At 39.0% G+C, this 72,089-nt stretch overlaps 3 non-coding genes across 3 annotated transcripts; 1 reads left to right on the forward strand and 2 right to left on the reverse strand.

Moving 5' to 3' along the window:
• Positions 1–10,717: 10,717 nt before the first annotated feature.
• Positions 10,718–10,821, forward strand: LOC112753319 (small nucleolar RNA R71). The gene has a single exon (XR_003177710.1). It is a non-coding gene; the product is annotated as a small nucleolar RNA R71 (small nucleolar RNA).
• Positions 10,822–30,361: 19,540 nt separating this feature from the next.
• LOC112753976 (small nucleolar RNA R71) lies at positions 30,362–30,468 on the reverse strand. The gene has a single exon (XR_003178334.1). It is a non-coding gene; the product is annotated as a small nucleolar RNA R71 (small nucleolar RNA).
• Positions 30,469–52,379: 21,911 nt separating this feature from the next.
• Positions 52,380–52,483, reverse strand: LOC112752701 (small nucleolar RNA R71). Its single transcript, XR_003177125.1, has one exon. It is a non-coding gene; the product is annotated as a small nucleolar RNA R71 (small nucleolar RNA).
• Positions 52,484–72,089: the final 19,606 nt, after the last annotated feature.

Below are 72,089 nucleotides of genomic sequence, written 5' to 3' on the forward strand. Positions count from 1 at the left end.
TTCATTGAAAGTTCACTTGATGCAGTGGCCTCCTTATCTTGCTCTTCCACTTTCTCACCCACACATTTGTCTTCATCCTCACTGGTTGATGGTTCTAAGTTTCTCCTTGTTTGCTCTAAGGACCCATTTATCTGCTCGAGGATGGTTTCTTCCCAAGATGGGGATTTTATGTAAAATTCCACTAGTTTTCTCTATATTTCAATGCCTTCACGGTATTCCTCATCTGTTAATTCAATGCCTTCAAGGTATTCCTCATCTTTTAATTCAAGAGATGAAGGTCGAGAGTAATTTTGGTGAAGTGAATGTGTTGTGGTGAAGTTGTGTTGAGGGGTGTGGAATGAGTTGTGTGATCGATGGGATGACTGGTATGGATTTTGGAGGAAACTTTGTGTTGAGGCATAATCAAGTGATGAAGAACTTTCAAATGAGAAACTGGGACGTGAGGGTGGATGCTTTTCCATTCTTTGGCGATGCTTCCATCTTCCATGAGGATAATGATATGAATCATTTTGTGGTGGTGGTTGGTATCCCATATGATTCTCTTGCTCATCTTGTGTCTCTGAAGCCAATCTCCATGAATTGGAGTGCTCAGGATTTGTAATTTGTTGGTGATATTCCCAACCACCATTAGAGATTGGTGATGGTGGGTGATATCCCATAAAATTTGTTTGACCATAAGATGAGTTGAACTCCATTTGAATTTTGTAAAACACACAACCAAGGAAAATTAAAATTCATATCTCAGAGATGAATTTCTTAGTGAGGCAATAACTCAAACACCTTGGTTTCAACTTAGAACAGAGAACAAAAACAAAGAAAATGCTTGATCTAGACTTCTCACCCACTTAATCATTGTTGATCTAATCAATCCCCGGCAACGGCGCCAAAAACATGATGAGTATTTTGGTGAAAAATAAATTTCCCCCAAAACACACAAATCTAACCGGCAAGTATACCGGGTCGCATCAAGTAGTAATAACTCACTTAGAGTGAGGTCGATCCCACACGGATTGATGGATCAAGCAACTTTAGTGGGTGATTAGTTTAGTCAAGCTAACATAGAGTGAATTGTGTGAAGTTGAGCAACAGAAGGTAAAAATTGCAGGGAAATTAAAGTTGCAGAATGTAAATGGGCAGAAGCTTAAAGAGCAAGAAATGTAAATTGCAAGAATCTTAAATGCCAAGAAATATAAATTGCATTAAACGTAAAGGGGCTGGGTGCTGGAAAGTTAAATGGAAGCAGTAAATTTGAACTCAGACCAATTGCCGAAAATTAAACTTGCAGGAAAGAAAAGTGTAGCAGAGAATTGTAGAAACTGAGATTTCATAAACTGAATTCAATATTAGAAAATGACAATTGCAGAAAATTAAAAGTGTATCAAAGGGGACTTTCTATTCTACTCTACTCCTAATGCTCTAGCAGAGCCCGCCTCTCACAAATATGAAAATGATGCCTTATATAGGCTTTACAAAATGGAAATGAAAATGAAATTAAAAACAAATTACAATTAAATGAAATTTCTATTTTATCTATTTCTTGTGCCTTTGAGTGATGATCATTTGGGCCCTTGCTCTTGATGGAATTGGGTTGATAAAGGCCTTGGTTGATTGCTCTTGGAGTTTGAAGAGGAACCGAATTGAACCGAGTTGAGTTTGCAAAAGTTGGACCAAAAGTTGGAGCTAAAGTTAGGGGTCTAACTTTGGCTCCAACTTTTCATAGCAGCCCAAAAAACTTGCTGGTATGAACGTTGGTGCCAACGTTAGGGGTCTAACTTTGACCCTAACGTTGGCCTCCCTTATGCACATTTATGGTGCCAACTTTGTCCTCTTGTCATGTTGCCAATTTTATGCCCAATATAGACTATCATATATGGTTGGAAAGCTCTGAATGTCAGCTTTCTAACCCACTTGGAATCACTTCAATTGGACATCTACAACTCAAATTATGATCATTTGAAGAGGGCATGGTCGCTGGCTTTGGTGTGCAGCGTTTGAGGTAACGTTTGCCTCAAACGTTGGCGAAAACGTCAGTTCTGGAGGCTCAAACGTATTGTCCACCCCATACTATTATACATTGTTGGAAAGCCCTGGATGTCTACTTTCCAATGCCGTTGAGAGCACATCAATTGGAGCTCTACAGCTCGAGTTATACTCCATCGAAGGTGCAGAGGTCAAGTGGCCTCACTGCATGTTGCCACCATGTTCATTTATGCACATTTCGGGGCAGTTTTCTCCCTCAATTTTAGTGTCCACCATGCAGTGCCATTTATGCTTGGAAAGCTCTTGATTCCTACTTTCCAATGCTTCTTGAATCACCTCATTTGGAGCTCTGTAGCTCAAGTTATTCTTGTTGGAAGTATACCCTTTCAAGCTGTTGTGGTGTGTGGCGCCAATGTTAGCCTCAAAGTTAGGGGGCTAACGTTGGCGCAAACTTTTGCTCCTCCCCTTGTGAATTTCATGTGCCAACGTTAGCCACCAAGTTAGGGGGCTAACGTTGGTGATGCACATAAACTTGTTATGCTACGATTTAGGAAATTGCACGATCGGCAAAATTCCTTCCGGCAAGTGCACCGGTTATCGTCGTCAAGTAAAAACTCACAATAGAGTGAGGTCGAATCCCACAAGGATTGGTTGAGTGAGCAATTCGGATTAGAAGTGTGTTCTAGTTGAGCTGAATCAAGATTTGAGATGAGAATTGCGGAATGTAAAATTGGCGGGAAAAGTAAATGACAAGAAAATTAAATGGCTGAATCTTAAATTGCATGAATTAAAGAGCAGAATGTAAATTGCTGAAATTAAAAGGGAATGGGGGTGATTGCAAGAATTGAGTTGCAGAATGTAAAGAGAAAGTGGAAATCAGAAATGGGGAATTCATTGGGTTATAGGAGATATTGAGATCTCCGAATCAAAACATGTTTATCTCTTCCTCAACCAATGCGTTCATTGAATTTTGCTTGGCAATCTTATATGATTGGATCCCAATTCCTTGGCTCACCAATGCTCTCTAAAAACAAACAAATTCCCAATCCCTTGGTTTAAATGTTCATAAGAAGAGATGATGCTTGATCACTGATTATACCACACAATTTCATGAACCACAATTTGGTAGGATTACATGTCACAATATCCATCCAAACCCCAATCCAATCCACTGTGAGAAAGCTTCTCTAGCATGAATCCTCCATTCCTTTCCCAAGGCTCCGAAGGATTCCAAGTATGAGTAGTTTCTTTCCCAAGACAACTACTCAATGGAATTAGATCGAGAAGCTTTCTAACAAAATTCAAGAGAAAAGATTGAAGAAGAAGACAAACTATTATTGATTCATTGAATTACAATAGAGCTCCCTAACCCAATGAAAGGGGGTTTAGTGAATCATAGCTCTGAATTCAATTACAAAGAAAAAGAAAACTAGCTAAAAGTGAAAGTCCCCGTCTAACTTAACTTCTATCCTATTTATACACTTTCTATATTGAGCTTCAGTTGTGCTTCTTGGGCTTTGAGGCCTCTCCTTGCTTTCCTTTTGCCTTGGGTTTATGATCCATAATCTTGATGAGGTTGTTGATCCAAATCCTGTAACATTTATTGAGCCAACTTAGTGATAATCAAATAATGACACATGACTCAATAAATTGAGGTTTCAAACTCATCAATCCTTCAGGCCCAATCCCATAAACCATGATATTCAATTGGGTTTCATACCAAAGTAAGTTTAAGTTAATATTTGTGCTCAAAGACTAACTTAAATCACAATATTTTTGGCCCAGAAACCTTTTCCAAGAGTGGCGTTTAAGTTGTAGTTTAAGCTTAAACTGCAGCTTAAACGCCAGACACTTCCAGTGAGGCCTTTTGTAGAAGCACGTTTAAGCTTCAGTTTAAGGTTAAACTGAAGCTTAAACGTGGAAATGGAAGAAGGTAGCCCTGGAAAGTCATGTAGTCGAACACGTTTAAGCTTCAGTTTAAGGTTAAACTGAAGCTTAAACGTGGAGATAGGGAAGGCAGCCCTGGAGGTCGAACACGTTTAACCTCCAGTTTGAGGTCAAACTGGAGGTTAAACGTGGAAAAGGGTGGAGGCATACTGGAGGTCGAACACGTTTAACCTCCAGTTTGAGGTCAAACTGGAGGTTAAACGTGGAAGCTTGGAATGGTGGCCCTGGAGGTGTCGAACACGTTTAACCTCCAGTTTGAGGTCAAACTGGAGGTTAAACGTGGAGATGGAGAGAGCAACCCTGGAGTAGAAAAGCTATCGAACACGTTTAAGCTCCAGTTTGAGTCAAACTGGAGCTTAAACGTGGAATGGCCCCTAGTACTCTTCCTGGTTCTGGCGTTTAACCTCCAGTTTGAGGTCAAACTGGAGGTTAAACGTGGAACTCCTCCCTGGGTGGCATACTCATTCTGGCGTTTAACCTCCAGTTTGAGGTCAAACTGGAGGTTAAACGTGGAATGCTCCTTAAGTGAGGCTTTTCATTCTGGCGTTTAACCTCCAGTTTGAGGTCAAACTGGAGGTTAAACTTCAATCCCAGCATTTCTTATCCTTCATGATTTTGGCGTTTAAGCTCCAGTTTAGGCTTAAACTGGAACTTAAACTCCACATGTGATATTCAAGCTTCCTTTATTGATTTTGTTGCTTCCTTGCCTAGCCTCTTCTTCCCTGAAATCATCCAAACAATTGCATCAAAGTCTTGCAAAATTTCATGAGAAATCTTTCATTCATAGCATTTAAGTAATAGAACTAAAACTCATGGAATTTGCATCAAAATCATATTGTTTGGATGGTTCATTACTTTGTTCTTCATTTAACCATTTTTGGTTACTTTAAGCTCAAGAAAATGCATAAAACAACTAAAACTAACAGAAAAATGCTAGTGAAACTAGCCTATGATGCCTTGGCATCACAACACCAAACTTAATACTTGCTTGTCCCTAAGCAAGTCCTGAGTTATTTGAGAAGAAAGTATGAAACAGAAAGCAATTACATTGGCTATATTAGCAAGCATTTGAAGTTCATCAGAAGGGTTTTATGCAGAAAGTTGCAGCATCACTTTTTCATACTTATCAGGTAGGATTATCACTTTTTCATTGCATCCATCAAACATTGCTATGGTCTCTTGTTATTCTTATGTCTTTGGCACTTTTTTTTCTTCTTTGTTTTTCTTTTCTTTTTCTTAGAGCTTCTTTTGCTCCTTGTTTGCTTAGTGTCATGTGTTGCACAAGCCTTTGGCATTTTCTTTTTCTTATCAGTGCACTACACATATCCACTTTAGGCATTTAAGTTCACATGTCTTCTTGAGACATTGGTGCCCAGCACCTCTTTGTGTGACTAAATGTTTTGTATTTAGGTTGCTCTTGATAATGGACTTTTGGTTGATAATCCCGGGTTAGTTAACCCAAGTTACCAAGTGTTGAAACACTCCTCAGAACCTATTCATCCAAGCATATCCTTAATACATAAACACCACAGGCATTTGTCTCAGAAGTTCAAACCATTGGTACCTAGCTTATTTTCTCAATTTTTTGCTTTTTGGTTGCCTTTTTCCGTGGCTTTTTCTTTTTCTTTTTCTTTCTTTTTCATGGCCAAAGACATTTATTCATCAAGATCCATAGACAATTTTTACTTTCTACATAAAAAATGATAATTCTACACTCTAATTTTAGTGATCTGACTAAACAATCAAGCATGCATACCACCACTTAATTCTACTTGATTTGTCACTAATTTAGCCAAGTTACTTTTGTTCAAACTTTTTCTTTTATTTTTGGAAACAGAACAAGCATGGCACGCACTTGTTTAAGAAGGTGAAGTTATATCCAAACATCCAGGCATTCACTTTATTCAAAGCACTTAACAAGCACACATACTAAAAAACAAATGACTCATAAAAAAAAAGACTCCACATAACACTTAAATGACTTATGATGAAAACACGTTCATAAAGACAATTCACCAATTATCATTTGATTATTAAGGAACGAGACCACCTCTTATTTATTGCTTGGTTCTTCTTAATTCTTGGGATCCTGCTTCTTCTTGCTTCCTGCCTCTTTTTGACTACTTGTGCTTCCTTTGTCTTTTCTTATGAGCTTTTTCCAAAATCCAGCCTTTTTCATCGTTTCTTCCACTCCTTTTTCAAGGATCATTGCCTTGTTTATTTCTCCTTCTTTCCTCCCTTTGAAATACTCATCATAAGCTGGGAATGCTGGGTCCATCTTGTGTAGATGTTCCCCTATGTAGTTAAGCTTGATTTGCGAACTGATGTTGTAATCAGCTTGGACTGAGTATCTTGCATTTTGTAAAGTGGTGGCTTCCTTGATTGCTAAGACATTGGCATCTTGGTGTTGGCATATGTGGCTGAAGGATTCCTGTAAGTGTAGATTTTGTTCCCTTTGCAGATCAAAGAATCTTGATTCAAAGTTCCTTTGCATATCCATCATTTTTAGATGAAAGTCTTCTTGTCTCTCCTAAGACCTCATGTATTGTTGAGACATTCCTTCCATGATTTCCTGCATTCTGCTCATATCCATGGGGTCTCTGGGAATTCGTTGTCTTCTTTCAGGAGTTGCTTGTTCTTCTTGCTCTTCTTCTCTATCTTCTCCTTCCTGTCTTTCTTGTTCTGCTTCTTGCTCGGCTTCCACTTGTTGCCCTTCTTCATTTCTTCTTCTTGTATGTCTTGGAGGAGTTGGGCCAAGAGTCATTCTGTGTGCAGTTATGGCCAGTCCAGGATATAGCCAATTAGGTCTTTCATCCTCAAGTGGTACTTGGGCATCGATGCATAGTCTAATGATAGTGCTAGGGAAGTGAAGCCAGGATTCAGGGTCACTTTTCTCACTAAACTCTTGTATTTGTTCAGCAATGAGTTTATGAACTTTGATCTCCCCTCCAACCATAATGCAATGTAGCAAGATGGCTCTTTTAGGGACTATTTCTGAAGAGTTTGCAGTGGGTAGGATGGATCTCCTAACTATTGCATACCACCCTTTAGCTTCAGGTGTTAGGTCTCCCCTTCTCAAGACTCTTGGAGCCCCTCTTGTTTTTCTCACCCATTCAGCTCTGATGGCACAAAGGTCTTCAGCAATAGTTGTATAGTCAGGTTCTCCTATCATCCTTTCTTCATAACTTGCTTGGCTGAAATGTATGTTTTTCAGGCCAAGAGTTTTCATGATTGCTTTGGGACTGAAGTCAACTTCCACCCCTCTCACATAGCTTTTGTATGTGGGGTTCTTGGTTTGATCCTCCCTTACTGCATTTGCATAAAACTCTTTCACCAAGTTGATGTTGATTCTAGTGATTGGCTTAGTTAGGAGCTCCCACTTCCTCTTTTTGATCTTTTCCCAAACACCTGGGAACTCATCCTTTTCAAGGTCAAAGGGAACCTCAGCTAGTACCGTTTTAGGTCTCATCCATTCGGCTTGAATCTCATGGAATACTGATCTGTATCTCCATGCATCGAATTCCCTGTTTCCCTCCATTGGCTGCTTGTCTTTTCTTCTTTTGTGGCTAGATGAAGCTGCCATTGGTTTTTTTTAGTTTTGGTAAGTGACAAGCTAAAGTTGACAAGGTGAAGCAAGAAGTGTTGTTGGAGGTGTGGTGAGGTTGTTTTCGGCAAGAGATAGTTATGCTATGATGAAGGAAAATGTGTATGAAGAAGAATTGGTGGTGTGGGACTCGTTCCCCAAGTGGTTCTTTATAGTGCCCATGAGTGAAAAATGGACGGCTAGGGTGGTTTGTGAAGGGTGGCTTGATGGTAAATATATGAATTATGGATAAGGACGATTTGCTTTTCATTTTCTTGGAAGTATTCTGGGTGCATTAGGTTGTACATGTAGCTTTCTTTTCTTGCAGAACTTCCTTTTCCCATGTGTTAGTTTCAAAGATTTGTGAATTTTCTTTTTGACCAAGCACGTACCTCCCTTTGTCTTTTTCCTCCATTTTTGTCTTTTCTTTTGTACCTGCACAAACAAACAAATTTGCTATCATTTTTCGGTCCATGTGAATTATGAATAGTATTTGCACATGTAAATCAATGCTTGTCTTTATGAGCTTATAGCCGTGACTTCTACATGTATGCACACTTATTATTTGGACACCAAACTTAGTGTTTGGTTAAGTCTCCTGATGACATGAAATCCATATTGGTTGTCCTTAATGAGTGTGCATAATTCTAATAAATCATAGTCACCTTGGCTCTTTGATTCTAAACAAAGTTACTACCCTAAGTAATTGAAACCAAAGTATTAAAACATGTGAATGGTATACTTGTCATGAATTTTGAAATCCAGAGGAACTTCTTGCTTTTCATAAACTGTGTTCAAAAAGAACACCAAACTTAATGTTTGGTTGTGCACCTTGAATGAAAGATGGAATTCAATTTGAGTAAGATTTGGGAGTGCCATCAGGCACACCAAACTTAGAGACCAATTGTAATTTACATGCAAGGTTTAGTGCACTTAATCAATAGTTGTCCTGAGGATTCAAGTTCATGCATAAGAAACCATGCTTTATTAGATGTAAAGCAAAGCACTAAAGATTAAGGATACTAAAAACATGGGTTGCCTCCCATGAAGCGCTTCTTTAACGTCACTAGCTTGACGGTTGTCCCTTGTTAGGGTGGATTGTAGTGCTTGACGTCTTCTCCTCTCACTATGAAAACGTCCCCACTTGATTCATTCATGACCTCTAAATGTTCCATAGAAAGAACTTTCCTGATTGTGAACTCTTGAGGGAGCTGGGAAGGAATGGTTTTGAGGTCAGGTGGAATTTCCAGATAATGACTTGATATCACTTTATCTCCCGGAGAAAAACCTTCAGTGGGAATTTTCTTGTTTCTCCACCCTCTTGGCAATCTCCCTATCACTCTTCCCTTTCTCTTGAGGATTTCTTCATTAACCCTTATGTTAGGAGGATCCTTCTGATCTGTTTCCACTGATTCTTGTGGCTTTAACTCTTGCAGCTCTTGTTTGCCTTTCAAGAACTGTTTTAGAGTTTCAGCTGCTGGATTACTTTCCTCCAAACACAGATGGCTACTATCATCCTTAAGCTTTTCAGGTTCTGGTTCAGGCTCAGATGCAGTTTTGAAAACTTTGAAAATGAGCTGTTCATCATGTATTCTCAGAATTAGTTCTCCTTGTTCTACATCTATGAGCGCTCTAGTAGTGGCTAGAAATGGTCTGCCCAGAATTATAGGGTGCAAGTAGCTTTCCTCCATGTCCACAATGACAAAGTCTGTGGGGCAGTAATAATCCCCCACTTTCACCAGCACATTTTCAACTACCCCTTCAGCTTGCTTCTGAGTTTTGTCAGCCAGTTGTATGATTACATCAGTGGATCTCACCTCATTCAGTTGTAGCCTCTTCATAAGAGTTAGAGTTATCACATTTATGCTAGCTCCTAGATCGCAGAATCCTCTGTCAATTTTTGTTTCCCCTATGATGCAAGGGATATGAAAACTTCCTGGGTCCGTTTTCTTAGAGAGGGTGTCCTTCTTGATGAGAGCACTGCATTCTTTGTTCATTGTTACCGTTTGTCCTCCCTTCAAAACTCTTTTCTTGCTTAACAATTCCTTTAAATACTTGATGTGTGTGGGCATTTGATGAAGAATCTCAAGAAAGGGAATATTGACATGAAGAGAGTTAAATGTCTCTAGAAACCTTGAATAGGTTTTCTTTTTTTCACCTCCTCCTAACCTCTCAGGAAATGGTGCTTTTGGTTGGTATACTTCTATCATGCCTTTTTGCAGATCCTTGGCTTGCTCAATTCCACCTTCCTGCTTAACTTCTTCCACACCTTCCTTCAAGATTTCTGGTTCCTGCTCTGAGGACCTGATTCCTTCTTCTTCTGAGACTTCCTTCAATATGGTGATGGCCTTGCACTCTTCCCATCTTACTCTCTTTTGTTCCCCTTTAGGATTCTTTTCTGTGTCACTAGGGAATACTGCAGTTGATTTGGGTGCCTGTTGAGATAGCTCTCCTACTTGAGATTCCATCCTCTTGATTTTTTCACCATGGTTTCTTAAGGTAGTTCTCACATCATCCCTGAAGCTCTTCAATTCAACTATGTCTTGACTCATGGTTGCCATCATTCCTTCTATCCGGTTTAATTGATCTTGAAATTGTTGGTTCGGATTAGGTTGGGTATGTTGATTATTTTGGCCATGATATGATGATTGGGGGTAAGTGTTTTGTGTGGCTTGGTATGATCTTTGGTTGGAGTTTTGGTATGTGGAATTGTTTTGTTGGTTGTGGTTGTAAGGTTTGTGGTTTTGTGGTTGGGTTTGTTGGTTTCCCCACCCAAAGTTTGGGTGGTTTCTCCAGCCTGGGTTGTAAGTGTTGGAGTGTGGATCATATGATTGCCTTTGTTGGTTTCCCACATAGTTAACCTCATCCCAATCACCTCCTTCAATGCCTACTTCCTCTTGATCTTGTGTGTGTATTGCAGCCACTTGCTTTGTTTCTAATTGCCTGGTAAGCTCTGCTAGTTGCTTGGCAAACACCTTGTTTTGGGCTAGAATTGTATCAACATGGTTCAGCTCTATGACTCCCTTAGTGTTGTGCCTTTCTGATGCATAGTAGTACTCATTCTCAGCCACTGTCTCGATCACTTCAATGGCTTCTTCCACAGTCTTTTTCTTGTTCAATGAACCTCCTGATGAATGGTCTACAGCCTTCCTTGATTCATAAGAAAGCCCATCATAGAAGATGTGCAATTGCACCCAATCATGGAACATGTTTGGTGGGCATTTCCTTGTCAAGTCCTTGAATCTCTCCCATGCCTCGTAGAGAGTTTCACCATCTTGTTGTCTAAAAGTCTGAACCTCAGATCGAAGCCTATTGACCTTTTGTGGAGGGTAGAAACGTGCCAGAAACTTGCTTTCCACCTCATCCCATGTTGTTAGACTCCCCCTTGGGAATGATTCCAGCCACTTAGCTGCTTTGTCCCTAAGTGAAAATGGGAACAAAAGCAGTTTATAGGCATCTTCCTGGACTCCATTGGACTTCACAGTGTCACAAATTCTCAGGAATTTTGTGAGATGTTGGTTTGGGTCTTCATTAGCACTTCCTCCAAAGGAACAATGATTTTCCACAAGTGATATTAGCTGTGGCTTGAGCTCAAAATTGTTGGCCTGAATGGGTGGTTTCTGGATGCTACTACCACAATTCCCAGAGGTTGGGTTTATGTATGAACTAAGAACCCTCCTCTCAGGGATGGCATCGTTTCCATCAGCTCTCTCATGGTTGTGAACTTCTCTATCCATGTTGAGATCTAAAGCTTCCTCAAAATTGTCCTCAGATTCTCCTTCAGATTCCTCTTCTCCCACTACTCTCTTCCCTCTTGCTTCCCTTCTAAGTCTATGAAGGGTCCTCTCTGGTTCGGTATATGGAGGAGTTGATGTCTCTCCTCTCCTACCTGTCATACACGAACACAGCTCAAACACAAACAAGTGAAATACTCTTGGTTAATGGAAGAGTATGGTTAGCTCAATTGAGGAATTAATTCAAACAGTTAGTGAGTCAGTTGCATGAATTTAAAGGCATAAAGAAGGAAAGCATGTAACCAAATGCAGAAATTAAAATTCAACAAGTATCTAGAACAGAATTAACAAAGCAAGAGAAAATTGCTCAATCTAGTTAGCTTCCAATTTGAGAATTGTCAATCGAAAACCAATCCCCGGCAACGGCGCCATAAACTTGATGCACATAAACTTGTTATGCTACGATTTAGGAAATTGCACGATCGGCAAAATTCCTTCCGGCAAGTGCACCGGTTATCGTCGTCAAGTAAAAACTCACAATAGAGTGAGGTCGAATCCCACAAGGATTGGTTGAGTGAGCAATTCGGATTAGAAGTGTGTTCTAGTTGAGCTGAATCAAGATTTGAGATGAGAATTGCGGAATGTAAAATTGGCGGGAAAAGTAAATGACAAGAAAATTAAATGGCTGAATCTTAAATTGCATGAATTAAAGAGCAGAATGTAAATTGCTGAAATTAAAAGGGAATGGGGGTGATTGCAAGAATTGAGTTGCAGAATGTAAAGAGAAAGTGGAAATCAGAAATGGGGAATTCATTGGGTTATAGGAGATATTGAGATCTCCGAATCAAAACATGTTTATCTCTTCCTCAACCAATGCGTTCATTGAATTTTGCTTGGCAATCTTATATGATTGGATCCCAATTCCTTGGCTCACCAATGCTCTCTAAAAACAAACAAATTCCCAATCCCTTGGTTTAAATGTTCATAAGAAGAGATGATGCTTGATCACTGATTATACCACACAATTTCATGAACCACAATTTGGTAGGATTACATGTCACAATATCCATCCAAACCCCAATCCAATCCACTGTGAGAAAGCTTCTCTAGCATGAATCCTCCATTCCTTTCCCAAGGCTCCGAAGGATTCCAAGTATGAGTAGTTTCTTTCCCAAGACAACTACTCAATGGAATTAGATCGAGAAGCTTTCTAACAAAATTCAAGAGAAAAGATTGAAGAAGAAGACAAACTATTATTGATTCATTGAATTACAATAGAGCTCCCTAACCCAATGAAAGGGGGTTTAGTGAATCATAGCTCTGAATTCAATTACAAAGAAAAAGAAAACTAGCTAAAAGTGAAAGTCCCCGTCTAACTTAACTTCTATCCTATTTATACACTTTCTATATTGAGCTTCAGTTGTGCTTCTTGGGCTTTGAGGCCTCTCCTTGCTTTCCTTTTGCCTTGGGTTTATGATCCATAATCTTGATGAGGTTGTTGATCCAAATCCTGTAACATTTATTGAGCCAACTTAGTGATAATCAAATAATGACACATGACTCAATAAATTGAGGTTTCAAACTCATCAATCCTTCAGGCCCAATCCCATAAACCATGATATTCAATTGGGTTTCATACCAAAGTAAGTTTAAGTTAATATTTGTGCTCAAAGACTAACTTAAATCACAATATTTTTGGCCCAGAAACCTTTTCCAAGAGTGGCGTTTAAGTTGTAGTTTAAGCTTAAACTGCAGCTTAAACGCCAGACACTTCCAGTGAGGCCTTTTGTAGAAGCACGTTTAAGCTTCAGTTTAAGGTTAAACTGAAGCTTAAACGTGGAAATGGAAGAAGGTAGCCCTGGAAAGTCATGTAGTCGAACACGTTTAAGCTTCAGTTTAAGGTTAAACTGAAGCTTAAACGTGGAGATAGGGAAGGCAGCCCTGGAGGTCGAACACGTTTAACCTCCAGTTTGAGGTCAAACTGGAGGTTAAACGTGGAAAAGGGTGGAGGCATACTGGAGGTCGAACACGTTTAACCTCCAGTTTGAGGTCAAACTGGAGGTTAAACGTGGAAGCTTGGAATGGTGGCCCTGGAGGTGTCGAACACGTTTAACCTCCAGTTTGAGGTCAAACTGGAGGTTAAACGTGGAGATGGAGAGAGCAACCCTGGAGTAGAAAAGCTATCGAACACGTTTAAGCTCCAGTTTGAGTCAAACTGGAGCTTAAACGTGGAATGGCCCCTGGTACTCTTCCTGGTTCTGGCGTTTAACCTCCAGTTTGAGGTCAAACTGGAGGTTAAACGTGGAACTCCTCCCTGGGTGGCATACTCATTCTGGCGTTTAACCTCCAGTTTGAGGTCAAACTGGAGGTTAAACGTGGAATGCTCCTTAAGTGAGGCTTTTCATTCTGGCGTTTAACCTCCAGTTTGAGGTCAAACTGGAGGTTAAACTTCAATCCCAGCATTTCTTATCCTTCATGATTTTGGCGTTTAAGCTCCAGTTTAGGCTTAAACTGGAACTTAAACTCCACATGTGATATTCAAGCTTCCTTTATTGATTTTGTTGCTTCCTTGCCTAGCCTCTTCTTCCCTGAAATCATCCAAACAATTGCATCAAAGTCTTGCAAAATTTCATGAGAAATCTTTCATTCATAGCATTTAAGTAATAGAACTAAAACTCATGGAATTTGCATCAAAATCATATTGTTTGGATGGTTCATTACTTTGTTCTTCATTTAACCATTTTTGGTTACTTTAAGCTCAAGAAAATGCATAAAACAACTAAAACTAACAGAAAAATGCTAGTGAAACTAGCCTATGATGCCTTGGCATCAGTTGGCGCAAACTTTTGGTGCCCAGGGAGGTTCTCTTCATGCCAACGTTAGCCTCCAAGTTAGGGGTCTAACTTTGAGGCTAACTTTTCACCCAAAAGATTTTGCTTCCTGGTTCAACTTATTCCATTGTCCTCTCTTTACTCCTAGCCATTCCTTCTTGCTTCACCCTTTCTCCAAGCCTTCTTCACCTATCATTAATCAACCAAACACATCAAAGCTATGCTCAAAATCATGAGATATTCATTCTTTCATAATATGTGACAATTTTAGCATAAAACCTCATGAAATAGCATGAATTCATACATGGTTGATTAAATCAAAGGAAGCATGAAAATCTACCCACTTGGCTTGCTTATGGCTCAAGAAAGTGCATAAAACCTATTGAAAACAAAGGAAAAAGGCATAGAAAAACATGACATGATGACATGTCATCATGCATATCCACATAAAACCCCATGAACTACCAATAACACTCTACTAGCATGAACATCCTCTTCCATTTCATTCTTTCTTCTCAATAAATCATTTCTTGCTTGGGGACAAGCAAGCTTTAAGTTTGGTGTTGTGATGACAAGTCATCTTAGCCTAGTTTCACTAGCCTTTTTCTTTTGTTTTCAATAGAATTATGCACTTACTTGAGCCAAAAGCAAGCCAATTGGGTAGATTTTCATGTTTCCTTTGATTTAATCAACCATGTATGAATTCATGCTATTTCATGAGGTTTTGTGCTATAATTGTCACATATTATGAAAGAATGAATATCTCATGATTTTGAGCATAGCTTTGATGTGTTTGGTTGATTAATGATAGGTGAAGAAAGCTTGGAGAAAGGTTGATGGAAGAAGGAAGGGCTAGGAGGAAGAGAGAACAAAAAGTTTGAGCAAAAGTTTGCCTCAAACTTTAGCTCAAACTTTTGGATTAATTATGAACCAGGAAGTAAAAGCTGGAGCAAAAGTTAGACCCCGAACTTTTTGGCTAACTTTTGGGCAAAAGCTGGAGCAAAAGTTAGACCCCTAACTTTTTGGCTAACTTTTGGCATGAAAAACACTCCCTGGATGCACAAAAAGTTTGCGCCAACATTAGCCCCTAACTTTTTGGCTAACGTTGGCGCATGATGAGTATTTTGGTGAAAAATAAATTTCTCCCAAAACACACAAATCTAACCGGCAAGTGCACCGGGTCGCATCAAGTAATAATAACTCACGGGAGTGAGGTCGATCCCACAGGGATTGATGGATCAAGCAACTTTAGTGGGTGATTAGTTTAGTCAAGCTAACATTGATGTGAATTGTGTGAAATTGTAACCAACAGAAAGTAAATGACAATGAATTTAAAGTTGCAGAATGTAAATTGGCAAGTAACTTAAAGAGCAAGAAATGTAAATTGCAAGAATCTTAAATGACAAGAAATATAAATTGCATCAAATGTAAAGGGAATTGGGAATTGGATTTGCAGAAATTAAACAAGGAAAAGTTAAATTGCAACAAGCAGAGAAGTAAAAGATGGATTTGATTGATTCGGAACCAAAACAGAAATGTAAATAAACATGAAAAGCAATAAACAGAGAATGTAAAATTGGAATTAAGATCTCAGGACCCAAGAGACTAGATAACCAAGTCTAGATCTCAATGCCTTCCTAGATCCAACAAGAACAATTGCAAGAGAAATTAAAGAAAAGTAAATTGCAGAAGCCAAGAGAAGGTGAAGTAGTAAACAGGAATGGAAATTCAATTGTGCAGAGAAAGTAAACAAGAAAATTCTCAAGGTGAGATTGAAACAGAATTTCTTCAATTCTCAACCCAAGATTCAAAACGAAATTGAAAACTAAGAGAGAGCTCTCAAATCCTAATGCTCCCTAGTGGAGCCAGCCTTTTTACAAATATGAAACAGATGCCTATTTATAGGCATTTCTACAAATTGAAAATGAAATTAAAAACAAATTACAATTAAATGAAAATCCTATTTTATCTATTTCTTGTGCCTTTGAGTGATGATCATTTGGGCCCTTGCTCTTGATGAAATTGGGTTGAAAGAGGCCTTGGTTGATTGCTCTTGGAGTTTGAGGAAGAACCGAAGTGAACCAATTGAACCGGTTTTGAAGTTAGCCATAGTTGGTCCCAACGTTAGGGCCAAAGTTAGGGGTCTAACTTTGACCCCAACTTTTCATAGCAGCAAGCATAATTTGCTGGTATGAACGTTGGTGCCAACGTTAGGGGTCTAACTTTGACCCTAACGTTGGCCTCCCTTATGTACATTTATGGGGCCAACTTTGTCCTCTTGTCATGTTGCCAATTTTATGCCCAATATAGACTATCATATATGGTTGGAAAGCTATGAATGTCAGCTTTCTAACCCACTTGGAATCACTTCAATTGGACATCTACAACTCAAGTTATGATCATTTGAAGAGGGTATGGTCGCTGGCTTTGGTGTGCAGCGTTTGAGGTAACGTTAGCCCTCAAACGTTGGCGAAAACGCCAGTTCTGGAGGCTCAAATGTATTGTCCACCCCATACTATTATACATTGTTGGAAAGCCCTGGATGTCTACTTTCCAATGCCTTTGGGAGCACATCATTTGGAGCTCTACAGCTCGAGTTATACTCCTTTGAAGGTGCAGAGGTCAAGTGGCCTCACTGCAGGTTACCACCATGTTCGTTTATGCACATTGCGGGGCAGTTTTCTCCCTCAATTTTAGTGTCCACCATGCAGTGCCATATATGCTTGGAAAGCTCTTGATTCCTACTTTCCAATGCTTCTTGAATCACCTCATTTGGAGCTATGTAGCTCAAGTTATTCTTGTTGGAAGTATACCCCTTGTATGTCTTGTGGTGTGTGGCGCCAACGTTAGCCTCCAAGTTAGGGGGCTAACGTTGGCGCAAACGTTGGCCCTTCTCCCTTTGTTTTTTATGTGCCAATGTTAGGGTCAAAGTTAGACCCCTAACGTTGGCGCAAACGTTGGTGGCCCAGGGAGGAATTCTCTTGCCAACGTTAGCCTCCAAGTTAGGGGGCTAACGTTGGCTCAAACGTGGGGAGCCCAGGGAGTAATCTTCATGCCCAACGTTAGCCTCCAAGTTAGGGGGCTAACGTTGGGGCTAACTTCATGCCTCCAGGTTCAATTTCACTTATTCCATTCTTCACTTCTAGCCATTCCTCTTTGCTTCAACCTTTCTCCAAGCTTTCTTCACCTATCATTAATCAACCAAACTCATCAAAGCTATGCTCAAAATCATGAGATATTCATTCTTTCATAATATGTGACAATTTTAGCATAAAACCTCATGAAATAGCATGAATTCATACATGGTTGATTAACTCAAAGGAAACATGAAAATCTACCTAATTGGCTTGCTTATGGCTCAAGAAAGTGCATAATTCAATTGAAAACAAAAGAAAAAGGCTAGTTAAAATAGGCTAAGATGACTTGTCATCACAACACCAAACTTAAAGCTTGCTTGTCCCCAAGCAAGAAAAGAATCATGCAATAAAGATTGACAATCCAAGGCAAGAAGAGTAGCAACTCAATGTTCATGGTAAGCTAGTTTTCTAAGCATGCTACAATCACAAAAGAAATGTAAATGATTGATGCTTCCATCTAGCTCAATTTATGAAATCTTTTTCTTATATTTCTTCCTTGAAACAAGCTTTTGATTTTCTTATTAGCTTATCCTTTTTGGGTGCTTTGCCCCATGAGTTGATAACAAAGCTACGACTTCTAAATGCTTTGTTTTCAAGTATTACCACTTGATACATAAGCACCACAAGCATTTGATTAGAGGACTTCATTAAGCTCATTTTTCTTTTCTTTTCTTGACTCTCTAATCATTGATGCTCAGAGCCTTGAGCTTTGAGGGAGTGCTTTTGCACTTTGAGCCTAACCTTGACTTCTAAGTGTTTTGTTTTCAAGCATTTGGCTTGATACATAAACACCACAAGTACTTAACAAATGAATTGCCATTGGTACTCAGAGCCTTCAGCTTTCTCATTCTTTCCCTTTTTCTTTTCTTGCTTTATTTTGCATTTGCTTCTTCAAGGTTTTCATGATTTTAAAAGATTTCACAAAATGTACTAGATGAAAACTTCAATTAAATAAAATCCAATGCAATTGAGCAACAATTAATCATACTAGCTTTCCAATACTTGTATGCACATGCTAAACTCTTCTTTAGTTCCTTGTTTGTTTATGATCATGATGCTTTACTGCTTTTGGATTCACAAAACTCAAGTTGGTATTCATAATGACACAGCACCATGTTGCAAATTAAAAATCAACTATGCCTTTTCATACACACATGCATACACAGAAGGTAAAGACAATCATGCAGTTTATAGTGCTTGAAACAAATGAGAGGAAAAAGAACTTTACAACCTTGTAGTTCATCTTCTCTATTGTTGTCATTTTCCTCCCATTCTCTTCCTTCCCATACCAAACTCAGAATGCTTGCTCATCCTCAAGCAACTATTAGAACCGTGGCTATGGGGCTAAGATGGATCATGAATGTCTTACACAAGGAATGTTAGTAGTACATGTGTTTCAAGCAAGCAAAATTAAAGATAATAATCAAGGCACAAGAGACAGAGACATTGTGATTGCAAGCTTAAGAAGGTGAGCATAATACTTTGCATAAAAGATAAGTGGCACACCAAACTTAGTGTGACACTTTTACTTGGAATTAATGCAAGTATCCAGTAAAGATTTGAAGCAAACTGTGTTGCATAGCAACACCAAACTTAGAATGCAATCCTATGTCAATTTATTTGAACTAAAACTAAACAAAAGAAACTGTTATATGTTAAATACAATCACCAAATGAAGAGTCTGTTATGAATAAGGATGTCTTGGTGATGTATTAACAAAAACAGTTAATGAAGGAAAGCATTAAAAACAAGTAAATAAATGAAACAAAGGGAAAACAAAAACTATCCAACTAAGAAGAAAATTAACACTGTAAAAGGCAATATGATTATGCAGACAAGTGATGTTGCTGGATTGAATTGCATAGAAAAATAGGTGGCACACCAAACTTAGAATCTTGGTGTGTCACTTTCATGTAAAATTGATGCAATCATCCATGAAGATGGAAAACAGTTTGTTGCAGGGCAACACCAAACTTATAATGTGATCATATGCCAATTTATTGAAATTTAAACAAAGCAAGGAGAAGAAATGTACCTACTGTCTACCTGTTCTTTACTTTCTTCCTCTTCTTCCAATTTGTTAAGAGGAATGACTTCAAGAGAGGAGAAGATTCAGCTATTGCCCCCTGTCTTGGTTTCCTCTCAGCAAGCTTTCTTTTGTACATGGCTTGATTGAGCTTGCTTGCTGGATCAGGGGGAGGATTGTTTGCAGTTGACCTTCTCATGAATGTTGTCCTTGGTGTCTTGGTCACAATCCTCTTCTTGGTGCTTTTGTTAATTGCCTTCACTTCTTGGATGTCAAGACATGGTTGCTGTGTGATTATTGGAGTGATTTCTTCATTCAGGGCCTCTTGTATTGGTGGTTCCATGAACTCCTCCTTTATGTACTTTTCTGCCTCACTTGAGTTTGGAATGACTTCTTCACTTTCTTGCTCCTCCACTTCCTCTTTTACACCCAACATTTGTTTCAATCGCTCTATCATGGGGGAGGTTTGTCGATCTTCCCAACATTTCTTCATCTCCTCGTCATATCTTTCAATCATGGATTCAAATGTTGAGGCATTTTGGTCCAGGGAGGTTTGTGAGAGTTGTGAGTCTTCATGTTCTCTTGTCATCTCAAGTGCAGTTTCAGGTTCAACCACCTCATTCTTCATTGAAAGTTCACTTGATGTAGTGGCCTCCTTATCTTGCTCTTCCACTTTCTCCTTCTTATCCATCAATTGGCCTTCATTTTTCTTGCTCAGTGGTTCTAAGTGTTTCCTTATTTTCTCTAAATCTTCATTCATATTTTTTAAGAGTCTTTCTTCCCTTTTCCAGGCTTGTTGTTGTTCCTTCATGAATTGTTCTTGTCTTTTCAACAATTCTCTGGATTTTTGAAGTGGATCTTCCTTTTGCTCTTCCACCTCCTCCTTTTTTGCAATTTCACTTAACACAGGGACCTTGCATTCTTGTTTTTCCATTTTCTCCTTCCTTGCATTCAACAATTGGCCTGCCATCACTTCCATGTTTTTGAATGAATTCTTTTGCTCGTTCCAAGATCTTTGCACCTCCCTCTCATATTTTTCAAACATGATCTCTAGCTTTGAGAGGCCTAGGTTCGTGGAAGTTTGTGTTGAGGCATATTTAGGTGATGAAGAATTTTCAAATGTAGAAGTGGGAGGTGAGGTTGGACAATTTTTCATGTGAGTTGACTGCTCAGAATTTGCAGTTTCTTGGTAATACTCCCAGCCACCAGTGGAATAATGACTTGAATCATTTTGTGGTGGAGGGAAATGTCCAATATGATTTTCTTTCTCATCTTGTGGTTCTGAAGCATGGCTCCATGAATTGGAGAGCCCAGAATTTGAAGTTTCTTGGTGATATTCCCATCCATCATTAGAAATTGGTAATGGTGGGTGATATCCCATAGAATTTGTTTGATCATAAGATGAGTTGAACTCCATTTGAGTTTTGTAAAACACACAACCAAGGAAAATTGAAATTACTCATATCAGAGATGAGAATTTCTTAGTGAGGCAAAAACTCAAACACCTTGGTTTCACTTTGAAACAGAAACCAAAAATAAAGAAAATGCTTAATCTAGACTTCTCACCCACTTAATCATTGTTGATCTAATCAATCCCCGGCAACGGCGCCAAAAACTTGATGAGTATTTTGGTGAAAAATAAATTTCTCCCAAAACACACAAATCTAACCGGCAAGTGCACCGGGTCGCATCAAGTAATAATAACTCACGGGAGTGAGGTCGATCCCACAGGGATTGATGGATCAAGCAACTTTAGTGGGTGATTAGTTTAGTCAAGCTAACATTGATGTGAATTGTGTGAAATTGTAACCAACAGAAAGTAAATGACAATGAATTTAAAGTTGCAGAATGTAAATTGGCAAGTAACTTAAAGAGCAAGAAATGTAAATTGCAAGAATCTTAAATGACAAGAAATATAAATTGCATCAAATGTAAAGGGAATTGGGAATTGGATTTGCAGAAATTAAACAAGGAAAAGTTAAATTGCAACAAGCAGAGAAGTAAAAGATGGATTTGATTGATTCGGAACCAAAACAGAAATGTAAATAAACATGAAAAGCAATAAACAGAGAATGTAAAATTGGAATTAAGATCTCAGGACCCAAGAGACTAGATAACCAAGTCTAGATCTCAATGCCTTCCTAGATCCAACAAGAACAATTGCAAGAGAAATTAAAGAAAAGTAAATTGCAGAAGCCAAGAGAAGGTGAAGTAGTAAACAGGAATGGAAATTCAATTGTGCAGAGAAAGTAAACAAGAAAATTCTCAAGGTGAGATTGAAACAGAATTTCTTCAATTCTCAACCCAAGATTCAAAACGAAATTGAAAACTAAGAGAGAGCTCTCAAATCCTAATGCTCCCTAGTGGAGCCAGCCTTTTACAAATATGAAACAGATGCCTATTTATAGGCATTTCTACAAATTGAAAATGAAATTAAAAACAAATTACAATTAAATGAAAATCCTATTTTATCTATTTCTTGTGCCTTTGAGTGATGATCATTTGGGCCCTTGCTCTTGATGGAATTGGGTTGAAAGAGGCCTTGGTTGATTGCTCTTGGAGTTTGAGGAAGAACCGAAGTGAACCAATTGAACCGGTTTTGAAGTTAGCCATAGTTGGTCCCAACGTTAGGGCCAAAGTTAGGGGTCTAACTTTGACCCCAACTTTTCATAGCAGCAAGCATAATTTGCTGGTATGAACGTTGGTGCCAACGTTAGGGGTCTAACTTTGACCCTAACGTTGGCCTCCCTTATGTACATTTATGGGGCCAACTTTGTCCTCTTGTCATGTTGCCAATTTTATGCCCAATATAGACTATCATATATGGTTGGAAAGTTATGAATGTCAGCTTTCTAACCCACTTGGAATCACTTCAATTGGACATCTACAACTCAAGTTATGATCATTTGAAGAGGGTATGGTCGCTGGCTTTGGTGTGCAGCGTTTGAGGTAACGTTAGCCCTCAAACGTTGGCGAAAACGCCAGTTCTGGAGGCTCAAATGTATTGTCCACCCCATACCATTATACATTGTTGGAAAGCCCTGGATGTCTACTTTCCAATGCCTTTGGGAGCACATCATTTGGAGCTCTACAGCTCGAGTTATACTCCTTTGAAGGTTCAGAGGTCAAGTGGCCTCACTGCAGGTTACCACCATGTTCGTTTATGCACATTGCGGGGCAGTTTTCTCCCTCAATTTTAGTGTCCACCATGCAGTGCCATATATGCTTGGAAAGCTCTTGATTCCTACTTTCCAATGCTTCTTGAATCACCTCATTTGGAGCTATGTAGCTCAAGTTATTCTTGTTGGAAGTATACCCCTTGTATGTCTTGTGGTGTGTGGCGCCAACGTTAGCCTCCAAGTTAGGGGGCTAACGTTGGCGCAAACGTTGGCCCTTCTCCCTTTGTTTTTTATGTGCCAACGTTAGGGTCAAAGTTAGACCCCTAACGTTGGCGCAAACGTTGGTGGCCCAGGGAGGAATTCTCTTGCCAACGTTAGCCTCCAAGTTAGGGGGCTAACGTTGGCTCAAACGTGGGGAGCCCAGGGAGTAATCTTCATGCCCAACGTTAGCCTCCAAGTTAGGGGGCTAACGTTGGGGCTAACTTCATGCCTCCAGGTTCAATTTCACTTATTCCATTCTTCACTTCTAGCCATTCCTCTTTGCTTCAACCTTTCTCCAAGCTTTCTTCACCTATCATTAATCAACCAAACTCATCAAAGCTATGCTCAAAATCATGAGATATTCATTCTTTCATAATATGTGACAATTTTAGCATAAAACCTCATGAAATAGCATGAATTCATACATGGTTGATTAACTCAAAGGAAACATGAAAATCTACCTAATTGGCTTGCTTATGGCTCAAGAAAGTGCATAATTCAATTGAAAACAAAAGAAAAAGGCTAGTTAAAATAGGCTAAGATGACTTGTCATCACAACACCAAACTTAAAGCTTGCTTGTCCCCAAGCAAGAAAAGAATCATGCAATAAAGATTGACAATCCAAGGCAAGAAGAGTAGCAACTCAATGTTCATGGTAAGCTAGTTTTCTAAGCATGCTACAATCACAAAAGAAATGTAAATGATTGATGCTTCCATCTAGCTCAATTTATGAAATCTTTTTCTTATATTTCTTCCTTGAAACAAGCTTTTGATTTTCTTATTAGCTTATCCTTTTTGGGTGCTTTGCCCCATGAGTTGATAACAAAGCTACGACTTCTAAATGCTTTGTTTTCAAGTATTACCACTTGATACATAAGCACCACAAGCATTTGATTAGAGGACTTCATTAAGCTCATTTTTCTTTTCTTTTCTTGACTCTCTAATCATTGATGCTCAGAGCCTTGAGCTTTGAGGGAGTGCTTTTGCACTTTGAGCCTAACCTTGACTTCTAAGTGTTTTGTTTTCAAGCATTTGGCTTGATACATAAACACCACAAGTACTTAACAAATGAATTGCCATTGGTACTCAGAGCCTTCAGCTTTCTCATTCTTTCCCTTTTTCTTTTCTTGCTTTATTTTGCATTTGCTTCTTCAAGGTTTTCATGATTTTAAAAGATTTCACAAAATGTACTAGATGAAAACTTCAATTAAATAAAATCCAATGCAATTGAGCAACAATTAATCATACTAGCTTTCCAATACTTGTATGCACATGCTAAACTCTTCTTTAGTTCCTTGTTTGTTTATGATCATGATGCTTTACTGCTTTTGGATTCACAAAACTCAAGTTGGTATTCATAATGACACAGCACCATGTTGCAAATTAAAAATCAACTATGCCTTTTCATACACACATGCATACACAGAAGGTAAAGACAATCATGCAGTTTATAGTGCTTGAAACAAATGAGAGGAAAAAGAACTTTACAACCTTGTAGTTCATCTTCTCTATTGTTGTCATTTTCCTCCCATTCTCTTCCTTCCCATACCAAACTCAGAATGCTTGCTCATCCTCAAGCAACTATTAGAACCGTGGCTATGGGGCTAAGATGGATCATGAATGTCTTACACAAGGAATGTTAGTAGTACATGTGTTTCAAGCAAGCAAAATTAAAGATAATAATCAAGGCACAAGAGACAGAGACATTGTGATTGCAAGCTTAAGAAGGTGAGCATAATACTTTGCATAAAAGATAAGTGGCACACCAAACTTAGTGTGACACTTTTACTTGGAATTAATGCAAGTATCCAGTAAAGATTTGAAGCAAACTGTGTTGCATAGCAACACCAAACTTAGAATGCAATCCTATGTCAATTTATTTGAACTAAAACTAAACAAAAGAAACTGTTATATGTTAAATACAATCACCAAATGAAGAGTCTGTTATGAATAAGGATGTCTTGGTGATGTATTAACAAAAACAGTTAATGAAGGAAAGCATTAAAAACAAGTAAATAAATGAAACAAAGGGAAAACAAAAACTATCCAACTAAGAAGAAAATTAACACTGTAAAAGGCAATATGATTATGCAGACAAGTGATGTTGCTGGATTGAATTGCATAGAAAAATAGGTGGCACACCAAACTTAGAATCTTGGTGTGTCACTTTCATGTAAAATTGATGCAATCATCCATGAAGATGGAAAACAGTTTGTTGCAGGGCAACACCAAACTTATAATGTGATCATATGCCAATTTATTGAAATTTAAACAAAGCAAGGAGAAGAAATGTACCTACTGTCTACCTGTTCTTTACTTTCTTCCTCTTCTTCCAATTTGTTAAGAGGAATGACTTCAAGAGAGGAGAAGATTCAGCTATTGCCCCCTGTCTTGGTTTCCTCTCAGCAAGCTTTCTTTTGTACATGGCTTGATTGAGCTTGCTTGCTGGATCAGGGGGAGGATTGTTTGCAGTTGACCTTCTCATGAATGTTGTCCTTGGTGTCTTGGTCACAATCCTCTTCTTGGTGCTTTTGTTAATTGCCTTCACTTCTTGGATGTCAAGACATGGTTGTTGTGTGATTATTGGAGTGATTTCTTCATTCAGGGCCTCTTGTATTGGTGGTTCCATGAACTCCTCCTTTATGTACTTTTCTGCCTCACTTGAGTTTGGAATGACTTCTTCACTTTCTTGCTCCTCCACTTCCTCTTTTACACCCAACATTTGTTTCAATCGCTCTATCATGGGGGAGGTTTGTCGATCTTCCCAACATTTCTTCATCTCCTCGTCATATCTTTCAATCATGGATTCAAATGTTGAGGCATTTTGGTCCAGGGAGGTTTGTGAGAGTTGTGAGTCTTCATGTTCTCTTGTCATCTCAAGTGCAGTTTCAGGTTCAACCACCTCATTCTTCATTGAAAGTTCACTTGATGTAGTGGCCTCCTTATCTTGCTCTTCCACTTTCTCCTTCTTATCCATCAATTGGCCTTCATTTTTCTTGCTCAGTGGTTCTAAGTGTTTCCTTATTTTCTCTAAATCTTCATTCATATTTTTTAAGAGTCTTTCTTCCCTTTTCCAGGCTTGTTGTTGTTCCTTCATGAATTGTTCTTGTCTTTTCAACAATTCTCTGGATTTTTGAAGTGGATCTTCCTTTTGCTCTTCCACCTCCTCCTTTTTTGCAATTTCACTTAACACAGGGACCTTGCATTCTTGTTTTTCCATTTTCTCCTTCCTTGCATTCAACAATTGGCCTGCCATCACTTCCATGTTTTTGAATGAATTCTTTTGCTCGTTCCAAGATCTTTGCACCTCCCTCTCATATTTTTCAAACATGATCTCTAGCTTTGAGAGGCCTAGGTTCGTGGAAGTTTGTGTTGAGGCATATTTAGGTGATGAAGAATTTTCAAATGTAGAAGTGGGAGGTGAGGTTGGACAATTTTTCATGTGAGTTGACTGCTCAGAATTTGCAGTTTCTTGGTAATACTCCCAGCCACCAGTGGAATAATGACTTGAATCATTTTGTGGTGGAGGGAAATGTCCAATATGATTTTCTTTCTCATCTTGTGGTTCTGAAGCATGGCTCCATGAATTGGAGAGCCCAGAATTTGAAGTTTCTTGGTGATATTCCCATCCATCATTAGAAATTGGTAATGGTGGGTGATATCCCATAGAATTTGTTTGATCATAAGATGAGTTGAACTCCATTTGAGTTTTGTAAAACACACAACCAAGGAAAATTGAAATTACTCATATCAGAGATGAGAATTTCTTAGTGAGGCAAAAACTCAAACACCTTGGTTTCACTTTGAAACAGAAACCAAAAATAAAGAAAATTCTTAATCTAGACTTCTCACCCACTTAATCATTGTTGATCTAATCAATCCCCGGCAATGGCGCCAAAAACTTGATGAGTATTTTGGTGAAAAATAAATTTCTCCCAAAACACACAAATCTAACCGGCAAGTGCACCGGGTCGCATCAAGTAATAATAACTCACGGGAGTGAGGTCGATCCCACAGGGATTGATGGATCAAGCAACTTTAGTGGGTGATTAGTTTAGTCAAGCTAACATTGATGTGAATTGTGTGAAATTGTAACCAACAGAAAGTAAATGACAATGAATTTAAAGTTGCAGAATGTAAATTGGCAAGTAACTTAAAGAGCAAGAAATGTAAATTGCAAGAATCTTAAATGACAAGAAATATAAATTGCATCAAATGTAAAGGGAATTGGGAATTGGATTTGCAGAAATTAAACAAGGAAAAGTTAAATTGCAACAAGCAGAGAAGTAAAAGATGGATTTGATTGATTCGGAACCAAAACAGAAATGTAAATAAACATGAAAAGCAATAAACAGAGAATGTAAAATTGGAATTAAGATCTCAGGACCCAAGAGACTAGATAACCAAGTCTAGATCTCAATGCCTTCCTAGATCCAACAAGAACAATTGCAAGAGAAATTAAAGAAAAGTAAATTGCAGAAGCCAAGAGAAGGTGAAGTAGTAAACAGGAATGGAAATTCAATTGTGCAGAGAAAGTAAACAAGAAAATTCTCAAGGTGAGATTGAAACAGAATTTCTTCAATTCTCAACCCAAGATTCAAAACGAAATTGAAAACTAAGAGAGAGCTCTCAAATCCTAATGCTCCCTAGTGGAGCCAGCCTTTTTACAAATATGAAACAGATGCCTATTTATAGGCATTTCTACAAATTGAAAATGAAATTAAAAACAAATTACAATTAAATGAAAATCCTATTTTATCTATTTCTTGTGCCTTTGAGTGATGATCATTTGGGCCCTTGCTCTTGATGGAATTGGGTTGAAAGAGGCCTTGGTTGATTGCTCTTGGAGTTTGAGGAAGAACCGAAGTGAACCAATTGAACCGGTTTTGAAGTTAGCCATAGTTGGTCCCAACGTTAGGGCCAAAGTTAGGGGTCTAACTTTGACCCCAACTTTTCATAGCAGCAAGCATAATTTGCTGGTATGAACGTTGGTGCCAACGTTAGGGGTCTAACTTTGACCCTAACGTTGGCCTCCCTTATGTACATTTATGGGGCCAACTTTGTCCTCTTGTCATGTTGCCAATTTTATGCCCAATATAGACTATCATATATGGTTGGAAAGCTATGAATGTCAGCTTTCTAACCCACTTGGAATCACTTCAATTGGACATCTACAACTCAAGTTATGATCATTTGAAGAGGGTATGGTCGCTGGCTTTGGTGTGCAGCGTTTGAGGTAACGTTAGCCCTCAAACGTTGGCGAAAACGCCAGTTCTGGAGGCTCAAATGTATTGTCCACCCCATACTATTATACATTGTTGGAAAGCCCTGGATGTCTACTTTCCAATGCCTTTGGGAGCACATCATTTGGAGCTCTACAGCTCGAGTTATACTCCTTTGAAGGTGCAGAGGTCAAGTGGCCTCACTGCAGGTTACCACCATGTTCGTTTATGCACATTGCGGGGCAGTTTTCTCCCTCAATTTTAGTGTCCACCATGCAGTGCCATATATGCTTGGAAAGCTCTTGATTCCTACTTTCCAATGCTTCTTGAATCACCTCATTTGGAGCTATGTAGCTCAAGTTATTCTTGTTGGAAGTATACCCCTTGTATGTCTTGTGGTGTGTGGCGCCAACGTTAGCCTCCAAGTTAGGGGGCTAACGTTGGCGCAAACGTTGGCCCTTCTCCCTTTGTTTTTTATGTGCCAACGTTAGGGTCAAAGTTAGACCCCTAACGTTGGCGCAAACGTTGGTGGCCCAGGGAGGAATTCTCTTGCCAACGTTAGCCTCCAAGTTAGGGGGCTAACGTTGGCTCAAACGTGGGGAGCCCAGGGAGTAATCTTCATGCCCAACGTTAGCCTCCAAGTTAGGGGGCTAACGTTGGGGCTAACTTCATGCCTCCAGGTTCAATTTCACTTATTCCATTCTTCACTTCTAGCCATTCCTCTTTGCTTCAACCTTTCTCCAAGCTTTCTTCACCTATCATTAATCAACCAAACTCATCAAAGCTATGCTCAAAATCATGAGATATTCATTCTTTCATAATATGTGACAATTTTAGCATAAAACCTCATGAAATAGCATGAATTCATACATGGTTGATTAACTCAAAGGAAACATGAAAATCTACCTAATTGGCTTGCTTATGGCTCAAGAAAGTGCATAATTCAATTGAAAACAAAAGAAAAAGGCTAGTTAAAATAGGCTAAGATGACTTGTCATCAGTGCATGAAAAATACTCCCTGGACTAGCAAAAGTTTGCGCCAACGTTAGCCCCTAACTTTTTGGCTAACGTTGGCGCCATGAATAACCAAGGGGAGGCCAACGTTAGAGCAAAAGTTAGACCCCTAACTTTTGCCCCAACGTTGGTATCAGCAAAACAAGGGTGCTGATGTGAAAAGTTGGAGCAAAAGTTAGACCCCTAACTTTTACTCCAACTTTTACTCAAGCTTTCATGATTCCAACCCGGTTCAATTTAGTTCTTCTCCAAACTCCAAGAGCAATCAACCAAGGCATCTCTCAACCCAATTCCACCAAGAGCAAAGGCCCAATTGAAGGCTTGAAGACCATTTGAAGAAAGTGTATAAATAGATTTGAATTTAAGTTTTAAGGGAGCTTCCTTTTTAGTTTGGCAGAATAGCTTTCTTTTCGGTTTTGCTTGGAGCTCACTTTTATTTTTCTTAGCATTGTTGTTTTAATTCAAGAGAATTTGGGAGGAGAATTGATCTCTCTTCTTCCTTGTTCTTGCCCAGCACTCTTTACTTTTCTTGTCTTGGATTTTGGGTGGAGAGTTGAAGAAATTCTGTTTCAATCTCACCTTGGGATCTTGTTTAATTTTCTGATTAATTGAATTTCAGTTTCGGTTACTTTCTTCTTCATCTACTTTCTTTGCAATCTACATTTCCTTTGCAATTGTTCTTGTTGGATCTAGGAAGGCATTGACATCTAGACTTGGTTTTCTAGTCTCTTGGGTCCTGAGATCCGGATTTCCCATTTCCCATTCCCTGTTTACTGTTTTCATGCTTATTTACATTTCTGTTTTAAGATCCGGTTTGATTCAAGACATCCTTTACTTCTCTGTTTGTTGCAATTTACTTTTCCTTGTTTAATTCCTGCAAATCCAACTCCCAATTCCCTTTACAATTCAAGCCATTTACATTTCTTGCACTTTAAGATTCTGCAATTTACATTTCTTGCGTTCTAAGTTTCTGCCATTTAATTTCTTGCTCTTTAAGATTCAGCACTTTAAATTCCAGTTCTCTTTAATTTCATGCAATTCATCCATTTCTTTTACTTTCTATGCAATTTAAATTCTGCAAATCACAAATCTCTCAACCAATTCTTGATTTGCTTGACTATATCAACCACTAAACTAAAATTGCTCAATCCTTCAATCCCTGTGGGATCGACCTCACTCCCGTGAGTTATTATTACTTGATGCGACCCGGTGCACTTGCCGGTTAGATTTGGGTGTTTTGGAGAAATTCGTTTCTCTACGAAAATATCCCATCAGAGGGAGTGTCCAAGAGGACCCCAATCAACATCTAACCTCCTTCATGAGAATATGTGACACAGTGAAGTCTAATGGTGTTCATCCTGACGCCTATAGACTGCTCTTATTTCCATTCTCACTCAAGGATAAGGCAGCCAAGTGGCTGGAGTCTTTCCCAAAGGAGAGCTTGACAACCTGGGAGGATGTGGTGAACAAATTCTTAGCAAGATTTTACCCTCCTCATCGAATCAATAGGCTAAGAGATGAGGTATAAACTTTCAGGCAACAAGATGGTGAGACTCTGTTTGAAGCATGGGAGAGGTTTAAAGACCTAACAAGGAGGAGCCCACCAGATATGTTCAATGAATGGGTGCAGCTGCACATTTTCTATGAAGGGCTCTCTTATGTGTCAAAGAAGGCAATAGACCATTCATCCGGAGGATCCTTGAACAAGAAGAAGACCATTGAGGAGGCCATAGATGTCATTGAAACTGTAGCAGAGAATGACTACTTCTATGCTTCCAAAAGAGGGAACACGAGAGGAGTGATGGAACTAAATAATGTAGATGCTCTGCTGGCTCAAAACAAGCTCATTACCCAGCAGCTGGCTAACCTCACCAAGAAGATGGAGAGGAACCAAGTAGCAGCAATCACCACTTCATCAACAACCCAAGAAGGACTGAATGAAGAAGCAGAGGGAAGTCAGGAGCAAGTCAACTACATTGGGAATTCACCTAGGCAAAACCAAGATCCATACTCCAAGACCTACAACCCTGGATGGAGGAACCACCCAAAATTTGGGTGGGGAAATCAACAAGACCAAAGCCTTGATCAAAGACGCCCAAATCCCAACAATGCATCTCACCAACATTTCACATCTAAACCATATCAACACTCCCATAACAACAACTCTCCACATCCACATCAAAACCAAAATAACATACCTCATTCTTCCACCTCTGATCCCAATCTACAATCATTGGATGATAGACTCTCAAAGATTGAGAATCTACTTGAAGGGATAGGCAAGGAGATTCAAGATAGTAAAGCCTTCCGAGAAGAAGTGATGTCCAATATGCAGAATCAGGATGCTGCCATCAAGAAACTGGAGACACAAATTGGCTACTTATTCAAGCAAATTCCAAGCCACAACCTTCGCAGCAATACTAACTTAACCCAAAGGGAGGAGTGTCAGGCTATCACCCTTCGGAGTGGGAAGGAACTGAAGGAAACTCCCCAGAAACCACAAGAAGAGGACTCAAATAAAGAGGAAGAAGAGCAGGACGAAGCTCGAGTTCCCACTTTGAGTTCACAAAAAGGGGAAGGAGTTCTGAAGCCAGACGTACCAAGAGTCCCATATCCTCAGCAATTAAAGAAGAAGGGGGATGACAACCAGTTTTCGAGATTTTTGGAGATCTTCAAGAAACTACAAATCAACATACCCTTTGCTGAAGCAATAGAACAAATGCCACTCTACACCAAGTTTTTAAAGGAGCTAATGACTAAGAAAAGAAGCTGGAAGAACAACGAGACTGTGATATTAACCGAAGAATGTAGTGCTATCATTCAACACAAACTACCCCAGAAATTGAAGGATCCCGGGAGTTTTCAGATCCCTTGTATTATAGGGGAAATCACAGTGGAGAAAGCTCTTTGTGACTTAGGAGCCAGCATCAATTTGATGTCAGTAGCTATGATGAGGAAGATGAAGATAGAGGAGGCTAAACCAACAAAAATGGCCTTACAGTTGGCTGACAGATCGTTCAAGTTCCCTCATGGCGTAGTAGAGGATTTTCTGGTGAAATTGGGAGACTTCATATTCCCGGCAGACTTCATAGTGCTGGATATGCAGGAAGAAGCCAAGACCTCCATTATCCTGGGAAGGCCGTTCTTGGCCACTGCTGGAGCTGTCATCGATGTCCAAAAAGGTGATCTCACCCTGAGAGTACACAATGAAAAGATGACGATCAATGTGTTCAAGGCCATGAGTTACCCACCAGAGCAATTGGGAGAGTGTATGAGGTTGGACTCACTTGAAGATGCAGTGCAGGAAAGTTTTGAAGAAGAAGAACCTGAAGGTATAATAGAGGAGGAGTCTACGTTTAGTGAAGAGGTTGCAACAGCAGAGATTCAAATACAATGTGCACCAAAGGAAGAGAACGAAAAGTCAGAAGCACCCAAACTTGAACTCAAAGCACTGCCACCCTCTCTCAAATATGCATACTTAGGAGAAGATGAAAATTACCCAGTAATCATAAGCTCATGCCTCAGCCAAGATCAAGAGGATGAACTGCTCAAAGTACTGCGAAACCACAAAGATGCCATTGGTTGGACTCTTGCTGACTTGAAAGGGATAAGTTCGGCCATATGCATGCACAAGATACTGCTGGAAGATGATGCCAAACCATCCATTCAATCCCAAAGGAGGTTAAACCCAATCATGAAGGAAGTGGTATAGAAAGAAGTTATGAAGTTATGGCAGGGAGGGGTAATCTACCCGATCTCAGACAGCCCCTGGGTTAGCCCCGTGCATGTTGTCCCAAAAAAGGGAGGAATTACCGTGGTTCCCAATGAGAAGAACGAACTAATTCCTACAAGGACAGTCACAGGATGGCGGATGTAAATAGACTACAGGAAGCTCAATGAGGCTACACAAAAAGATCATTTCCCCCTTCCATTCATGGATCAGATGTTGGAAAGACTTACAGGGCACGCATATTATTGTTTTCTCGACGGTTATTCAGGATATAACCAAATAGTGGTTGATCCCAGAGATCAAGAGAAAACCTCATTCACTTGCCCATATGGAGTGTTTGCCTACAGGCGCATGCCATTTGGGTTATGTAATGCACCTGCGACTTTCCAACGCTGCATGCTTTCTATCTTTTCAGATATGATAGAAAAATTTATTGAAGTTTTTATGGATGATTTCTCGGTATTCGGAGATTCCTTCCCTAGTTGCCTACATTACCTCGCCTTGGTATTGAAAAGATGCCAAGAGACCAATCTGGTCTTGAACTGGGAGAAATTTCACTTTATGGTGACAGGAGGAATAGTCCTTGGTCACAAAGTTTCTAACCAAGGCATTGAGGTTGACAGAGCCAAAGTAGAACTTATTGAAAAACTGCCTCCACCCAGTGATGTCAGTGCAATTAGGAGTTTTTTAGGGCATGCTGGTTTTTACAGAAGGTTTATTAAAGATTTTTCAAAGATAGCCAAGCCCTTAAGCAATCTCCTTGTATCTGATACACCATTTATCTTTGATGAAACATGCATGTTAGCCTTTGAAAATTTAAAAATGAGGTTGTCCTCTGCTCCTATCATTTCCCCACCTGATTGGAATTTACCATTTGAATTAATGTGTGACACATCTGATTTTGCAGTTGGGGCAGTGTTAGGACAGAGGAAAGATAACTTAGTCCATGTGATATACTATGCGAGCAAAGTCCTTAATGATACTCAAAGAAATTATACCACTACTGAAAAGGAGTTGCTAGCAATAGTTTTTGCATTTGACAAGTTTAGATCGTACCTCATTGGTGCTAAAGTGATTGTTTTTACAGATCACACAACTCTTAAATATTTGTTTGCCAAGCAAGAATCAAAGCCAAGACTAATAAGATGGATCTTATTATTGCAGAAATTCAATATTGAAATCAGAGACAAGAAAGGAGTGGAGAACAAGGTAGCAGATCACCTATCCAGGATTCCTCATGATAAAGGTGGAACACCTGATACAAGTGTGAACGAGTTCTTCCCTGATGAGCAGTTGATGATAGTTCATAAAGCACCATGGTTCGTAGACATTGCCAACTTCAAGGCAACTGGAGCATTGCCTCCAGAGATCAATAAACATCAAAAAAGGAAGCTCATGAATGATGCAAAGTACTTTGTCTGGGATGAGCCATATCTATTCAAGAAGTGTTCAGATGGAATCCTTAGAAGATGTGTTTCGGAAGAAGAAGGATGAGAGGTCCTATGGAATTGCCACGGCTCATGCTATGGAGGCTACTTTGGAGGGGATAGAACTGCAGCTAAGGTGTTACAAAGCGGATTCTTTTGGCCCACCCTTTTCAAGGATGCCAAAGAACTAGTAAAGAGCTGCAATGAATGCCAAAGATCTGGAAACTTGCCCAAAAGAAATGAGATGCCACAAAATTTCATCTTGGAACTGGAATTGTTTGATGTGTGGGGAATCGATTTCATGGGACCATTCCCAACCTCATATGCAAACAATTACATCTTGGTAGCAGTGGATTATGTTTCCAAGTGGGTAGAGGCTATTGCAACCCCAACGAATGATAATAGGGTAGTCATGAACTTCCTCAGGAAGAATATCTTTAGCCGGTTTGGAGTCCCACGAGCACTCATCAATGATGGAGGGAGCCATTTTTGTAACAGACCACTAGAAGCTCTTCTCCTACGATATGGGGTAAAACACAAGGTAGCCACACCTTACCATCCCCAAACAAGTGGACAAACTAAGATATCCAACAGAGAGCTAAAGAGGATTCTGGAAAAGACTGTGGGTGCATCAAGAAAGGATTGGTCGAAGAAGCTGGATGATGCTCTTTGGGCATACAGAACAACATTCAAAACACCACTTGGAATGTCCCCATATCAACTAGTGTATGGGAAAGCTTGTCATTTACCACTGGAGCTGGAACACAAAGCTCTCTGGGCTATCAAGATACTAATTTTTGACAGCATTGCTGCTGGTGCAAAGAGGATGTTGCAGCTGCAAGAGATGGAGGAATTCAGGTCACAAGCCTATGAAAATACCAAGATGTATAAAGAGAAGGCAAAGAGAAGACATGACCTGCATCTTGCACCCAGGAGTTTCGAAAAGGGGCAGCGAGTACTCCTTTACAATTCCAAATTGAGACTATTCCCAGGAAAACTCAAATCAAGGTGGTCTGAACCTTTTCTTGTCACAAAAGTTTCACCATATGGACACATCGAAATCATGGATGAAGGTTTAGAGAGGACTTTTACAGTGAACGGACAAAGACTCAAGCATTATCTGGGCAACATGGGGGAAAACCCCAGAGTAAATTACCATCTCAAGTAAAGGAGGAACCGTCGAGCTAGCGACGATAAAAGAGCGCTCTGTTGGGAGGCAACCCAACCTCAGGTAGTTTCCTTTTCATCTTTATTTCAATAAGGATCACAAGTTGTTTCCCCTGTATTGCGAGGAGCTAAGTTTGGTGTTCCACACCAAAACAATTCAAGAGTGAAAGTGTGATTCTAAGTTTGGTTTTCCACCAAAGGAATTTAGTTAAAATCACACTCCATTTCCAAAGCACATTGCTAGCTCCAATCAATCAATGGAAACCACTTAGATTTAGTTAGATTTTAGTTGATAATTGTTTTGTTAAACATCAAGATATGAGGTTCTCTGCATATATGCAAGGTTCTCTACAGGGCAAGGAACTAAGTTTGGTGTTGACACACCAAATTAAGTTCAGAAGTCACAAGCATACATGCAAGCTAACTATTTCTCAAGTGCTTTGGGAACAAGCAACTTCCAATAACTTTGCAGGAATCTTATGAGGAAATGGTGCACCTTCACCCAAGGAAGTGAGGTAGCAAAGACCAGGATGATGACAAAAAGAGGGCAACTAGAAACCATCACCTGAAGGTTGTATTGTCACTTAACTCCATGTACTTAGAATGTTGAAAATTGGAAGTCCGAATGCAATCTTGATTAATAGTTACATGATAGTTTGAAATTTTTTATTTTGTCTTTTAAGTTTTTGGTTGAATAAGGTCTATGTTTGCTAGTCTTCATGTCACTGCATCCTTACTTTGCTTACTTGTATGCTTGTCCTTTTGAACCAAATGAAAAAGAGAATGAGTGTTTTAAAAGACCAGAGAGGAGTTCATACTATGGAGTAAGTTCATGAGTTTATGGTGTGGTCATAAGTTAGCTAAGTTAGTTCAACCACAAGGTGGGAGGACAACTATCTGTCATGAATACTATGCTTGAGACACACCCCATGAGACTAGCTAAATAAGAATATCCTAATAAGAAAAAGGGAAAGAACAATAAAGGTTGAAAAGTAAAAGAAAAAGAGTAAGCAATAAGGCTAGGCACCAATGGTTTTAATCTTGAGGCATGTGTCTGTGGTGCTCTTGTGTGAGGGATCTACTTGGATGAATAAGCTCCTAGGGGTGCCTTATCACTTGGTAACTTGGGTTTACTAACTCGGGATTATCAGCTGAAAGTCCACTATCAAGAGTAACCCTCACTACAGAGCATTTAGTAACCCAAAGAGGTGCTGGACACCAAGGTCTCAAGAAAAGAAAATAAATAAACTATATGCCTATGGTGTGTATGTATGGGGGAGAGACTTGAGCAAGTAAGTCCTTAGGGGTGCTTCAACACTTAGCACCTTGAACCAACTGGTTCGGGAGTGTTGGCTGAAAGCTTATTTTAAAGAGTTGCCCCCATACAGAGCACTTAGCCTAAGAATAAAAAAATAAGCCCTGAAATGACAACAAAAGGATCAATGAATAAAAGTCTCATGGGATGCAATCACAGTGAGTATTCTAGGACATGATAAAGGTCTGAAAGCCAGGAATGAACCTAAGTTGCTATGCATGAAACCACCATAAAACCAGGGACATGACTTCCACAAGAATGACTCATTTCTCTTGGCATTCCATTCATCATTCTCTTGTTCCAGTACTTGCTTAGGGACAAGCAAGCTTTAAGTTTGGTGTTGTGATGCCAGGGCATTTTGGCCAGTTTCACTGACCTTTTGTTTACTGTTTTTAGGGTAGTTTTATGCATTTCCTTAAGAAATAAGCTAGTTTTGGGTAGATATTCACTTACATCTTGATTCAAGCATACATTGTGCACTTTACATGATTTCATGAGGATTTTGCATGGATTTAATGACAAATTGGATGTTGCAATTCCCATGACTTGGATTAAAACTTTGATGCACTCTATTGCTTGATTTCAGGACAAAGGAAGAAGAACCACATTAGTGGCTACGTTAGTTACACTAACGTTAACACTAACGTGGAATGGGAGTAACTTGCAAAGTTAATGAGAAAAGTAATTGCCAATAACGCTCTCGAAGCCATCATTGCCCACGTTAAGAGTCACGTTAACTAAGTTAACGTGAACTCTAACGTGGAAGAAAGGAAATGGAGCCAACGTTAGTGACACTCAACATTATCACTAACGTTGGACCAAGCTCATAAGTGGCCACGTTAGTTGCCACGTTAACTTAGTTAACGTGGCCTCTAACGTTAAGAAGTAAAGGGGAAGCCAACGTTAGTGACATTCAACTTTATCACTAACGTTGGCCAAGTCACAATAAGCCACGTTAACTCCCACGTTAACCTAGTTAACGTGGAAGCTAATGTGAATAAACAAGGTGGTCGATAACGTTAGTGACACCAAACATTGTCACTAACGTTGGAATGAGCCCACACAAGCCACTATGAGCCACGTTAACTCCCACGTTAGTGACACTCAACTTTGTCACTAACGTTGGAGACGGCTAGCATGGCCACGTTAGAAGCCACGTTAACCTAGTCAACGTGGACTCTAACGTGAGAAATAGGGGCACATTGGAATGTTAGTGACAATGGTAAGTGTCACTAACGTTCTTGAAGGTTGGCAAGCCTACGTTAAAAGAGCCACGTTAACTAAGTTAACGTGGACTCTAACGTAAGGAAGGGGGAGACTTCTCAATGTTACTGGGAAAGGTAAGTCCCAGTAACGTGTGCGATGGGCATAGAGGCAACGTTAGTGGCAACGTTTGTGCAACTAATGTTGAAGTTAACATGGCTCTTACTTTGGTGAGGAACGTTAGTGGAAAAGGTGATTGTCACTAACGTTCTCGAACCCATATTTTCACTGAACGTTAACACCACTAATGTCCTGAGCTAAAGTCTCTGCCCACTTCACACTTTCTCTCTACAAGTAAAGCCAAGCCCAATGAAGAAGAGAAGTGCTTCAAACTCAAGATCCAAAGGCCCATACCCAAGACTTGAAGAGCCAACTAGAAGAACAGAAGAGTAGTATATATAGGAGTAGCTTTGAATTAAATTGGGGGAGCTGGAAAATTATAGGGAGCCTCTTGGCATAGAACTACTCTCTGTATTTTACTTTCTCTGCACTTCTAGTTTCATAATGTATTCTCCATCTTTGTTTTTCATTTTTCCAGAGCTATGAACAACTAAACCCCTTTCATTGGGTTAGGGAGCTCTGTTGTAATTTGATGGATCAATACTAGTTTTCATTATTCTTCTTCTATCTTTTCTCTTGATTTTACTTGAAAGCTTTCGATCTTCATCCAATTGGGTTGTTATCTTGGAAAAGAAGCTATTCAAACTTGGATCTCTTCTGAACCTTGAAAGAGGAATGAAGAGATCATGCTAGAAATGCTTTCTCATGCTGGACCAAATTGGGTTTGGATGGATATGTGACTATAATCCTCTCAACACTTGATTTGGAAAATGCATGTGGTATAATCAGTGACCATACTTCATCTCTTCTCATGAGCAATTGACCAAGGAATTGGCTATTGATCAAGATTTGAGAGATTGAATTACAGGAAATTGGAATTCGATCACTTAATATTGCCAAGGAGATCAATGAGTGCATTGATTGAGGAAGAGATGAAAATGAAATTGATCCGGAGAATGCAACATCTCCTGAGCCCAATGAACTCCCCATTTCTGATCTTACCCATTCTCTTTATTTTCTGTCATTTACTTTTATGAGCAATTACCCCATTCCCATTTAAGATTCTGCAATTTACTTTCCATCATCTACATTCAGCTCTTTATTTCCAGCATTTACTTTTCTGTTATTTACTTTCCCGTCATTTAATTTTCTGCAATTCTCAACTCAAATTCTGATTCGCTCAACTAGAACATTCCTCTAGTTAAAGTTGCTTGATCAATCAATCCCTGTAGGATTCGACCTCACTCTATTGTGAGTTTTTACTTGACGACCAATTCGGTACACTTGCCGAAGGAAATTTGTCACGAGATAAGTTTTCCGTGCATCACCTGGCTGGCGTTTTGTGATGAGCGGATAATTTATACGCTTTTTAGCACTATTTTTACATACTTTTTAGTATGATTTAGTTAGTTTTTAGTATATTTTTATTAGTTTTTAATTAAAAATCATATTTCTGGACTTTACTATGAGTTTATGTGTTTTTCTGTGATTTCAGGTATTTTTTGGCTGAAATTGAGGGACCTGAGCAAAAATCTGATTCAGAGGCTGAAAAAGGACTACAGATGCTATTGGATTCTGACCTCCCTGCACTCGAAGTAGAATTTCTGGAGCTACAGAAGCCCAATTGGTGCGTTCTTAATTGCGTTGGAAAGTAGACATTCTAGGTTTCCAGCAATATATAACAGTTCATACTTTTCTCGAGTTTTGATAATGCAAACTGGCATTTAAACGCCAACTTTCTACTCTATTCTGGCGTTAAACGCCAGAACTGGCATAAAAGCTGGAGTTAAATGCCCAAACTGGCACCAGAGCTGGCGTTTAACTCCAAGAAAAGTCTCTACATGTGAAAGCTTCAATGCTCAGCCCAAGCACACACCAAGTGGGGCCGGAAGTGGATTTCTGCATCATTTACTTATTTTTGTAAACCCTAGGCTACTAGTTTATTATAAATAGGACATTTTACTATTGTATTTTCATCTCTGGAACACATTATGTAACTTTTACGTTCTGAGACCTCCATGGGAGGCTGGCCACTCGGCCATGTCTACCCTATTTTCACTTATGTATTTTCAACGGTGGAGTTTCTACACCCCATAGATTAAGGTGTGGAGCTCTGCTGTTCCTCATGAATTAATGCAAAGTACTACTATTTTCTATTCAATTCAAGCTTATTCTTATTCCAAGATATTCACTCGCACTTCAACATGATGAATATGATGACCCGTGACACTCATCATCATTCTCACCTATGAACGCGTGCCTGACAACCACTTCCATTCTATCTGCAATAGCTTGAGTGCATATCTCTTGGGTTTCTAATCTAAGATTAGAACCTTTGTGGTATAGGCTAGAATTATTGGCAGCCATTCTTGAGATCCGGAAAGTCTGAACCTTGTCTGTGGAATTCCGAGTAGGATCTGGGATGGGATGACTATGATGAGCTTCAAACTCGCGAGTGTTGGGCATAGTGACAGACGCAAAAGGATCAATGGATCCTATTCCAACATGAGTGAGAACCGACAGATGATTAGCCGTGCAGTGACAGTACATTTGGACCATTTTCACTGAGAGAACGGACGGTAGCCATTGACAACGGTGATCCCCCAACATACAGCTTGCCATGGAAGGGAGTATGAATGATTGGATGAAGGCAATAGGAAAGCAGAGGTTCAGAAGGAACAAAGCATCTTCATACGCTTATCTGAAATCCCATCAATGAATTACATAAGTGCTTCTATCTTATTTTCTGTTTTAATTATATTTCAATTATCAAAACCTCATAAATATTTGAATTCGCCTGAGTGACATTTACAAGGATGACCATAGCTTGCTTCAAGCCGACAATCTCCGTGGGATCGACCCTTACTCACGTAAGGTATTACTTGGATTACCCAGTGCACTTGCTGGTCAGCTGCACGGAGTTCTGTGAAAAGTGTGCGATCACGATTCCGTGTACCAAGTTTTTGGCGCTGTTGCCGGGGATTGTTCGAGTTTGAAAAATTGACGGTTCATCTTGTTGCTCAGATTAGGTAATTTTATTTTAATTTTAAGCTTTTTGTTTTTATTCTTTTTATTTTCGAAAAAAAATTTCAAAAAAATATATTATTCTATGTTCTTTAGAATTTTTAAGAATGAATTCTAGAGTTTCATGAGATATGTTGAATCTTGCCTGGCTGATAAGCCATGTCTAATTCTTTTGGACCGAGGTTTCTACTTATCCTTTGAAGAGATTCTTTGTCTTTCTCATCAATTTAGCTGTCTATGTAATGTCCTGCTGAAGCTTGGCTACCCATGTCTAATTTTTTTAGACTGAAGCTTTAGACTAACATTGCATGATTCCTGGAATTCTTATTAAAAATCTTGAAATCCTTATTTTTCTTTTTCCCAATAATTTTTGAAAATTACAAAAAAATTTTAAAATAAAAAAACCAAAATATTTTGTGTTTCTTGTTTGAGTCTAGTGTCAAATAGTAAGTTTGGTGTCAATTGCATATTTTTAAATTATCTCAAAAAAATTTCATGCATTATGTTCTTCATTGATCTTCAAGTTATTGTTGATGATTTTCTCTGGTCTGATCTTTGAATTCTCTTGTTTGGTGTCTTTTCTTGTTTCTCATATGCATTTTTGAATTATTAGTGTCTATAGAATGAAAATTTCTAAGTTTGGTGTCTTGCATGCATTGTTTATTGATCTTAGTTTTTCATGATTAGTTTCATTTTGTTGTTGTTTTCTCTCATCATTAAAAATTCAAAAAAAAATTTTAAAAATTCAGTGAGGAAGGAAAACTGGCGTTTAAACGCCAGCCAGGGTACCTGGCTGGGCGTTATATGCCCAAAAGGGTAGTACTTTGGGCGTTAAACGCCAGAATGGATACCATTCTGGGCGTTTAACACCAGGATAGCATCAAGGAGGTAATTTTGTTTTCAATTCAAATCTTTTTCAATTTTGAAAGTTTTAAAACTAATTTTTCAAAATCTTATCTTTTTCATATCCTCTCTTATCAATCATATCTTTTTCAAAATCAAATCTTTTTAAATTATTTTTAATATTTTCGAAAATCCTTGCTACAATTGATGATTTGATTAAAAAATTTCAAGTTGTTACTTGCCTATTAAGAAAGGATCAATATTTGAATTTTAGAATCATATCATTAATTTAAATTTTTTTAAAATTGTTTTTCAATCATATCTTTTTGATTACTGATTTCAAAATATTTTTCAAAATCACCTAACAACTTTCTCACTTTTAATTTTTGAAAAACCATTAACCATTTTTCCAAATTCTTTAACTAATTGTTTTAAATTTTAATTTTATTTTTATTTTAAAAATTTTCAAAAATTTCCTCTCTCATCTATTTCTATTTAAGGACTAACACTCCTCCTCAATTAGTAATTCGGACTCTCTCTCCTTCTTCATATGTTCGAATTCTTATCTACCTACCTCACCCCTCTATTGCTGTTTTCTCCTGATACCTCAAGGAATCTCTATACTGTGACATAGAGAATTCCTATTCTTTTCTGTTCTCTTCTTTTTCATATGAGCAGGAGCAAGGATAAGAACATTCTTGTTGAAGCTGATTCGGAACCTGAAAGGACCTTGAAGAGGAAGCTAAGAGAAGCTAAAGTACAACTCTCTAGAGAGGACCTGACAGAAATTTTCGTAAAGGAAGAAGACATGGCAGCTAAAAATAATAACAATGCCAACAATGCAAGGAATATGCTTGGTGACTTCACTGCACCCTCTTCTGACTTCTGTGGAAGGAGCATCTCAATTCCTGTAATTGGAGCAAACAACTTTGACCTTAAACCTCAATTAGTTTCTCTGATGCAGCAGAATTGCAAGTATCATGGACTTCCATTGGAAGATCCTCATCAGTTTCTAGCTGAATTCTTGCAAATCTGTGACACTGTAAAGACCAATGGAGTTGACCCTGAGGTCTACAGACTTATGCTTTTCCCCTTTGCAGGAAGAGACAGAGCTAGGTGATAAACCACTATTTTATGGTTTATCTTGTGCTCAATTAAGTGGATTTTATCAACACTTTACCCACTTATTCATAATATTTGCATGGTTTTATATTTCCTTCCTGATTATGTGCTTTGATTGAAAACATGCTTCTTTGATCTTATATTTGCTTATTATTAATCCTCTCTTATTACTATTAGATGCCTTGATATGTGTGTTAAGTGTTTTCAGATATTATAAGGCAGGAATGGCTTGGAGGATGGGAAGAAAGCATGCAAAAGTGGAAGGAATGCAAGAAGTTGGAGAAATTGCTAAGCTGTCCAGCCTGACCTCTCTGCACTCAAACGGCTATAACTTTAGCTACAGAGGTCCAAACGACGCGGTTCCAGTTGCGTTGGAAAGCTAACGTCCGGGGGCTTCGATTTGATACATAATATGCCATTGTTTCTCTGACGCTAGGCGACGCGACCGCGTGCTCCATGCGGCCGCGTCGAAAGTGACGAAAATCAGTGAATCTGAATTCGCAACCAGCGAATTCTGGACTGTTTTTGACCCAGTTTGCAGCCCAGAAAACACAGATTAGAGGCTATAAAGTGGGGGAATGAATCCATTCATAGGAAGGGCTCTCACATTCACAATTTTAGGAGTAGATGTAATTTTTAGAGAGAGAGGTTCTCTCCTCTCTCTTAGGATTAGGATTTAGGATTTCTCTTAGTTTTAGGAGTGACTCTCAATCCCAGGTTCTTTATTTTTATTTATTTTTCCAATTTAATATATGAACTCTTCCATGTTACAATTGATATCTTTATTAGTGCTAATTTGAGGTATTTTCAGATCTATGATTGCTTTCCTTTATTTAAATAATTTAGATTCCTCCCTTTTGGCTTTGGTTAGGTAATTGGTAACACTTGAGTTGTCAAACTCAGGAGTGGTTGAAATTGGCAGATTTTGCTTTAGCTAGGATTGCTCTAACACTAGTCTCTCTACAGGAGTTGACTAGGACATGAGAATCAAGCTAATTAGTCCACTTGACTTAACTAAGTGGGATTAAAATCCAATTCTCATCACATCTGATAAGGATAACAAGGACAGGATTTCCGGTTCTCATACCTTGCCAAGAGTTTATTTTACAGTTATTTATTTATTTTTATTGCTCGAAAATATACCTGTGCACATTGCCCAAACTTCCAAAACCCCCAATTTACAATCTTCATAACCAATAATAAGAACATACTTCCCTGCAATTCCTTGAGAAGACGACCCGAGGTTTGAATACTCGGTTATCAATTTCAAAGGGGTTTGTTACTTGTGACAACCAAAACGTTTGTATGAAAGGACTTTTGAAGGTTTAGAGACTATACTTGCAACGAGGATTTATCCGCAAATTTCTAGACCACGCAAAAGTTCTCTCATCAAAATGGCACCGTTGCCGGGGAATTGCAAACGTGTGCCTTATTATCGGTTATTGTAAATATTTGCTTTTTACTTGTTTATTTGTTTTTATTTTTGTTTTTATTTTTTTCTTTTTCGTAAATTAAGAGGTTATTTGTTTTTAAAAAAAAATTTTCAAAAATTTGTTCTTAGTATTAATCTTGATCTTCAAGTTGTTCTTCGCGTTCATCTTGACCTTCAAGTTGTTCTTAGTTGTTTTCTTCGTTTTGATCAAAAAATTTTTAAATTTCGTATCATTTTGTTGTTTTTTCTCTTTCCTCATTTAATTCAAAAATATATTTTCTCTATTTTTCATTGAATTTTCGAAATTTGCCTAAAAAAAATTTTAGATTTTTATTTTTAAAATTTTTATCTTATCTTATCTTATTTCAAAAATCAAATTTCAAATTTCAAATTTCAAAAATTCAAATTTCAAAAATTTAAAATTCAAATTTCAAAAATTCAAATTTCAAATTTTCAAATTTCAAATTTCAAAATTTAATTTTCAAATTCAATATTTAAATAACCTTTTAATTTAAATTTGTTTTTATTTTCATTTTTAATTTTTATTTTGCTACTATGAACTCTCACCCCTTTGGCTATGAGTCTAATAATGTTGCAGGAAAAAGAAAGTACAATGAGAATAGGCATCAAGGTTGGAACAATCAAAGATGGGAGGAGCCACAAGGATTTGATCAATCCTCATGGCAACAACCACCTCCAATGGACTATCAACAACCACCACCATATGCCTATGAACCCTTTCCTCAACACAACTTTGGACCACCATACTCACAAGCCCCTTTCCACCATTCACCTCCATATGACCCTAACCCTCAACCACCATACCAACCACCTTATGAGCCATATGAACCATATATAGAACCACCCCAATTCCAATCCAATCGCTCCCAACCACCACCACTTTCTTTTGTAGCATGTCCAAGTCCAGCAACCCAAGAAGCAGAGGATCGCCTAAGGGAAACAGTAATTAAATTTCAGACAACCATTCAACAACTGGCGCAAGCAATGATTCAATGGGCTTCTAGGTGCTCAAATACACAAGGATCAGCCACAGCTCCATATGGACAGCCCAATGAAGAGCGTACCATGAAGGAGATACCAGAAACCCCAGTGGACAAGACAGAGAATGAATTTGTACTAGAACAAGTAGAAGAAGCTATCATTGTTCAAAAAGAAGAAGAAGTGGTTGAAGACTTAGGAGATGCAGAACCTCCATGGGAAAGTCAAGACATAGAGCCTCCTTCCAAGACGGTTGTAACTGATGCTGAGGAGGGTGTAAAACCTCCAAGGCATATCACAGTTGAAGACTTGGAAGAGGTTGATCAAGAGATGGAGATTCAAGAAGACGAAGCACAACCTCCCATGCCCTTGGAAAGCAATGAAGAGAAGATTGAATTGGAAGAAAGCTACCAAGAGGAAGAGGTTGAAATTGAAGAAGCTTGCAAAGAGGTGGTAATTATCAGAGAAGAGCACAAGGGAGTGGAGCTTGCAATTTCATTAAAAACACCTCCCCCTAAGTTGCCATCATCCTTCACAACATTCAAGTGGGTAAAATTCATATCCCTTAGCTTTCTAATTCCACTTGAATATGGGCTACTGGAGACGGATGGTCAACTTAGAGCTCTTTGTGGCATTAAGAGTAAGAGGAAGATGGTCAGTGGTAAGAACTGTCCTGCAAGGTTCATTATGGTTGGAAGCATTAAGTTTAAACGCAAAGGTTGGTGTAGAGCTCAATTGAATGGGTCTAGGAAGCTGTTCGGTAGCTGCAGTGAGAATTCAAATTACTTATCACCCGGCTGGAAAAATACAGATCCCTACAAAAATGGGTGTAAAAGCAAGGTTTGGGATCCTGGAATCTGTTCTGACATCCAACACCCCGGGAGCCTAAGAATCTTTTTGAAGTTGCTCAAGGATTTTACATGCCTAGTTTGGGACCCCGGAGGTTACTGGAATCACAAACACTGGTGGAGATTCCTAGATGAATACAAGCATAAGCCACCATAACAGGGAGCTCACCAAATGTCCAACTTAAGTTCTTTAACTAAAAGTGCTAGATGGGAGACAACCCACCGTGGTATGATCGTTCTTTTTTCATTTTTATTTAATTTTATTTGTTTTTTATTTTTATTTTATTTTATCATATTGAACCTGGAGTTTTGCATCACATTCAAATTAACACTGCATTCTGCAATTTTCAGATTACAAAAAAAAAAAAAAAGCGAGCACGCGACGCGACCGCATCAGCGATGCATCCGCGTCGCAAGGAGATGGGAGACAATATTAATATGAACAGAGAGTTTCGCAGGAGCAGCGCTGGAGGCGTGCCAATGGCACAAATCATCCCACGCGACCGCGTCGCTGACGCGACCGCGTCGCTGACGCGACCGCGTCGCTGACGCGACCGCGTCATATGGGAATAATGGCCTCCCACGCGACCGCGTCACCCACGCAGCCGCGTGACCTGAAATCGGCGTAAAGGGTGCATGGCCGAAAGTTGAGCTGGAGTTGGGCTGGACCCGTGTTGGTAGCACAAGCCCTGCCACGCGAACGCGTCACCCACGCGTCCGCGTCATATTGGAAAAAAGGCCACTCGCGTGATCGCGTCGACCACGCGACCGCGTCACCCTGGATTTTGGCAATACTGAGTTTTGAACAGAGAGTTGTGCGACCGCGAGGCTGCACTCGCGCCACTAGCACAAATCGAGTCACGCGATTGCGTGCCCCACGCGTCTGCGTCACTCAACCATATCGCGCACCACACGACCGCGTCACCCACGCGATCGCATCGCCAGCGTTGCACAACCTATCCAGATTAGTGCCAATTTTCTTATCTTTTCTTTTCTAATCCTAAATTCTCCCTTCTCTCTCCTTTCTCGCTTTCTTTTTCTACTTCTTATCCTTTTTCCCTCTCATATTATTTTACTTCATTTATTTGCATATTTCATTCATTGCATTATTCTCATTGGTGTTGGAGTTTTATTTGGATAAGTGCCTTATTTTATTTGAGCACGTGGCTACTCGGAGAAGAGATTTGACAATTGACATTTACTTATGGTTCTCATATACATTTGGATTACATTATTTTCATCCCTATTTTAACTTGCACACCCAATGTATTTGGGATTATGATTCACAATTGTCATCATTACACATGCTCTTTAATTTGGCACATTTATTACTTAATGCTTGAGCTATGCTTCTCATGCCTATTATTTGCATGTTTTTACCCTCTTGCATCTAATTATTTTGAATTGCCCTTTTTAATCTTTATTGTTGTCTTCCCTACATGTTATAGCTACCATGTAGATGGACTATCATCTTTTCTTTGGCATTCCTTATCACTTGGAATTTTCTCCCTTCCGGTCTTAGTTTTCTATATTTCACACTCTTCCTTAGTTTTCTATATTTCACACCAGCAAGGAATGGAACCAAGAGATCTCCAACTAAGGCACCTCCATCTGCAAGCGTCAGTTGGAGCAACTCGTCCACCTGCACATCTTAGCATGCACCGAGGACGGTGCAATCTTTAAGTGTGGAGAGGTTGATACCGATCTCCATGGGTTAGTTATTTCCTGACTCAACACCAAAATTTTTATTTTATTTGTTTGTTCATTGTTGCATTTGCATGTTTGATTGCATATTTGTTTGATTTTTTGCATATTTTACCACTTGGTTGAAGTAATATCTTCTTTTTCAAGAAACCTTTTAGAGAATTTCACTAATTTGAATAAAATTTAATGTTACACTTGTTTGAAGAGATATTATACTAGAACATGGTTTAGAACTCGAACACACAAAACCTGTGAGATTTTTGAGCCTATTTGAATTGGTTGCATTTTATCAACCAAAATTTTGTTTTAGTGTGTATTTTTCTATCTAAAATTGTAATCTTTGTCTTGCTTAATTCTATATTTCCATAATTTGATGTATGCATACACTTACATGATTGAGGCCTTTGTTTCACTGAGCTTACATACCCATATGGCCTTACCTTTCATTATCCTTTGCAAACCAATTTGAGCCTATTTTACCCTTTTGTTCTTTACTTTAGCACATCATTAACTCTAAGCGGAAAACAAGAATGTCCTTAATTTGAATCCTTAGTTAGCTTAGACTAGTGAGAGTGCTTATGATTTAAGTGTGGGAAATTGGGTTTGGAAATATTTGGTTTGAGAATTGAGTATGTTAGAATTTTCTAAAAATGTGAAAAAAATGTTTAGGACATGTTCATGCATTCAATAAATTAATCATATGCATTGAGAAAAACAAAAAAAAGAGAATATATATATATATAAGAGAAAAAGAAAAGTAAAATAGCAAATAAGAAAAAGGGGACAAAATGCCCCAAGGTAAGTGGTGAAAGCAATGCATATGTACGGTACTTAGAATTAGAATGCATGAATATGTGAAAAACATGGTTGATGGATAGTTAGATTTTGTACTGTGATTACATGGATTGTTTAAGTTAGGTGGAAAGTTTAAGTTAATTAAGGATTCAGATTTTAGTCCACTTGACCAAATACAATCCTACCTTAACCCTAACCCCATTACAACCCTTAAAAGACCTCTTGATATGTGTATTTGTGCATCAAATTTATGTTGATTGTTAGATGAAGAGCAAACCTTAGAAAGCAAGGTGGTATGCGAAAATGTTACTCAGGTTGTGAATTATTGTTCGAAACTGATTCCCTGGCGATGGCACCAAAAACGGATACACAGAACCATGGTCTAAACATCTCTTCACAACTTCGCATAACTGACCAGCAAGTGCACTGGGTCGTCCAAGTAATACCTTACGTGAGTAAGGGTCAAATCCCACGGAGATTGTTGGTATGAAGCAGGCTATGGTCACCTTGTAAATCTCAGTCAGGCGGATATAAAATAGTTAAGTAGTTTTTGAAATTTAGTAATAAAAGAAGGATAGAAATACTTATGTAAATCATTGGTGAGAATTTCAGATAAGCGTATATAGATGCATTCGTTCCTCTGAACCTCCGCTTTCCTGCTGTCTTCATCCAATCAGTCTTACTCTTTTCTATGGCTGGCTTTATGCAAGGGCATCACCGTTATCAGTGGCCACATCTCTTCCTCTTGTGAAAATGGTCCAAGATGCCTTGTCACGGCACGGCTAATCATCTGAGGTTCCCGATCATGCTGGAATAGGATTCACCCTCCTTTTGCGTCTGTCACTACGCCCAGCACTCGCGAGTTTAAAGCTCGTCACAGTCATTCAATCATTGAATCCTACTCGGAATACCACAGACAAGGTTTAGACTTTCTGGATTCTCTTGAATGCCGCCATCATTCTAGCTTACACCACGAAGATTCTGATTAAGAGATCTAAGAGATAATCATTCAATCGAAGGTAGAACGGAAGTGGTTGTCAGGCACGCGTTCATAGGGAATGATGATGATTGTCACATTCATCACATTCAGGTTGAAATGCGAATGAATATCTTAGAAGCGAAATAAGATGAATTGAATAGAAAACAGTAGTACTTTGCATTAATCTTTGAGGAACAGCAGAGCTCCACACCTTAATCTATGGAGTGTAGAAACTCTACCGTGAAAAATACATAAGTGATAATGGAGTTCATTGGCCTTGGCCCCAGAGGGGAACCGGAGTAACCAAGACTACTATGATCCGAAGATAAAACTCAGGATGTCTAATACAATAGTAAAAGGTCCTATTTATAATAAACTAGCTACTAGGGTTTACAGAAGTAAGTAATTGATGCATAAATCCACTTCCGGGGCCCACTTGGTGTGTGCTTGGGCTGAGCTTGAAGTCTACACGTAGAGAGGTCATTCTTGGAGTTGAACGCCAGCTTTTGTGCCAGTTTGGGCGTTGAACTCCACTTTGCAGCTTGTTTCTGGCGCTGGACGCCAGAATTGGGTAGAGAGCTGGCGTTGAACGCCAGTTTGCGTCATCTAAACTTGGGCAAAGTATGGACTATTATATATTTCTGGAAAGCCCTGGATGTCTACTTTCCAACGCAATTGGAAGTGCGCCATTTTGAGTTCTGTAGCTCTAGAAAATCCATTTTGAGTGCAGGGAGGTCAGAATCCAACAGCATCAGCAGTCCTTCTTCAACCTCTGAATCTGATTTTTGCTCAAGTCCCTCAATTTCAGCCAGAAAATACCTGAAATCACAGAAAAACACACAAACTCATAGTGAAGTCCATAAATGTGAATTTAACATAAAAACTAATGAAAACATCCCTAAAAGTAACTAGATTCTACTAAAAACATACTAAAAACAATGCCAAAAAGCGTATAAATTATCCGCTCATCACAAGGATAGTAGAGAATTGAGAGAATCGAACCTTAAACACATGAGTGATTAGAGTGTATACACTTCCAGTGAGGGTTCGATGCTCGATTCTTGGTTCCCGACTTTCATGAGCTATTTTCTTCTTGCAAGTCTATTTGTACTCTATTTTGTAATTTGAATTAGTGAAATCCAGTTCATATTTGTTCTTAAAAGATTTGTTTACTTTTAACCAAGTAGGTAGAAACATTTTGCATGTAGTTGCATTCATATAGATAGGTTGCATTTCATACATTCTACCATTCCTCTTCATCTTTATAGCTTCTCTTGAGCTTAGCATGAGGACATGCTAATGTTTAAGTGTGGGGAGGTTGATAAACCACTATTTTATGGTTTATCTTGTGCTCAATTGAGTGGATTTTATCAACTCTTTACCCACTTATTCATAATATTTGCATGGTTTTATATTTCCTTCCTGATTATGTGCTTTGATTGAAAACATGCTTCTTTGATCTTATATTTGCTTATTATTAATCCTCTCTTATTACCATTACATGCCTTGATATGTGTGTTAAGTGTTTTCAGATATTATAAGGCAGGAATGGCTTGGAGGATGGGAAGAAAGCATGCAAAAGTGGAAGTAATGCAAGAAGTTAGAGAAATTGCTAAGCTGTCCAGCCTGACCTCTCTGTACTCAAACGGTTACAACTTTAGCTACAGAGGTCCAAACGACGCGGTTCCAGTTGCGTTGGAAAGCTAACGTCTGGGGGCTTTGATTTGATATATAATATGCCATAGTTGCTCTGACGCTAGGCGACGCGACCGCGTGCTCCATGCGGCCGCGTCGCAAGTGACGAAAATCAGCGAATCTGAATTCGCAACCAGCGAATTCTGGACTGTTTTTGACCTAGTTTGCTGCCCAAAAAACACAGATTAGAGGCTATAAAGTGGGGGAATGCATCCATTCATAGGAAGGGCTCTCACATTCACAATTTTAGGAGTAGATGTAGTTTTTAGAGAGAGAGGTTCTCTCCTCTCTCTTAGGATTAGGATTTAGGATTTCTCTTAGTTTTAGGGGTGACTCTCAATCCCAGGTTCTTTATTTTTATTTATTTTTCCAATTTAATTTATGAACTCTTCCGTGTTACAATTGATATCTTTATTAGTGCTAATTTGAGGTATTTTTAGATCTATGATTGCTTTCCTTTATTTAAATAATTTAGATTCCTCCCTTTTGGCTTTGGTTAGGTAATTGGTAACACTTGACTTGTCAAACTCAGGAGTGGTTGAAATTGGCAGATTTTGCTTTAGCTAGGATTGCTCTAACACTAGTCTCTCTACAGGAGTTGACTAGGACATGAGAATCAAGCTAATTAGTCCACTTGACTTAACTAAGTGGGATTAAAATCCAATTCTCATCACATCTGATAAGGATAACAAGGACAGGATTTTCGGTTCTCATACCTTGCCAAGAGTTTATTTTACAGTTATTTATTTATTTTTATTGCTCAAAAATATACCTGTGCGCATTGCCCAAACTTCCAAAACCCCCAATTTACAATCTTCATAACCAATAATAAGAACATACTTTCCTGCAATTCCTTGAGAAGACGACCCGAGGTTTGAATACTCGGTTATGAATTTCAAAGGGGTTTGTTACTTGTGACAACCAAAACGTTTGTATGAAAGGACTTTTGAAGGTTTAGAGACTATACTTGCAACGAGGATTTATCCGCAAATTTCTAGACCACACAAAAGTTCTCTCATCACTAGGACATGGTTGGACTCTCAACCTAAAGAAAGCCTGAACTCTTGGGAAAAGCTGGTCAATTCCCTCTTGGCAAAGTTCTTTCCACCTCAAAAATTAAGTAAGCTTAGAGTGGAAGTCCAGACCTTCAGACAGAAGGAAGGTGAATCCCTCTATGAAGCTTGGGAAAGATACAAGCAGTTGATCAGAAGGTGTCCTTCTGGCATGCTTTCAGAATGGAGCATCATATGCATATTCTATGATGGTCTGTCTGAACTGTCCAAGATGTCATTGGAAAACTCTGTTGGTGGATCTCTTCATCTGAAGAAGCCCAAAAACTCATTGAAATGGTTGCAAATAAGCAATTCATGTACACTTCGGAAAGGAATCCTGTGAATAATGGGACAACTCAGAAGAAAGGAGTTCTTGAGATTGATACTATGAATGCCATATTGGCTCAGAACAAAATATTGACTCAGCAAGTCAATATGATTTCTCAAAGTCTGTCTGGAATGGAAGCAGCAACAGGCAGCACTAAGGAAGCTTCCTCTGAAGGAGAAGCCTATGACCCTGAGAATCCTGCAATGGAAGAGGTGAATTAAATGGGAGAATCCTATGGAAACACCTATAATCCTTCATGGAGAAATCATCTAAATCTCTCATGGAAGGACCAACAGAAGCCTCCTCAAGGCTTCAACAACAATAATGGTGGAAGAAATAGGTTTAGCAATAGCAAGCCTTTTCCATCATCTTCTCAGCAACAGACAGAGAATTTTGAGCAGAGTCTCTCTAGCTTAGCAACCATAGTCTCTGATCTATCTAAGACCACACTAAGTTTCATGAATGAAACAAGATCCTCCATTAGAAATTTGGAGGCACAAGTGGGTCAGCTGAGTAAGAAAGTTATTGAATTCCCTCCTAGTACTCTCCCAAGCAATACAGAAGAGAATCAAAAAAGAGAGTGCAAGGCCATAAATATAACCAACATGGCCAAACCTAGTGAGGAAGAAAAGGCAGTGATTTCCAGTGAAGAAGACCTCAATGGACGTCCACTGGCCTCCAAAGAGTTCCCTAATGAGGAACCAAGGGAATCTGAGGCTCATACAGAGACCATAGAGATTCCATTAAACTTACTATTGCCATTCATGAGCTCTGATGAGTATTCTTCCTCTGAAGAGGATGAAGATATTACTGAAGAGCAAGTTGCTAAGTACTTAGGAGCAATCATGAAGCTGAATGCCAAGTTATTTGGTAATAAGACTTGGGAGGATGAACCTCCATTGCTCATCAAAGAACTAAATGATCTGGTTCAACTGAAGTTACCTCAGAAGAAACAGGATCCTGAAAAGTACTTAATACCTTGTACTATAGGCACCATTACCTTTGAAAAGGCTCTGTGTGACCTGGTGTCAAGTATAAACCTCATGCCCCTCTCTGTAATGGAGAAACTAGGGATCCTTGAGGTGCAAGCTGCAAGAATCTCACTAGAGATGGCAGACAATTCAAGGAAACAGGCTTATGGACTTGTAGAGGATGTCCTGGTGAAGGTTGAAGGCCTTTACATCCCTGCTGATTTTATAATCCTGGAAACTGGGAAGAATATGGATGAATCCATCATCTTTGGCAGACCCTTCCTAGCCACAGCAAAAGCTGTGATTGATGTTTAAAGAGGAGAGTTAGTCCTTCAAGTGAATGAGGACTACCTTGTGTTTAAGGCTCAAGGATCTCCCTCTGTAACCATGGAGAGGAAGCATGAAAAGCTTCTCTCAAAGGAGAGTCAAATAGAGTCCCTACATTCAAACTCTAAGTTTGGTGTTGGGAGGCCATCATCATGCTCTGAGTATCTGTGAGGCTCCATAAGAGCCCACTGTCAAGCTATTGACATTAAAGAAGCGCTTATTGGGAGGCAACCTAATTTTATTCAATTATATCTATTTATTTTTTATTGTTATTTTACATTTTCTTTAGGTTGATGATCATGTAAAGTCACAAAAACAACTGAAAAAGCAAAAATAGAATGAAAAATAGCATTAAAAATAGCACACCCTGGAGGAGGAGCTTACTGGCGTTTAAACGCCAGTAAGGGTAGCAGAATGGGCGTTAAACGCCCAGTCTGGCACCATTCTGGGCGTTTAACGCCAGAAAAGTGCACCAGACTAGCGTTTAATGCCAGAAAAGGGCAACAAGCTGGCGTTTAACTCCAGAAAGGGAAGAAAAGCTGGCATTAAACGCCAGAAATGGGCAGTAACCTGGCGTTTAACGCCAGGATTGGCACTCCAATGGGCGTTTACACGCCAAAATGGTGCAGGGATGAGAAATCCTTGACACCTCAGGATCTGTGGATCCCACAGGATCCCCACCTACCTCAACTCTCTCTCTCTCTTCTTCACACCTTTCCCTCCCACACCCAACCCCTAATACACGAACCCTAACCCTCTCTCCACTCCTATATAAACCCCTCCGTACCACCTTCATCTTCACACAACATACACACTTCTTCCCCCTTGGCCAAACCACTCCCCTCACTCCATCTCCTCCATTTTTTCTTCTTATTCTCCTTCCTTCCTTCTTCTTTTGCTTGAGGACGAGCAAACCTTTTAAGTTTGGTGTGGTAAAAGTGTTACTTTTTGTTTTTCCATAACTATTTATGGCACCTAAGGCCGGAGAAACCTCTAGAAAGAGGAAAGGGAAGGCAAAAGCTTCCACCTCCGAGTCATGAGAGATGGAGAGATTCATCTCAAAGGTCCATCAAGACCACTTCTAGCTGGAGTTGTCATAGAGGAAGATATCCTCATTGAAGAGGACAAGCCTATCACTAAAAAGAGGATGGAGCAAATAAGAGAGCCCACTTATAGACCTCAACAAGAGCATGAGGAAGTCCCTCATCAAGAAATCCCTGAGATGCCTCAAGGGATGCATTTTCCTCCACACAACTAAGAATGAGTTTCTCAATTAAATGGCCTAAGATGCAAGTAAGAGATAAGTGTCATTCAAACACATGCAAACTTAGGCAACTATAACAAGAGTGAATTGAGTGTGGAAATTATTAGATATTGAAGTTGTGCAGGTGAAAGCGCAAGATTAATATAAAATAGCACAGCCAACAATAACCAATGCAATGATGAAGAGAACTACCTATTCATCCTTAAGAATAAGCAAATAATCACATGGGAAGGTGCTTGCTACAAAAAGTGACAAGTCTTGATAAAAATCAAGTCAAGTCAACTCAAACAAATGCAAAGCATTAACAAGGAGCAAATACCTTGTGATGTGATTATATTGACTTAAAAAAAATCATGATGAACAAGCAATTCCATCCAATTCACTAAATTCAATATGTACTAGTTAAAAATTTCACCAAACAAGAAGTCCAATGTCACTTTTCATATCAATTTGGTGCTAGCAACTCAAAGCATTAAACAAGTACATTATTGAAATTTCAATCCAAGATAACATCATAATCATGATTAGAATTCCAAACAAGGATATAGTCTAACACATATGGTCATGACAATACATGCATTAAACAAAAAGTTCATGTAGGCATTATGTCAAAGACATGGAGTGCAGTACACATATTCATCAATTCAAGCAAAAATTCAAACACCAACAACCCATAAATGAAAAATTTGAACACTTGCAATGCAACAAACAAGCACTAAAGCAAAAGTTAAGCTAAATAATAAAAGTTAAATAAAGAAGGTAAAAATTAAGCGAGAAAATAAACATAACAAAGAAGATTAAAACAAAAAAATAAAAAAGATGAAGAATAGAAAAGAGAGGAATGGGTAACAGTGGCACTTGTGTTAGCCACTGTGATGCTCACGGTGACGGAGTTTCACCGAAGAAGAGAGGAAATAAGGAAGAAAAAGAAAGAAGAAAGAAGAAAGAAGAAGAAAAGAGAAGAGAGAAAAGACCTGTGTGGACGCACAAGGTCGTGTGCGGACGCACATAGGGCGAAAGAAGGAGGGTATGCACTCGCACAACGTCGTGCGGACACTGCGAGTAGAAGGTTAAACGCATCCTGTGCGGCCACACAAGCAGGTGTGCGAGCGCACAGAAGAAGGAAAAAGGGTTGAGTGCACACGCATAGCTTGTGCGTGCGCTGCGACCAGGGGGGTCGCCAAGGTCTGTGCGGGCGCACAAATGCTATACGCTCGCACAGGTGGTTTTTTTTGCGTGTGCGGCCGCACGCATGGTGTGCGGTTGCACAGAAGGGAAAAAGAAAATGGTGTGCACACGCACAAGCTGTGCGTGTTCTGCGAACAGAGGGAGTATTGTGGGTTGTGCGTGCGGACGCACAAGAATGGGAAAACAAGGGAGCTGTGCACACGCACAAGGCCGTGCGGACGCACAGGTCTCTATCCCTGCAATGAAAATTTTGCTTCTAAGGCATCAAACATGACATCCAAAACAGGTTTTCAAGTTCCAAATCATAATAAAACTCCCAAAAACACATTATTTTTGTGAAATTAACTAACAACCATGGAAATAAAACTAATCCAACCAAGCAAAATAACCAATTATTCATGAAATAGAAGCTAAAAGAGAGAAAGTTAGAAAGATATTACCATGGTGGGGTGTCTCCCACCTAGAACTTTGGTTTTAAGTCCTCAAGTTGGACTTTTGAGTGAAGCATGTGTCATGGTGGCTTATGCTTCCACTCATCCTTGAGTTGCCACCCATGTTTGTTCTGCAAGCATCCTCCGGGATCCCACACAAAGTACATCGAGCTCCTAAGCAACCTCAAGCAAGACATTGGGGTCCAAAATTATTGGTTGTAGAGTCGTATGCCCGGATCCCACACCTTGGTTTTTCTATCATCCTTTTGTTGCCTTTTACTTGTGCCATTAGATGAACAACCTTTCCAAGTACCTTTGAAGCACACACTTGAATGTTGGACTCCTCCGATTTGGACCTTGCACTTTTTATGCCTTGAATTCACTTGGCAACTATCACCGATTCTTTCACTATTTAACACCCAAAGAAGCACCTTAAGTTGGTGATCTGTTTCCAAAAGAGCATAAGGGCATGGGCCTATGAAGCTCACTGAAGATATTGTTACCCATTCAACTTGTCCTTGGATTGGAGTCACTCTTGTAAACTCTTGTATGAATGCTTCTACTTCTTAGGTGATCACCTCTTCCTCACCACTCTTTTCTAACTCTTCCCTTTCTTTCTCAAACTCCAAGGGGAAAGCTTCCTCAAGATCATTGAGGGGGTTGACCAAGGTGGACAAAAAATCATTGATGATGCAATCCACTTCTTGATCAAACTCCCTCAATTCTCCATTTACCTCTTCCGTTTCACTTGCTCTACCTTCCTCCTCTTGTGACTCAAGCCTTAGCTCCTCTTCCTTTCCTTGAGGCTCCATGTTCTCCTCCTTACTACACTCATACTTGATCCTCCACCTTCTTCAAGGGGGATGTCTTGAGTTCTTGAGCATAGTAGGGTCAAGCGGTTTACCGCTTCGGCTATGATAGCCGTAAACTCCCCTTGCTTCCTTCGTAACCCTTCTTACTCTTGGAAGAATGCTTGAAGGTCTTGTTCTTCTTGGGGCAAGGGCTGGAAAATTTCACATTGATGTGGGAGAAAAGGTTCAAAAGTTAGGAGAAAAGTTTTATAAGTAGGAGGTGTGTCATGTGGATGGGGATATTGAGGTGGTGTATAAGGGTATGGTGGTTCATATAGTTGGTAACAAGGTGTATAAACATTTTGATTCCATGGAGGTGTACGGTGTGGTGCTTGAAGGTTTGGTGGTTGGAGGTTGTGTATGGGGTATCCTTCATATGCTTGGGTTTGGTATTCATATAGGGGAGGGTGTGGCTTGTTGTAGTATGAGGGAGGTGTTTGCCATGAGTGTTGCTCATACACAATTGGTTCCTCCCTAAATTGATTCTCCCACTCCATGAAGCAATCCCAATTTGAATTCATCATACCCTACAAAATACTCACAATCAAGTTCCAAGCAACAAGGGTGATAGCTCATAGAGAAAATAGGAAATAAAAACAAAAGACATTAACAAACAAGAAAAACAAACACCAAAGTATAAACGAAAATAACCGAACAACCAAAAAGTAAGATATTCACACTGTCAACATATTTACAACAACCAAAAGATAGCACTCAATTGCATTCTCCGGCAACGGTGCCAAAAACTTGATAAAAGAATTATTGTTAGTCTAGAATTTCTCAAGATAGAATAAGTTAGTTGCAAGTATAGCCTAGACTGAGAAACAATCCTCTCAATCAAAGTTTAATATTTCTAATTCAAATAAACCGAGAGTCTTTCAACCTCGGGTCGTTCTCCCTAGGATGCAATCGGAAGTGTTTCTCTTTCGGTTGTAAGGTAAAAGGGGGGTTTTCAAGCAAGAAATGAAAGATTAAAAGGATTAAACAATAAAAGAACTAAGCAATGATCAAAATTGTAATTAAAGCAAGTAAAGAGAAAATGAGATCAAAACTAGTGAAAATGCTATAAATGTAATAAGGGGCCTTGACTTGGGAATGCGTATCCAAGGAATCCTATCATCGCCATAACCACAACTATGGTTATTATGATGAGTCAATCTCGCCTAGTCAACCCCAACCATCGAGGAGTAAGTCAAGCAAGCATAATTGAACTTAATCCATAAGTCCTAGCTAACTTACCAAACTAGTTGATAAAAAGCTAGCGTCAATGGAAACAAGAGTCAACTAACTACCCAAGAATTACCACTAAATGTCAGACATTATGACTCTAGTATCCTGGGAACTCAAACCACAAGCCAAGGTGGGAAAATCTACTCAAATTCTAAAGTTTGCATTTTCACAAACACCTTGTGTGCATAAAAGTAAATCATGGAAAATTTCAAGGAAAAATAACAAACTATAACCAACTATCAACAATACCAACAATAAACATCCAAACAAACATAAAGAACGCATGAAACATTAAATTCATCAATCAAAACTCCAAGAACTCAAAATTGCAATTATAAACAAGGTGCTTGAACCAAAGGAAATGAAAATAGAGGCAATGTAATTAAAGTGGAAGTAAAGAGTACTTACAATTAAAGATGATCAAAATCCAAAATTAAGCTTGCTCTAAAATGCTACATGAAATTGTATAAACCCTAGGAGAGCAAAGCTACACTACTCCTACTCCTACTCCTAATTAACTATGCTAAAAATGTAAAATGTGGCCTTCTACTCTAATACCTTCATATGGTTTCAATCCCCCTTAATATAGCACTTCATTTCAGCCTTGAGCCTTCAAAAATTGGGCCAAGAGGCCTCAAAATTCGCAAAGCATGTGTTCCATTAATGAAATCACGTTTTGGCTTATGTGCGTACGCACAGGTACTTGTGCGCACGCACACTTGGCTGATGCAGTCTTGTGCGTACGCACGATTGCTTGTGCGTACGCACGATTGCTTGTGCGCACGCACACCTTGCTGTGTGTGCTTTCCCTTGTTTTCTCCCTTGTACATGCTTTCTTCCACTTTTAGCCATCCATTCTTGCCTCTAAGGCCTGAAATCACTCACAAACTATATCACGGCATTGAATAACATAAAAGTGGAATTAAAAATCACTAATCTAAGCATTAAAATGCATGTTTTCACATTTAAGTCCAAATTAGGGATCAAACACAAAAGTATGCTATTTTGGTGCTTAAGTGTGAGTTCATGTGCTAGAATCCATCCAAATTGAGTCAAAATATATCATCAAATATGGACTCATCAATTAGCCTTTGTCAGGGCCATTGGTAATGTCTCAGGTCTTCACCTCTCACAGTGAATATATCTCCACTTGCTTCTTTAAGAATCCCTACATGCTCCAAGGATAGGATTCTATTGATTGTGTACACTTGAGGTAGCTGAGACGGAATGGTAGGAAGATGAGATGGGATTAGTGGCTGGTGGATTGATATCACTCTATCTCCAGGAGAAAAGTCCTCTGTATGGATCTTCTTGTTCTTCCATCCTCTTGCCACCTTCTTCCCAACTCTTTTCCTTCCTTCAAGTGGTGCTTCAGTAATTCTCATGTCAGGAGGGTCCTTGTTAATTGCTTCTTTTGAATCTTGAGGTCTCAGCTCCTCCTTGGACTTCTTGGATTTTTGTATCACTTGAACTTCTTATTTTTCTATTAAGGAGGTCTTCAGAGGCTCTGCTTGTGATTCACTACTTATTTCCTCCAAGAATGCTTCCTTGTGATCATCCTTCAAGTCTTTGTTCTCTTGTTCAAATTCATGTGAGGGCTTGAAGACATGAAAGGTGAGTTGTTCATCATGTATTCTCAATATCAACTCTCCCTGGTCAACATCTATGAGTGCTCTGGCTGTGGCCAAGAATGGTCTCTCCAGAATGATTGGATGAAGATAGCTTTCTTCCATCTCAAGAACAACAAAGTCTATAGGGAGAAAGTACCTCCCTACCTTGACCAGGACATTTTCAACCACTCCCAGTGCTTGTTTCTGGGTTTTGTCAACCAGTTGAAGAGTTACATTTGTGGATTTCAACTCAAGAACCAGGGAGATACCATTAAGGAGCTTGAATCTCAAGTAGGATACCTTTCTCAACAAATCCCTAAATCCACTGACAGTTTTCCAAGTGACACTGAGAAGAATCTAAGAAGAGAAGCAAAGAATGTGAGATGGAAAGAATGCAAGGCAATCACTCTAAGAGGTGAGGAGATTGTGGAGGAAGAAATTAGCAGGACATCAAAGCATACCCAAGGAGTTCTAAAGGAGAAGTTGTAAGAGAAAGAACAAGGAGTTGACTCTACATAAATAAAGGAACCAATGGGGAAGGAAATCCTGAAACCTTATATGCCAAAAGCACCATTCCCTCAGAGACTCAGGAGTGGTGAAAAAAAGAAGACGTATTCTAAGTTCCTAGATGTATTTACATCTCTTCATATCAACATTCCCTTTAATGAAGCCCTCCAACAGATGCCCTCATATATTAAGTGCATGAAGGAGTTGCTAACCAAGAAGAGTACCTTAAAGGGTGGGTAAATAGTAGTGATGACTAAAGAGAGCAGTGCCCTCATCCAGAAGGATTTGCCCACAAAGAAGAAAGATCCAGGATGTTTTCACATCCCCTGTACTATAGGAGATACAATGATTGACAGAGGATTTTGTGATCTTGGAGCGAGTATAAATCTAATGCCTCTGTCTCTCATGAAGAAGCTGCAAATCATTCCTCTTTGAATGCTCTGTTGTCTTGAAACTCCTTACAAAGGTCTCCAAGCAAGGTCTCAATCCGGGATAATCTATCCTCAGATGGGGATGGTAGGTTGAAATTTGGAGGTTGGGAATGGCCATTTTGTGCTTGATATGGAGGCTGGAAGGAGTTATTGTATGGGGCTTGAGATGGTCTTTGGTTGGAGTGTTGGTAAGTGGAATTGTTGTAATGGTTAGAGTTGTGAGGTCTCTAATCTTGGTTCTGGTTTTGCTGGTTTTCCCACCTAAAGTTTGGGTGGTTCTTCCAACCAGGATTGTAGGTTTTGGAGTGTGGATCATATGGTTGTCTTGACGAGTTTCCAACATAATTGGCTTGCTCCCAATCACCTCCTTCCTCTGCATTCACCGCTTCTTGATTTGGTGGTTGAGTATTGACTGCTACAACTTGGTTCCTCTCCATCTTCTTGGTGAGGTCGGCCAATTGCTTGGTAATCAACTTGTTTTGAGCTAGCAATGCATCCATGTGACTCAGCTCCATCACTCTTTTTCTTGGGTTTCTATCAGAGGCATAGAAGTATTCATTGTTGGCCATGGTTTTTATGATGTCTATGGCCTCTTCAATTGTCTTCTACTTTTTGAGAGAGCCTCCTGAACAGTGATCTAAGGTCTTCTTTGATTCTTGTGACAATCCTTCATAGAAAATGTGCAGCCATACCCATTCATTGAACATGTCCGGAGGCACCTTCTTGTCAACTCCTTATATCTCTCCCATGCTTCATAGAGAGTTTTCCCATCTTGTTGTCTAAATATTTGTACCTCAGCCCTCAACTTGTTAACTCTTTGGGGAGGGTAAAATCTTGCCAAGAACTTATTCACCACTTCTTTTCAAGTTGTCAAACTCTCCTTTGGAAAGGACTCTAGCCACTTGGATGCTTTATCCCTGAGAGAAAATGGAAACAAAAGCAGTTTGTAGGTGTCAGGGTGAACACCATTAGCCTTCACTATGTCACAAATTCTCAAGAATGTGGTTAGATGTTGGTTTGGATCTTCTTGAGCATTTTCTCCAAATGAACAGTTGTTCTGAACAAGAGTGATTAGCTGTGGTTTGAGCTCAAAATTGTTGGCATGTATGGTAGGTTTCAAGATGCTGCTTCCATAATTCCCAGGATTGGGATTGATATAAGAGTCTAGCACTCTTCTTTCCTGCTCAACATGATTGTCAGCACCCTCTCCAACATGGCTATGTGCTTCCTTCTCCTTTGGAATGTCTAGATCTTCTTCCAACTCTTCTTCACCAACTATGCCTTTACCTCTTGCTTCCCTCTTTAGTCTAAGGAAGGTCCTCTCAGGTTCACTATCAAAAGAGGTTGAGGCTCCTCCTCTTCTACCTCTCATAGACTCAGCAAACAAACAACCAAATACAAGTGAAGGATTCACTCTTGTTGAAAATTACGGTTAGAGTGGTTAGTGCAATTGATCAAATAGTTAGTGGATTAGTGTGCTAGAAAGTAAATAAACACGGAAAAATAACTTAATTTGTAGAGAATAGTAGTAAACAAACTGAAATAAAACTAATCAACAAAAGAAGAGAAAAGTGTTCAATCTAGTTATCCTCTAATTTAATCATTGTCAATGCAAAATCAATCTCCGGCAACGGTGCCATAAACTTGATGCACGAAAATCTGTATCTCTACAAATTTCCTTCGGCAAATATATCGAATTATCGTCAAGTAAAAACTCACAGTAGAGTGAGGTCTCCCACAGGGATTGATTGGTTGAGCAACTTTAATCGGAGGAATGTTCTAGTTGAACTAAATAGAATTGAATTGAGATTTGCAGGAAATTAAGATGGCGGAAAACATAAATAGCAAGGAATGTAAATAACAGAAAGTAAATGGCAGAATATAAATGGAAAAAAGTAAATTACAAAAACTTAAATGGGAATGGGGATGATGATCATAAATGTAAAACAACAGAATATAGAGAATGGGGAGATTAGAAATGGGAAGTTCATTGGGCTCAGGAGAAATTGTATTCTTCGGATCAAGTTCATTCTCATCTCTTCCTCAATCCATGCAACTCATTGATCTATTGGCAATCTTAGGTGACTGAATCCCAATTCCTTGGCAATTCAATCTCTCTAAGCTTGAACAATTGCCCAATTTCTTGATCTAATTGCTTATGGGAAGAGATGAAGTATGATCACTGATTATACCACATGTTTTTCCAAATCAAAGTATTGGTAGGATTATATGTCACTATATCTATCCAACCCCCAATCCGGTCCAACATGAGAAAGTATTTCTAGCATGATTTCCTCATTCCTCTTCCAAGGTTCAGAGGAAATCCAAGTATGAGCAACTTCTCTTCCGAGACAGTTACTCAATTGGATGAAGATCGAAAGCTTTCAAGTAAATCAAAGAGAAAAGAAAGAAGAAGAAGGATAAGAACTATTAATGATCCATTGAATTACAACAGAGCTCCCTAACCTAATGAAGTGGGTTTAGTTGTTCATAGCTCTAGGAATAGAGAATTGAAATGTAAATTGCATTCTGAAAGTTAAACTGAATTACAGAGAAAGTAAAATACAGGGTGTTACAATCCTGGATTCCCCCAGCTGCCAATCCCTCTCTAACTTAAATTCTATCCTATTGATACACTTTCCCAATCAATCTTCAAGTCTTGGATATGGGCTTTGGCCTTTGTTGAAGCAAGTTAAGAGTGGCTTTGAGTGAAGTTGACGTGGGCTTGAGCTAACCAACGTTCACAAGCTTGCATGGGCCACTGGAAATGAGCTCAGCATGGCCATTAGTCACTAACGTTGGTGGCTACTAACGTTGGCCAACGTTCTTTTTAATCCAGTGAAGAACGTTTGAGGGAACGTTTGTGTACCAACGTTACTACCAATGTTGGCCTGGTCACGCGTACGCGTCGCTCATGCGTGTGCGTCAAAGACCAGTTTTCTATGCAATTCTCTTCAAAGTATCGAAAACGTTGGTGGCAACGTTTGCACACTAACGCTTTCATGGTCACGTGTATGCGTTGACCACGCGTACGAGTCAAGCTGGATTTTTGCCATTTTGCACATGCGCAACGCCCATGCGTACGTGAGACTTGTTGTTTTTCCACTTTCATAATGTTGCAAGCAACGTTGTTGTGCCAACTTTGGCCACCAACGTTGCATATCAAGCCTTGGAATGTTAGTGGCAACGTTGGTGAGCCAACTTTGGCCACCAACGTTGCCTTCTCTGCTTCTTTCTCACCCTTCTTCTGCTTCTCTGCACCTATCATCAACCAAACAAAGTGCATCAAAAAAGTCTTGCTCTAAATCATGAGATGATGCATCATCTATTTTATCATTCAATCCTTGCATTATTCTCATGAAATTGTCTAGAATTCATAATGTTTGCTTGAATCAAGGTATAACTGCATATTCAATGAAATACTTGCTTATTTCCTAGGAAAATGTGTGAAACTACCCTAAAACAAACTAAAAATGTCTTGTGAAACTAGCCAAGATTCTCTGGCATCACAATAACTAAAAGTGCTAGTGGGAGACAACTCACGATGGTATCATCTTCCTTTTCTGTAGCCTTTTTATTTCTTTGCTTCTCTATGTTTCATTAGATGCATGTGATACTCTTCAAATATGCATATTTTCCTTTGTTCTGATTTAAAAAAAAAGCGTGCATCTCACGCATGCGCATGGACGATGCGCACGCGTCGTATCTTAATGCTGCCATGCTGCTGTTGCATGGTACAAAAACCAGAGACTTGTGATTAAACTATGCAGGTTTCGTGCTTCGAGCATGAAAATTTATCACGCGCTCGCGTGACCGATGCATACGCGTCACCTTCTCTTTTCTACTTCCCACGCGCACGCATGGCTGACGTGTACGCATCACTTTCTTCTTCTGCATACCATGCGTACGCGGAGTCGACTGATAGAGATTTTATTGTTAATCTAGAATTTTACAAAAATAGAATTTCGTTGCAAGCATAGTCTAAATCAACAATTAACTCTCAATCAAAGTTTAATTCAAGAATTGTCACAATTAACACAAAATAACCGGGAGTTTAATTCCTGGGTCGTTCTCCCCTAGGAGTTGCAAATGAAGTGCTCAATTATTGGCTCTGAGGGGGGAATGGGGTTGAAGGCAAGAGGCAAGAAATGTAAATAGCAAGGAATCAAATAAGCATGCAAGGAATTAAAGATCAAAAGCAATTAAACTCAAGACAATTAATCAAGAGAAAGGAAAATTCAAGTGCTAAGAAACCTCTTGGCATGGATTGAGAGCTAAGGTTACCTATCCTAGCCATTGACCACAAACATATGATGATTCTGAAGAGTTAATCCTACTTAGTCAACCCTAACATCGAGGATAAGTCAATTAGGCATAATTGATTTCAATCCACAAGTCCTAGCCAACTCTATTAATTGAAGGCTTAGAGTTAGTGGAAATCAAATCAACTAACTACTCTAATATATCAATCAAGAATGGACATCAATGATTCAAGGGTCACCAAAGTCCTCAATTCTAAGCCAAGAGTGAAGAAAAACTAAGTAAAAACTAAGCCAAGCATTTTTATCAAACACTTAGTGTGCATGAAAATAAAAGCATATTAAATTGCAATAATAATAAAATCTAAAACTACCAAATACAAGAAAATAATAATAATAATAATAACTAAAGAAAGTGACAATAACAAGGAAACATAAATTTGCATTAAATGAAATTAAAGTCAACAATAGTGTTCATAACATAAAAATGATAAAATAAAGGAAATAACAAGAGAAATAAAGAAGATCAAGACAAAAGAGCATGAAAACATAAAGGAAACTACATTAAAACAAGAATTAAAGACTAAAATTAAAGAGAAATTAACTAAGAAAACCTAAATTCTAGAGAGAATAGGGAGCTTCTCTCTCTAGAAACCTAAAACATGTAAAATTCTAAAACTAAATGCTCCTGCTTGCCTCCACTTGAATTAGGGTTGAAATAGCTTCAGAAATGAGTTGGATTGGGTTTTTGGGGCCCAAAATTTGCAGCCAGGGAATTGCATTAATAAGGTCACGTGCTGGTACCTGTGCGTACGCACAGACGTGTCCGTACGCAAACTTTCTATTTTTCCACTTGTGCATACGCACGCATACTTGTGCGTGCGCACACTTGCTGAAAAGCTCCAAACTCCATTTCTTCATGAATTCTTCACTTTTACATGCTTTTTCTTCATTCCTTCAATCTAATCTTTGCCTTACAAGCCTAAAAATACACAACAAACACATCAAGGCATCAAATGGAATTAAAGTGAATAAAATTTAGCAATAAAGGGCCTAAAAAGCATGTTTTCACTTTTAAGCACAATTTATGGAGAATTTACAAAACCAAGCTATTTCATTGAATAAGTGTAGGAAAAGTTGATAAAATCCACCCAATTAGAGCAAATAAATACCATGAAATGTGGATTTATCATCGACACATCCGCGTCACCTCCCAGTCCTGCCCCTTCCCCATTTCCCTTTTCTCTCTTTCTTTATTTCTTTCCTACTTCTTCTTCTTTCTTTCTTCCTTTGTTCTCCTTCCATCCTCCCATTTCTTTTCTTCCCTTTCTATCTTCCCCTTCTCCCTCTTTTCAAAGTTTCACTTCTCTTTTTCTCATCTTTCATTTCCTTTTGTCTATTGCATTTGCATACTTTCATTCATCGTATTTTAACTTTGTTCTTGTTCTTATTTTCTTTTCTCAGTTGCTATTTTTCCATTGGTGTTGAATTTTCTTACTTAACTATTGAATATTTCTTGCATTGTTTTGGTGCTTCGTAACTTGTTTGATATTGATTAGGTGTTGAAATTTTTAAATCAATGCTTAATCTTTTATGACACTTGCATTCTTTGTGTATTGATATGACCTCACATTGTCTTTCATGACCCACTTTTTCTTACTCATTGTTGCAGTTCTTGCACCGCTGATATGCCATTTGCTTATATTGCTTTCTCACTTACATGTTGTAGCTACCATGTAGTTGAGAACCCCACTCTTATTTGGCATTAGCCCTAACTGTATCTTATTTGCTTTGATCTCTTTGTTTGTGGGCTTCATCTTCTTCCTTTTCCTCTCCTTTCAGGATGGCCACCAAAAGGGGAAAGGAAAACTTCTAAATGTGGCAAACAACAAGCCCTTCTGCATAATATTTTGCAGAAAGTCATCAGTGGTAGCATCCCACCCCTTGATCATCTTTGCATGCACCGAGGACGGTGCAATCTTTAAGTATGGGGAGGTCGAGGACCGATTTCTGTGGGTAACTACTCCTTTCACTAACACCAAACCTCAATTTTCTTTATTAGTTAGTTGTTGTATTGCATGATAGATTGTATGATAGTTAGAATTTGTACATATTCTACCATTTCTTTCCCACTAGGACTACTTAGTTGAAGTGATGATCTCCTTTCCAAGAGACTATTTTAGGGCATTTCACTAATTTGAATTAAAACTTTTTGAACTTGCTTGACAAAATTTATTTTGGAACATGTTTTTAGAGCTAGAACACACAACCTAGTGAGATTTTGAGCCTATTTGATTGGTTGCATCTTATCAACCAATATTTTCTTTTGGTGTGTGTTATTCTCTCTAAGATTGTGATCTTTGTCTAGCTTGATTCTATATTTCCATTGTTTGATGTATAAATGCATTTATGTGATTGAGGCCTTTGTTTCACTATATATATATATATATATATATATTCTCTACCACGTATCCAAAAAAAATAAGAGAGAAAGCAATAAAAGGGGACAAAATGCCCCAAGGTAAGTAATGATATCAATGCATAGGATTTGTATTAAAAAAATATCGAGGTGCATGAATTTTTGGAAAGATAGTCAATGGGTAGTTAGGTTTTGCATTGTAATTACATGGAGTGTCTTAGGTTAGGTGGGAAGTTTAGGTTAATCAAGGATTCAGATTCTAGTCCACTTAACCAAATACATTCCTACCTTAAACCTAACCCCATTACAACCCTTGAAAAGACCTCTTGATATGTGTATTCATGCTTTAAATTTTTGTTGATTGGTAGAAGAAGAGCAAGCTTTAGAAAGCAAGATTAGTAGAGAACCAAGAGAATCAACCCTCAAACACTAGAGCGATTAAAGCGGATACACATCTGGTGAGGGTTCGATGCTCAATTACTTGTTCCCAGCTTTCATGAGCTTTCTTCTTGCAAGTCTATTTGTACTTCATTTTATGATTTGAATTAGTGTAATTCTTTAATCATCACATAATCTAGCCCTACTTGTTCATATATTCTTAGAGGTTGATTTACTTTTAACTAAGTAGGTAGAAGCATTTAGCATGAAGTTGTATTCATATAGATAGGTTGCATTGCATAAGTCCTACCATTTTTCCTTCACTCTTTTGGTTCCCTTGAGCTTAGCATGAGGACATGCTAACATTTAAGTGTGGAGAGATTTGATGAACCACTATTTTATGACTTATTTTGGATCGAATACAATGGATTCTATCAACTTTACTTACACTTATCCATATAATTTGCATATTTTTAAGTTCCCTTCCAAATTTTGTGCTATGATTGAAAACATGCTTCCTATGCTTTAAATTACTAATTTTTAATCCTCTCGTACTACCGTTCGATGCCGTGATGCGTTTGTGAAGTGATTACAGGATTTATAGAGCAGGAATGGCATAGAGGATGAGGAAGAAGCAAGTTAAAGTGGAAGAAACACAAGAAATTTAGAGATTTGAGAAGCTGGACCGATGCGTACGCATGGCTGAAGCGTGCGCGTGACCAGGAGCATTGTCAACCGACGCGTACGTATGACTGAAGCATGCGGGTGACCTTGTGCAAAGTCTGAGCGACTGATAAACCACTATTTATGGTTTATATTGTGTTTAATTATGTGGTTTTATCATGATCTTTACCCACTTATTCATTAAATAAGCATGCATTTATAATTCCTTCCTAAAGTTATTGCATGATTGAAAACTTGCTTCCTAGAGACTTTTAATTATATATTTTATTTCTCCTTTATTCCATTCGATGCCGTGATCTGTGTGTTAAGTGTTTCAGGCTTTATAGGGCATGAATGAGTTAGAAATTGGAAAGGAAGCTTGCAAAAAATGGAAGGAACACAAGAAATTAAGGAGATGACCAGCGAGAAGCGACGCGGCCGCATGGATGACGTGACCGCGCGGAAGAGAGGAAATCGCAACGACGCGGCCGCATGGATGACGCGGCCGCGCGAATTGGAAACTGCACAAGTGACGCGGAGGCGTGGACGACGCGCCCGCGTGGCAAAGCGAAACGCCGAATGACGCGTCTGCCTGAATGACGTGTCCGCGTGACATGCGTGATCTACATAATCTACAGAATCACTGGGGGCAATTTTGGGCCTTATTTTGACCCAGTTTTCGGCCCAGAAAAGCAGACTAGAGCCAGAGAACATGCAGAAACCAAAAACAACATTCATTCCGCATAGTTTTAGCTTTTAGATCTAGTTTTCCTCTCCTCTAGGTTTTTTCTCTCTACACATTCATAGTTTTAGGATTGTTATTTTCATTGTTTTTCATTGGGGGTTATTGCCTCATCAAGACTTCGACATTCTAGTTCGTTCTCTTTACTTGTCTCTTACTATTCCATGTTCCTTAATTTACTTAATTTTACTATTGGATTATTTTAGCATTTATTAATACAAGAATTACTTTTATTTTTAATTAATCTTTTGATCATTATTTATCATGTCTTTCTTTAATTTCCTTTCTTATGTTATGAATTTTACATTACAATGAGCGAGTAGTTCCCTAACTTGATGGGGAGTTGATTCAAAGTAACCCTTGAATTGGGATGCTCAAGAGAAAGATTATAATTGGGTTTATTGTTGGATTGCTCTCTAGTCACTAACACCAATCCTCCAAGAGCGGATTGGAACTTGTGGATAGAAACAGCATTCCAACTTGTTTAACTTTCCCTTACTTAGTAAGGGGAAACTAAACATAATAACCCTCAATTGTCAATTAATCTTGAGAGTACTCCAACAAGAATAGGGCTTCCAGCTAATCAACCCCCAGTCAAGGCTTTTATTTAAATTTATATAAATTCTCTAATTTAATTTTCTGCCATTCAACTCAAACCTTTTTGAAAACATCTGATTAATAAAATAGTACACTTTTCTGCAACTCGTTGGGAGACGACCTGGGATTCATACTCCCAGTATTTTAATTTTAATTTCTGTGACACCCTTCTAAATTGATAAGCAGATTTCTGGTTGGTTGAGAACTATACTTGCAACGCATATTTTATAATCATTCTTAATCGCCAATTTCCGCCTCCATCAATTTTTGGCACCGTTGCGGGGAGTTGCAATAGAGTGCTAAAGTTATTGATTGGATTTTATTTATTTGAATTTTATTTTATTTTACTACTATGAGCTGCTTGTTTCTTTCGTTGATGATGCGTTCGCTTCCTGATCCAACTTGCTAGTATTCGATCCTGAGATTGAAAGAACTATTTCGCGAATAAGGCAAGCTCGGCGTCGGTTAGTCCTCTCTGAGGGTGGATCTGAAACGTCACTTGAGAAAGAAACCAGCCCCCGTTCTACTGATTTGGTTATTTTATGTGCAGGTAACATGGCAGCAGCTAGGAGAGTTACTATCCAGGAGGCTGGAGCCCTGATTTTACAATGCAACCATTTGAAGCGCATCACCCAGTGGTGGCTACAGACTCTGAAATAAAGACCGCACTGCTCAATTTGATGCCCAAGTTTCATGGCTTACCTGCTCAAGAGCCTATCAAGCACCTGAGAGATTTTAAAGCAGCCTATTCTACTGTCAGGCGTGATGGTGCAGATGAAACTTCCATTTTGCTGAAGGCTTTCCCGTTATCTCTTGAGGGGAAGGCAAGAGAGTGGTACTACACTTAACCAGCAGCAATTGTATCTAACTTTATACACTGAGAAGAGAATTCTTGGAAAAGTTCTTTCCAGCTGAAGTTATGATAAACTGAGAAAGATATTTCCATGATTGTTCAGGATGATCTGAAACTCTCTATGAGTATGGGAGCGCTTCAATAACTTCTGGAAGCTTGCCCCTCACCATATGATTGACAAGATAGTGTTACTCGGTTATGTCACACAGGGCATGAGGCCCCAAGATAAGACCACATTGGAAAGTGCTAGCAATGGGTCTATGAAAAGTACAAGACCACTGATGAGGCATGGTAATTGATCAGCGACTTAGCTGAATCTACTAGAATCACAGCAGAAACAAGGCCGTGCAAAAGCCGTTGCAGAAGTATCCTCTAGCAGAGAGACTGCTACTCTAACTCAGAGTATCTGTGAAATGACCAACTTGCTGAAGCAGATGCAATTGAACCAACAACAAGTTCAGCAAGCTCAACCTTCTCCACTACAGGAAAACCAACAGTTAGTCCTACAGAGAGTTTGTGGAATCTACGCTGATTATAGCCATTATACTGATGAATGTCCACAGCTCCAGCAGGAAGATAACACCGTGGCAGCCACACATAACTTCTATGACCGCCCCAACCAATGGTACAATCAAGGTGGCATTACAACCACGGATGGCAAGACAATTCTAACCAGAATTGGAGGGACAAAAACAACAGAGGAGGCAGAGATAATCGGGAAATCAGAGGTG

Source organism: Arachis hypogaea, chromosome 15 (assembly GCF_003086295.3).
Source record: "Arachis hypogaea cultivar Tifrunner chromosome 15, arahy.Tifrunner.gnm2.J5K5, whole genome shotgun sequence".
Lineage (NCBI taxonomy): Eukaryota > Viridiplantae > Streptophyta > Magnoliopsida > Fabales > Fabaceae > Arachis > Arachis hypogaea.